The sequence below is a fragment of the Palaemon carinicauda genome, chromosome 14, assembly GCF_036898095.1.
Source record: "Palaemon carinicauda isolate YSFRI2023 chromosome 14, ASM3689809v2, whole genome shotgun sequence".
NCBI lineage: Eukaryota > Metazoa > Arthropoda > Malacostraca > Decapoda > Palaemonidae > Palaemon > Palaemon carinicauda.
In genome coordinates, this window is record NC_090738.1 from 119,263,905 (window position 1) to 119,335,993 (window position 72,089).

The 72,089-nt window shown below is 37.7% G+C and overlaps 7 protein-coding genes across 7 annotated transcripts; all 7 read left to right on the top strand.

Annotated features, from left to right (window-relative positions):
- The first annotated feature begins 4,032 nt into the window (after positions 1–4,032).
- On the top strand, positions 4,033–5,524 carry LOC137653251 (actin, alpha cardiac muscle 2-like). The gene has a single exon (XM_068386621.1). It carries the CDS (start codon positions 4,086–4,088, stop codon positions 5,217–5,219), a length of 1,134 nt encoding a protein of 377 aa, XP_068242722.1. The 5' UTR covers positions 4,033–4,085; the 3' UTR covers positions 5,220–5,524.
- Positions 5,525–11,842: 6,318 nt separating this feature from the next.
- Positions 11,843–13,126, top strand: LOC137653252 (actin, alpha skeletal muscle-like). The gene has a single exon (XM_068386622.1). It carries the CDS (start codon positions 11,894–11,896, stop codon positions 13,025–13,027), a length of 1,134 nt encoding a protein of 377 aa, XP_068242723.1. The 5' UTR covers positions 11,843–11,893; the 3' UTR covers positions 13,028–13,126.
- Positions 13,127–30,025: 16,899 nt separating this feature from the next.
- LOC137653253 (actin, alpha skeletal muscle-like) lies at positions 30,026–31,211 on the top strand. Its single transcript, XM_068386623.1, has one exon. It carries the CDS (start codon positions 30,078–30,080, stop codon positions 31,209–31,211), a length of 1,134 nt encoding a protein of 377 aa, XP_068242724.1. The 5' UTR covers positions 30,026–30,077.
- Positions 31,212–34,980: 3,769 nt separating this feature from the next.
- LOC137653254 (actin-2, muscle-specific-like) lies at positions 34,981–36,241 on the top strand. Its single transcript, XM_068386624.1, has one exon. It carries the CDS (start codon positions 35,008–35,010, stop codon positions 36,139–36,141), a length of 1,134 nt encoding a protein of 377 aa, XP_068242725.1. The 5' UTR covers positions 34,981–35,007; the 3' UTR covers positions 36,142–36,241.
- An 8,030-nt stretch (positions 36,242–44,271) lies between these two features.
- LOC137653677 (actin, alpha skeletal muscle-like) lies at positions 44,272–45,559 on the top strand. The gene has a single exon (XM_068387255.1). It carries the CDS (start codon positions 44,324–44,326, stop codon positions 45,455–45,457), a length of 1,134 nt encoding a protein of 377 aa, XP_068243356.1. The 5' UTR covers positions 44,272–44,323; the 3' UTR covers positions 45,458–45,559.
- Positions 45,560–53,279: 7,720 nt separating this feature from the next.
- LOC137653255 (actin, alpha skeletal muscle-like) lies at positions 53,280–54,565 on the top strand. The gene has a single exon (XM_068386626.1). It carries the CDS (start codon positions 53,332–53,334, stop codon positions 54,463–54,465), a length of 1,134 nt encoding a protein of 377 aa, XP_068242727.1. The 5' UTR covers positions 53,280–53,331; the 3' UTR covers positions 54,466–54,565.
- Positions 54,566–62,650: 8,085 nt separating this feature from the next.
- LOC137653256 (actin, alpha skeletal muscle-like) lies at positions 62,651–63,945 on the top strand. Its single transcript, XM_068386627.1, has one exon. The coding sequence runs from the start codon at positions 62,707–62,709 to the stop codon at positions 63,838–63,840; it is 1,134 nt and encodes a 377-aa protein (XP_068242728.1). The 5' UTR covers positions 62,651–62,706; the 3' UTR covers positions 63,841–63,945.
- The last annotated feature ends 8,144 nt before the right edge of the window (positions 63,946–72,089 follow it).

Here is a 72,089-nt window from a genome sequence, read left to right on the forward strand (position 1 = left end):
TGAAGGTTGGCAATGAGCAGTGCGATCCATTGATCATTTGTTAGAATATTATCCCAACAGCGATGTCCCTCCTGAAGGGAACCCCACTTCAGGTTTTTTGACTGGCCTTTGAGGGAGTCATAAAGGGGCCAAGAGTAGAGGAGATGACTAGCAGGATGGCTAGCAGGAACCAGTGGTAGTAGTTCACCATACACAAGGCCTCCTAAAGCACATTCAGAGTCGATGGTTTGGGGAACTTCTGTACCGTTGATACCTTCTCAGGGATGGGATGAACGCTGTCAGGAGTGATGCAATGACTCAAGAATGTCTCTTACTTGGCACCAAAGGTACACAATGATGGCGGTAATGTTCCACAGTATTCACATCTGTCAGCATTGTATGGTTCTCCTCTTTGTTAGGAGTGGAGTTTTTAATAGAATTCTTGATGGGGGAGGTGATTGTTCTTAAGTGCGTTGACTCTGATCGTCACCTCTTTCATAGAAAAGACATTGACATCAGGAAAGGTGTATCGCACTGGTTCTGGCAGGCATAATTCCCAAAAGGCTCCAAGTAGGCAACTTCATGAGAACTATCTGTAGCAGGCTGAAGGTAGGCAATATTGATCATATTTATAAGGGCCATTAATGGCCTTTGATCCCCCAATGGTAGTTGAAAAAGCTGACAAATCTTGTCTACTGCTCATGGAGGAATGACTGGTGGTAAGGTGTGGTCAGGAATTGCAGCGAGGACTTAGTTGGCTTTGCTGCTTGAACAGGTTATGCCCTTGATGTGTAGTTGAATCTTGGCGCAGGAATGTCACTATGGCAGTATGGAAAGATGAGTTTAGGTCAGTAGTAGTGATCGTTAGTGTATACGATAGACGAGGTGGCCTTGGTGGCAATTGATGCAAAGTATTTACAAGGTCTCTGGGGTCACATAAGAGTAACAATTGCATGTTTACATTCAGTGTCTTGTGTTGATAGGGCTGGTATTGGCTTAAAAATAGATAACACGTCAATGAAATGATAGTAGAATGGAAATGTGTGTTACATTTAATGACTTTTTGATGAGTGTCATGACAGTTGAAGTGTTATAGGAAACGTAGATAGTGCATCCTTCTTTAGTTGAGTTATCTGAAAATTTAGTGGCAGTGCTTCATCTGCCCTTGTACATGTGGATTTTCATCCTCTTTCATTCATTTTATTTGGTACGTGGTATTTACCTTCTTTATCCCTGAATATGAAGGTGATTATGTGATGATACCCAATTTAGAGTTTCTTGTCCATTTTTTTCATTCTTTTCGTTCATTATATCTGCCAAATCTTAAATAACATTTTTATTGTTTATTGTTTTTCAGTGCCAATTGTTTTCAAGATTCTTACCTGGAAAATCTATTTTTATCAGTTTTGATGGTGCTAAAACCTGTCTTACATGCCACAGTTTCCTACTTGGTAATTTTTCCCTATCTCATCTCCATGTCACTGGTAACAGAGTTTTCATTCCACCCCTAGACTTGAAAATGATTCTCATCCAAAAATACCATTCATTATTTTTTGTGAATCTCTTTGTATAGACCATTTCACGCATCACTTTTAACTTAATTTCATTTGTTACTGGGGTACAGTATTAACAACTGTAATCATTTTGAGAATTATAGTAATCCGTTAAACGGTTTATATTTTATACGACTGTTTTAATCACCCTGTTTTTAATAAAGATAAAAATGGGAAGACATGCTTAGCATTTCTTTTCCAAAGAAAATTAATAAAATAACAAGATTTATGATACTCCTTGATAAATATTCATTTATGTATTCTAATCTTCTACAATTTATTTTTCCCTTTGGATTTGTACTGAATTTGAAGACATTCACAGACCCAGCGAGATGCCTCATCATTCTACCCAGTTATCTGAATCTTATAATAGTTAACGCACACGCAACACAAACGCACGTTGCCTCTCATTAGTGATTAGAGCAGGCCAAGTATTTTGCTTTTGGTTTGAGTTTAGCCAAATTTAACAGACGAATGAGACACGTTCTTGACATTCCTCATCCTAAACAAAATTGGTCCTACGGGGGTTATTTCTGGTTTTGGTCATTGGTTTGGCACAGGCGAGTAAGAAAGTGATCAAGCATGTGGAATTAAATCTCCCAGGAATCTGTATATAAAGACAAGGTTTTTTCTTGATACTCTTAGTCTACAGGGCTCGAGCAGGGTAGGTGAACGTTCGGGGAGAGTTTTAATGTGTTCTGAAGCCAGAAAAAAAGATTGTGTCAGATTCTATTTAGCCGAAGTACATAGTGTCCATCGGAAATGGACATCTATCTACCAAAAATCTGTTTTACTGTGTCAAGATGTGATAGTGTGACTACTTTTTACCTATTTTTCCTTAATAAGTTGGATGGATTTGTGATATAGCAATTTATAGTTTGAATTAGATAGTTAACTAAAAGAGATGTGGGAAATTATTACTACACCAATATTTATTTTTAAAGGTAGAAAAGCCTTTTTTTTTCGTAAGTTAATTCCATTCACTTTTCGAATTCAAGTTATCCCCGATTGAAAAATTACAAAGAACGTAAGTCAGTTAGTAATTAGGATTCTCAACTTTTAATGCTGTCATTTTACTCAATGATGCATCACATCAAGTTATTCAAGTATCAAACAAAGAATAACGTTTAATCCTCGGAATATATGGGCTGTATTTTCATATATAAATGTATATATATATATATATATATATATATATATATATATATATATATAGTTGTGTGTGTGTAATGGAAATTTTATTTCTTCGGTTATATGTGTATTTTTTCTTGTTATTTGCATGTTTATGCAAAGGCATTTTCATAGAATCATTAAAGCATTGGGAATTATTTGAGCATTAGTTTAGCGTACTTTCAAAAGTTTGTAAAAACCGCGAAATAGTCTCTTCTAAACACCATAGCATTTATACCAGCATTTAGATATATTGGTAAATCGATAGTCCTGCACCAACCTCCTACTAATTTTAAAGATGCTTTCGTTTCTCTCTCTCTCTCTCTCTCTCTCTCTCTCTCTCTCTCTCTCTCTCTCTCTCTCTCTCTCTCTCTCTCTCTCTGTTCTTTACAATTATTTTGAATCTTTGAGCGGAAAATATAATTTTCAGTCTACTGTACATATGTTGCAAATGAAGAGCTTCCAAAGAATTTTATACAGTCGTTTTGATCAATATCATCTTGATCACTTGCATTCAAAACTTATCTGAAAGAACTGTAATTTTATGAGCCAGTTAGGTTCTTTGCTGTATTGCTATTTAACAGATGGGCCTTTCTCACAATTCATTTTTAGTGGTATAAGAATCTTAAAGAGTAACTTCATTTTCTGCTTTCAAACATTCATTAGTTAAATCCTAACTGTATCGGAAATTATATATCGAACTGAAAAACTCTTTTTTACTAGTTGAAAATTGTTCGAATTGTTATTGTAATTCACAGCAAAAAAGATATTTGGAATTGAAAGCAGTACGTTAAATCTATTCCTCCTAATTTTATGTTCTCTCTCTCACTCTCTCTCTCTCTCTCTCTCTCTCTCTCTCTCTCTCTCTCTCTCTCTCTCTCTCTCTCTCTCTCTCTCTCTCTCTCTGTTCTTTACAATTATTTTCAATCTCTGAGCGGCATTCAGAACTTATCTGAAAGAACTGTAATTTTATGAGCCAGTTAGGTTCTTTGCTGTATTACTTTTTAACAAATGGGCCTTTCTCACAATTCCCTTTTTAGTGGTTTAAGTATCCCAAAGAGTAACTTCATTTTCTACTTTCAAACATATACTAGGTAAATCCTAACTGTATCGGAAATTATTAACGAACAGAAAAACTTTTTTTTACTAGTTGAAAATTCTTCGAATTGTTACTGTAATTCATAACAGAAATTATATTTCGAATTGAGAGCAGTACGTTCAATCTATTCCCCCTTCTTATTTTGAGTTCTCTCTCTCTCTCTCTCTCTCTCTCTCTCTCTCTCTCTCTCTCTCTCTCTCTCTCTCTCTCTATTCATGAACCATGCTTAAATATGGCTGCATTTCATTTCAGACAATTACTTGACTCCATAACCAACCACCACCATGTGTGACGACGAAGAGGCGGCGACTCTTATTTGTGACAATGGCTCCGGTCTTGTCAAGGCAGGCTTCGCCGGTGATGACGCTCCTCGAGCTGTCTTTCCCTCCATCGTTGGCCGTGCCCGTCACCAGGGTGTGATGGTCGGTATGGGTCAAAAGGACGCCTACGTCGGTGATGAGGCTCAGAGCAAGAGAGGTATCCTCACCCTCAAGTACCCCATCGAACATGGTATCATCACCAACTGGGACGACATGGAGAAGGTCTGGTACCACACCTTTTACAATGAGCTCCGTGTTGCCCCTGAAGAGTCTCCAACAATGTTGACTGAGGCTCCCCTCAACCCCAAGGCCAACCGTGAGAAGATGGTTCAGATCATGTTTGAGTCATTCAACATGCCTGCCACTTACATTTGCATTCAGGCTGTGCTCTCCCTCTACGCCTCTGGTCGTACCACTGGTGAGGTTTGCGACTCTGGTGATGGTGTCTCCCACATGGTGCCCGTTTATGAAGGTTTCGCTCTTCCCCATGCCATCCTCCGTCTGGACTTGGCTGGTCGTGACATCACCAGATACTTGATGAAGATCATGACTGAGCGTGGCTACTCCTTCACCACCACCGCTGAGCTTGAGATTGTCCGTGACATCAAGGAAAAGCTCTGTTATATTGCCCTGGACTTCGAGAATGAGATGAACACTGCTGCTGCTTCCTCCTCCATCGACAAGTCCTACGAACTTCCTGATGGTCAGGTCATCACCATCGGTAATGAGCGTTTCCGTGCTCCTGAGTCCATCTTCCAGCCTTCCTTCCTTGGTATGGAATCTGCTGGTGTTCATGAGGTCGTCCACAACTCCATCATGAGGTGTGACATTGATATCAGGAAGGACCTTTTGGCCAACATCGTCATGTCTGGTGGCTCCACCATGTATGCTGGTATTGCTGACAGGATGCAGAAGGAAGTCACTGCTCTTTCACCATCCACCATCAAGGTCAAGATCATTGCTCCCCCTGAGAGGAAGTACTCCGTCTGGATCGGTGGTTCCATCCTTGGATCTCTGTCCACCTTCCAGGCCTTGTGGATCACCAAGGAGGAATACGACGAGTCAGGTCCAGGCATTGTTCACCGAAAGTGTTTCTAAGCATAATGATTCATATAGTTTACGAGTATATTATTTCTTAATGTCTACACATAGTTTTAAAAAGGATAACGTTCTTTTATATGCAATAAAAGGTTTTGGAGATTTATTTGAATTTCATTTATTGCTTCCATATTGTCAGAGTTATTGTTTACTTTTCCTTTAGAATAGGATAACTCAAAGTATTTGATCCATTTCTTAGTAAAGATACATACATATCGTTTCATTTACCACCTGAGGCTACAAAATAACTGGATAAAAGATATTACTTTGGGCAAATTTTGTTATGATTTAATGCATTTTAGTCTCCATTCCTTTATTCTCTAAATATTCAATACATTAAGATCCATAATTAATGCAGATTTTGTTTTATTCATTTATTCATCTTCACCTCCTACGCCTAGGGCCTCTGTTAGATTTCGCCAGTCGTCTGTATCTTGAGCTTTTAATTGAATACTTCTCCATCTATTATACAAATTCATTTTTTCCTATCGATAACTTTAGAAGACGTACATTCAGTGACTAGGCAGTTTAGTATCATGAGACTGGCTGTTCAAGTTGTACTTTTTACTCCCAGTACAGAGAGTGTCAAATAAGTTGTATGATCTGCCGTTCAGATTGTTGTTGGTCTTGAGGAAAGGGCTCACACGCCATTCAGAGTGAATATATGCGTGTGTTTACATATGTCTATAATAAAGAAAGTGTTAAACTTTGATGTTTAGATTAGAAAAGCGTGATATGCCATTGCTTTTCACCGTGGTTGTAAACACAGCAATCGACCAATTGTCAAATATCTGATTCACTATTCAGATTGACCAAGGCACAATAAGATTTAAAGAAAATCTGCACATATCATTCCAGATTTTTTGGGGATCCTGGCTTGAACTTTCTCGTGTGAGAAAAAACATTGAACATTGTCGAATAACTACTCTATAAATTGATCTTTGGTCAGGTGAACGAAGGTACAATGGATTTTAACTAAACTTGTGTAAACTGATCCACAATTTCATTGAAGATACACTGTATATATATATATATATATATATATATATATATATATATATATATATATATATATATTTATATATATATATATATATATATATATATATATATATATATATATATATATATATAAATATATATGTCTTACTTATAACTGTAATCGAACAGTTTAACATGTTTTTTTTTTCAAAAAGGTCCATAAAAGAAACACAGGAAATAAATAAATCACTATATTTCGGTCAATAAACATTGACCCTCTTCAGGATGTAAAGTAAAAATGAGGAATACAGTGGAGAGTGATGGTTTATATAGGAATGCAAAAGGGTGTGTTCAATTGTTCTACAGATGTTATAATTGCTGGGCACCAGATTAACTGGAGTGAGTGTTCTTTACTTTTTAAGAGTACCTGTCCGTACAGAAGGAAAATCCTGGAATCAGCCATCATAAATCAATCAAACACAATGAAACTATCTGGTGGCCAATGGAAAGCTGAGACAGTGGACAATACTCTTCTCAACCCTATCATTAAGAAGATAATCCACGGAGACCGACCACCAGATATGCATCAGAGGTCAAGACATCCTCCGAGCGGTTCAACAATAAGAAGACGCACCTGGATGTAATTAAATTTGGCTAATCCTTGCAGCAATTATAACAACTGTAGAACAATTGAACACACCCTTTTGCTTTCCTATATAAACCGTCACTCTCCACTGTATTCCTCATTTTTACTTTACAACCTGAAGAGAGTCAATGTTTATTGACTGAAATATAGTGATTTATTTATTTCCTGTGTTTCTTTTATCGGCCTTTTTAAAAAAACATATATATATATATATATATATATATATATATATATATATATATATATATATAGTTTATGTATGTACGTCTCTCACTGCGATACAAGATTTTTATACTTTGATATCCCAATGGATGAGTTCACTGCCTAGAGGTCTGAATTCTGTCTTGGTAGATATACTTGTTATATGTAATTCCCCCTTTGGTTATGTTTTTCTCAAAGTAAAGTGAATTCGACATTCAGAAATATTTTAGTTGATTTTTTTTAATACACTTATACACATATGTATATCTATAATTTACTTACATGCGTGCGCGTGTGCGTGTGCGGATGTGTGTGTAACTCACAACAGCTGACAAGTGATGTACATAAAATAAGAATTACAACCACGAAAGGAAAAGTGAAATTACTAGACTTTAGTTTGTACTTTTGTCTTATTGATGACATCTTATTAATGAAATTGTATTTCTTTTCAATGGAAGTATGAACTCTGAGCAACAACTCTTCGGGGAGTATAGTTACTCCAAGACATATCTGATCTGGCACTCTTCCAAAAATGATTGGCCTCCTACTTTTCTAAATAAGCAGGTGTACAATCATCATTGACCCAGGGTTTATCCTTAATAATAATTTATCAACTAACTAAACCTTTGATATTTACTGATTAGTACAGGGAAGGTTAACATAAGTAAAAATCCGTGATTTATTTGAATGATTTGTTTTATATCGTTCATGATATTGCGGTAATGTATCCTTGTATCACAATTTTGTATAAAATATTGCCTCATGATTTTACTTAACTGACCAACAATTTTCGACTAGGTGAGCCTTTTTGGGTGAGACACAGAGCTGATTAGTATTATAAAAGCATTGGCAGTATTATGGACAGTGGTGTTTAAGTGGCACCGCACAGTACCAATACAGCAACAGTCTAATAAGTTGCCAGACGTGTGTGTGTATGATAGAAATAAAGGGTTGTATTTCAGAAACATCTGTTTCTTTCTCATGACAGATTCAACTAGAGGGCCACCCAGTAGAGAGCATGCCTTCGCCACGCCATGCAGTCGTATTTTTCTCTTAACTCCACTGTGTACTTGTATTTCGATGTAACTTCTTCAAAATCTAATAGATTTGTCCTTGGGTCATACCCCACATGTCTACCAAATTACCGTTGAATTGGTTCAGTAGTTTTTTCGTAATGGTGTTCACAAACAAAATATTTACTAGCAAAATATTTTCCATTTACTTGGCATTGCGATTAATTTCAAAGTACTGCTGCATAATTATACTTTGTCCGTAGTGTTACAGATTCATCCTTGGGTCATACTTAACATGATTACAAAGTTTGGTCAAAATCGGTGCAGTATATAGTTTTTGTGTGTAAAGTTCCTCAGAAACAAACAAACAAACATATGAATAAATAAACGATGACAGGAATGAATACATACCCTTTGCAAAATCTTTGATCTACCAATAAAATTTATCTAAAAGACATTCACCTATGCCACAGCTTGTGTATTATTACCTTCGCCAGAAGGGTATATTTTTCCTTGGCGTGTATTTAATTATTTATGTATATTTGTTTTTTTTGGTGCATAACTCAAAGACTATTTGGTCGAATCTCATGAAATCTGGTGGTATGATTGGCCATGATCCAAGGAAAATTTGATTAGGTTTTGGGAGTGATTGGGTTAAAGACGAAGGTAACAAAAAGATAAAAATCATATTTTTGCTTTATTATTGTCAATTTTTATCAGATTGCAAGAAACTAGTGCCAGATTTTGCATAATTCAATTGCATATTTCGCGTTTTGTGAGTAATCGGGTCAAAGGTTAAGGTGAAATAATATGTTTTAGCTATACCATGATGAAATTTTATACGGTTTCTGTGAAACTAGTGCCAAAATTGGCATAATTCAGTTACCTATATTTTGATATACAACATGATCAAGGTAAAGGTACTAAAACGTGAAAAACGTATTTTTGCTATATCATGGTCAAATCTCATGAAATTTGGTGGGATGATTTGGCCATTATCATAGGATAATTTGATAAGATTTTAGGAGTGCCTGGGTCGAAGATTAAGGTTAAGGTAACAAAAAGGTCCCCCCCCAAAAAAATGTGTATAAATATATATATATATATTTATTATATATATAAATGATATATATATATATCTATATCTATCTATCTATATATATATATATATATATATATATATATATATATATATACTGTATATATATATATAATTTTTCTATGATAATTGAAAATTTAGATATTCAGTATGCATTTATTTAATGAATTATGTATTTAATAAATGATATGTGTAATGCAGGAAGAAATACTAACGAGCTTATAATTGGCGGGGTTTAAAGGTTTAAAGGTTGCTCATGAATGGCAGAGGTAAGGGACAATGATAGTGCCGTAGTTGGATAATGCCCTAGAGACTGACCATACATACATATGATCAGCGCAAAAGCACCCTCTCCATCCAAGAAAGGACGAGGGCCAGGCATGTGCCTGGCTTCCAATAGGCCACCATGACCCTTGATAACGATGGATTCTCTCGTGATACCAAGACGTAACTATTTAAAAGAAATTATCATGGGATTGCTTATTTGCTGTTGGAAATTGTAGCCAAGGTAGAACAGAGAATTCTGAAGTAATAGAGAGGTATCGCGTTTATGTTGCACGGATAATTGAAACAATTATTATAAATCACACTTGACATATTCTTTAGCATTATTCCCTACTAGCAAAAACTAATAGCATTTGTTGCTTACTAAATTTTCTTACAAGCTAATAGAAATATAATGTTTATTATTAAGAATTATTATAATGTGAGAGAATAGGACCAATATATTCCGTAAAACTCTTTGCAGTTTAAAATTAATTCAAAGGAGGAATTTTATATGAATTAGCGGGGCAGTTAAGTATTATATGATTCAGGCGTGTTAGTAAATGTCAGATTTCCCATCTACTGAAGTTCAATGGCTACTTTGCAAAGAAAGATAGGAAGCGAGACGAACGAAGAAATATATAAAAAAGAAAAAACGAAAACAAACATTTAGACGCAATGCGTGTCCAAGTTCCTAGGATTCTGTTACCAAAGAGAAGATACTTCTAAAAATCCATGCTTTGGTAATCTGGCCTCTCCCCCCGTTTTTCACTTGGCGCTGGTTTCTAAGATAAGAAAAGTAAGAAAAAAAAAAAACGTAGTAAATCGCAAATAAGCCACAGTCGTCCCGGTATAAAAAGAGGAACGCGATGCTTGGCTGTCTTAGTCTTCACAGGATTCAAGCAGGGTAGGTAGCATCTCGAATGAGAATAGTGAAAGAAGAGGAAGAAAGGAGTACCTGTTCAGACAATATGAAAGCGAGTTTAGAAAGCAAGTTCCCATCTCCCATATGTTCCGTGTGTGGGCGTCTGTTTTTTTTTTTTTTTTTTTTTTTTTTTTGTGCTGTGCGGGTCGTGTTTTGAGATGTGTCATTGCGTTAAGGTTCAGTTCACAGTGTTGAGTGGTGTTTTTATTTTTTGCTTTACGGGCTGATCAAGACGCTAATAACCCGTGATCTCACGTGATCTGCTTCATGTTACTACCAGAAGGATTTCTTCAAGTAGGGTCTCCTAAATTACGTGTTAGGATTTTTTAGATTTAATAAATGTAATCTAAGAAACATTTAGAGAAAGAATACTTACTGTTTTGATTTTCACAATTTACGAACGAGTCTTGATATATTCTATAACATTAATTAGGCCGTTTTGTACAATTGCGCTCTGCAATTGTTGATAATTTATTCAAGTATCAGTTAAGAATTTATTTGCAAAATCCATTGTCAAATCACTCGAGTATAAAAAGAAATCAGTGAAATTTGAGAATATCCGATATGATAAGGGATGGTAATTATGCAATGGAAATTATATGACTTTGATAGAAGTTAACATAAATGAAAACAGCTATAATGGTTTACTGGGCGATATTTAAGAAACAGACTCATTATATAATTTACGTATATCTAATTCACCGCTTAACTTTTATCTCAACTGTTTTAAAAAATTCAGTGTAATGACGATAGCACTTTTAGAAAAAATATGGAAGTTTAGTTGGCTAATATTTTCTGCTCTTCTTATACATAGTAATTTAGTATTGCTAAGACATGTGTGTTGATTTATTGCTTACACGCTTTCTTTTCTCCAAGATTCTTGTAAAGCTTCCAAAACAGAATTTATATCATCTCCACTGTTGATCAGATTGTTAGTTTGATTTACTCGTTATTTTCTTTGTCACATTACTTATCTCTCATCAGTTTTTAGTCGGGAACGGTATTTGTGGCAGCGAGTTTGAGTTTGAATGTCTAATAGTAAGAATGATTCTTATTTCCCACATTTATTTAGTATTCCTAAAAGAAGACGAAAAATCTTCTTTTAGCATTAAAACCATCTTTCTTAATTTTTTTCTGATTTCTTACTTTATAGATCAGTATCTTACTTTTGGGTCTAATCTTTCCACTTTAAAAACTTATTTTTTCCAATTGAATAACCTTGTTATTTAAAACTTCTTGGGATCTTAATCCTCCCCGGTTTATAATAAAATTTGAGCAGAGTAAAATGAGACTACAGGAAAATCCAATATATGACAAAACTAAAAGTATGGATTAGTTAAAACATCAACTACATAAAAAAAGGCACTTTTCACTTATGATTTTAAGTGAGAAAGTTTGTTATATACTGGATGAATAATAATAAAACATTAAAAGAAAAATGAGACTGTAGGGAGGTTATCGGTAAGTATTAAGGATATTGAAGCACGTCATTTTATTTTTTATGAAATTTCAGGATAGTGATCGACTCCATAACCAACCACCACCATGTGTGACGAAGAAGACGCCGCGGTACTCATCTGCGACAATGGCTCCGGTCTTGTCAAGGCTGGCTTCGCCGGTGATGACGCTCCCCGAGCTGTCTTCCCCTCCATCGTTGGCCGCGCTCGTCACCAGGGTGTGATGGTCGGTATGGGTCAGAAGGACGCCTATGTCGGCGATGAGGCTCAGAGCAAGCGTGGTATCCTCACCCTCAAGTACCCCATTGAGCATGGCATCATCACCAACTGGGATGACATGGAGAAGGTCTGGTACCACACCTTCTACAATGAGCTCCGTGTTGCCCCTGAGGAGTGCCCCACCATGCTCACTGAGGCTCCCCTCAACCCAAAGGCCAACCGTGAGAAGATGACTCAGATCATGTTTGAGTCCTTCAACATGCCTGCCACATACATTTGCATCCAGGCTGTGCTCTCCCTCTATGCCTCTGGTCGTACCACTGGTGAGGTTTGTGACTCTGGTGATGGTGTCTCCCACATGGTGCCCGTCTATGAAGGTTTCGCTCTACCCCATGCTATCCTCCGTCTGGACTTGGCTGGTCGTGACATCACCAGATACTTGATGAAGATCATGACTGAGCGTGGCTACTCCTTCACCACCACCGCTGAGCTTGAGATTGTCCGTGACATCAAGGAAAAGCTCTGTTACATTGCCCTGGACTTCGAGAATGAGATGAACACTGCTGCTGCTTCCTCCTCCATCGACAAGTCCTACGAACTTCCTGATGGTCAGGTCATCACCATTGGTAATGAGCGTTTCCGTGCTCCTGAGTCCATCTTCCAGCCTTCCTTCCTTGGTATGGAATCTGCTGGTGTTCATGAAGTCGTCCACAACTCCATCATGAGGTGTGACATTGACATCAGGAAGGACCTTTTGGCCAACATTGTCATGTCTGGTGGTACCACCATGTACGCTGGTATTGCTGACAGAATGCAGAAGGAAGTCACTGCTCTCTCTCCATCCACCATCAAGATCAAGATCATCGCTCCCCCTGAGAGGAAGTACTCCGTCTGGATCGGTGGTTCCATCCTTGGTTCTCTGTCCACCTTCCAGGCCTTGTGGATCACCAAGGAGGAATACGACGAATCTGGCCCCGGCATTGTCCACCGCAAGTGCTTCTAAATATGAAATTAGTATATTATTGACAACATTATTGAAAATGATGTCATTCCCTAATTTCATGTTATTATCGTATTTTTGTATACAATAAAGGGTTATGGAATCTAATGTTTTCTTTACATGGTTTCACTATAAATTTTTTGGTTAATTTTTTTGTAATTTATTTATTTTTTATAGAAAATATATTACCCCCATACTACTAAAAAAAAACTCTTTGACAACTACTATACACCAAGCAAAGTCCTACTATTTTCAACGTTATCTGCTATGCTACAGTATATAACGTTTGTCATATTTTTCATTATATAAGCCCACTGATTTTTTTACTAGCCATGAAGGTTTTATTTATTCTTATGCTTTATTACAAGAGTAATTCAGGTCGCACCCCACCCACTTTTTTTTTGTGTGATATAACTTATGGTTAATTCACTGCAGACAATTCCTGTTTCCCTTGTCTTCTGAAAGAAACGCAAGGGAATGAAGAATGCCTGCCCAAGATTACTTATCATTTTCATTTTCACAAGTAGAGAGAATGGATAATTACTGATTTTTATAGAATTTAAATAAAAGGAAAAGAGTAGTGTATAATAAATAATGAATATATATTGATAGCTATTATTTTTTCTTATAATAGACTTACATTTCAAAATTTATATTTCATATGTTTTCGATGGAGGACATTAATATTGCTGCTTTTACCTGACCGGTAAATATGAGCTAGGATTTGTAATAAAAGACTATTTAACGTTTTAAAGGCCGCTCATGAATGGCAGAGGCAAGGGACAGTGACATTGTCGTAGAGGCTGAGCATATATACATATGATCAGCAACTAAGCCCCATCTCCACCCAAGCTAGTATCTGGCAATGGCGGTTGATGACTAAGCATGTAGATCCATACGCTCCTGGAAACATCCCCCTTCGATCCTTAGCTTACAAGGATGGTGAGGTTGCAGACACTAAAGGAACTATCGAGTTTGAGGGGGACTCGAAGCCCAGTCCAGTGAGTGCCAGACAGGGGTGCTTTCAATAGGTCACCACAATACTAGTGTATGCAACTCTCTAGAATGATGGCTAAATATTTAGATAGCTATGCACGCACACAGACACACGCTCCCTCTCACCAGAGGTATGACTACTCTTCCCTCCTACTCGATGGTCACATAAGGATGGCAAGTGTATGTTTACATTCAACATTTTTCTTTCTTCATGCTCGAGATTGGCATAAAAATAGATAAGATGATAGCAGAATGATAATGGAGTTTAAATTAGTTTATTACATTTAACTATTTTTTGATGTAGAATTAGAGGACAGTTGTAGTGTTGTAGGTAGGGCATCCTTCTTTATTTATATGGGCTTAGCTTGCTGTACATGTATTACACGTCCCCCTCCCCCCCGGAGCAGACAAGTATTTTAAAGAGTGGCACCTGGCCTAGAGCCACTTAGGTTTTAGGTTGTCAATGGTTATTCAATCTTTTTTACCCCGAACGTTGAGGAATAAAGTTTTCAGAGTGAAGTTTTAAGAGTTCGATGGATGACATAGAATGGACCCGTATATGGGGGCATAAGCAGTAGCTTGCAAGTGTCGTTGCACACAAAGACATATGTTGTGGCATGTAGGGCTTTCACTTTATGCTTCTTTGTTGGGAATTGTAAGTATGATGGCAGGTGGTAAATTTTCCGACACAACGTAATGTAGATGCTGGAGATTATTTGAGGAGGTGGCGGGCAGAAAAAATTCTGCGGAGAAGGCCAATGGGTCACCATATACCATTTCAATTGCCAATGCTTTTCACCGTGGTTGTAAACACAACAATCGACCAATTGTCAAATATCTTATTCACTGTTCAGATTGACCAAGGCAAAATAAGATTTATAGAAAATCTGCACATATCATTCCAGCTTTCTTGGGAATCCTGGCTTGAACTTTCTCGTGTGAGAAAAAACATTGAACATTGTCGAATAACTACTCTATAAATTGATCTTTGGTCAGGTGAACGAAGGCACAATGGATTTTAACTAAACTTGTCTAAACTGATCCACAATTTCATTGAAGATATACACTGTATGTATGTATATATATATATATATATATATATATATATATATATATATATATATATATATATATATAACGGATTTTGAGCGAAGCGAAAAATCTATTTTTGGGTGAGATGGCCATGTCGTCCTGATGGAAGTTCCTATAGGGTAGCTTCCTAGGGTATATTACAACTACGGCGATATTCCCAGAGAATTTACCTTAAGGTACCAGAATTCTAACTCCTGGAGCGAGTATCCCTCGTGAAAGGGATATCGCGACATATCAGAGGACGTATTCTAGACACGTCACATGGCAATCTACGACCTGAACAGAGATTCGTCTCGTAGGAGGGAGATTGACGAGATACGAATTCGGGAAAGAAAAAGGGGAGCCGCTCCCAAGGCTTCCCTATCCCCCGATTCGTATGCGTGCCTGGCGCCAATCCTGGCGCCATCTGTATTCCTTGTAGCGTACACGAGGTGCTACAGATACTGTATGTAGGGAGGGGTCCTACAGCCCTTTCTTAGAAAGGCAAGGGCGGGTCCATCAGGACGACATGGCCATCTCACCCAAAAATAGATTTTTCGCTTCGCTCAAAATCCGTTTTTTGGGCTCAAGCCATGTCGTCCTGATGGAAGTGTACCAGAGCATTACTGTATCTGTGGATTCTCAGAACGTGCCGTACTCCCCGGAGGTAATTTTTTTTCCCGGTCGACTAGACCTAGAGACCTAAGATGTTACCGTTATACATCTTTTCAACTAACTATAAACTATGTTAGAGCTTCCTGCCCCCTACAGGGAAGAGTCCTACTAGACTCTGGAAAAGTCTCGAAGAGTACATATATCTATGTACGAATACCAGGCAAGCTAATATAGTGGTCTCGCCCTATATTAAGTAAAGCATAGTTTGTAAAGGACCACTGCGTCAATATGAAATATCGACCAGTTTTCCGCACAATACTTGTATTGGACAAAGGTTTTATATCAGCATAGGAGGAAAACCAATGCAACATAGCTTGCATAAAGGAACAATTCTATTAGAATTATCCCAGATAAGGTACATAGAATGAATGCTCAATTATACCAGTAAATTGACACAGGTGAAGGAGACGCAAGGTTCTCAAGAACCAGATTATTGACAGGCAATAAATAGACAGGTTAACCACAATTATATATATATATATATATAAGAAGAGGATAACCCAAAACTTTAAGCATAAGTATGATAGTAAACAGGGCTTGTTTGTCTGAAAGAAAAACATTAGATGCCACTTTTAAGATACCGAGGTATCAAAGTCATAAAAGCCTGTATTACAAATCAATGACATTAGCGTTAGAAACGCTCGGCACACATGTCTGCACTTATGCTAGGTTCACCTTCGGAAATGGAACAGTCTGGATGGGCAACACAGTGCCCTCACTTAGTTTGTAGTACAGTATGTAACTACACACTCACCCTGGAATTAATCGTCCCAATTAAGACCACTGTTCCTCGCAGAGTTAAACAGTAGGGTTAACACCGCGACCCACTGCTACCACAGATCTCTTTTAGTTCCTCTACTTGCTTCGCATAGTGGCGAAAGAACACTCTGGAAGACTTCCAGCCAGTGTATGAATGGAGATGTTCAAAATCCATGCAATTAAAGAAATTTAAGAATGAGGCAACTTTCCTCGGATCGTGACCTGCGGGTGTATTGTCAGGATCCGCTCTGCGAATAAAATATGTGATTTTCGCTCTGAGTTGATTCAGAGATAAATTTGAGCCTGATGTTTCTCCCCTGAATAGTTGACCACCCTTGAAGTCTGAAGTTCTATGAAGATAGACCTTTAGGCATTCTACTGGACATAGAGATGCATCTTCTTTCAGAGGGCAGATTCTCCAGGGACCCCACCTGTTGGTGGGTAACTCATTCTTGGCGAGAAACGTAGGATCCGGAAACAGGTTCAGTTCTTCCCCATCCAGGAACTGAACACGACCTGCCTCTCTCGAGAGGCTACAATCTTACTAACCCTGGCCCCGGACGCGAGTGCAAATTAGGAAAATAACTTTTTGTGTCAAATCCTTTAACGCACATTCTTCATTGCTCAACAGAGAAGCGAAATGAAGAACTTGTCTAAAGACCATGAAATGGGCTTTGGAGGTGCTGAAGGTCTGAGCCTAGCACAGGCTTTCGGGACTTTATTAAAGATCTCGTTACCTAGGTCGACCTGGAAGGCATATAGAATGGGTCTTGTCAAAGCAGACTTACACGCTGAAATCGTGTTCGCTGCCAACCCTTGACCATGGAGGTGGGGAAAAAAGATAAGCAGAAGTCTGTCAAGATCTCCTGCGGAATCTTCGCCTTGACAAGAGGCCACCCATTTTCTCCAAGATGACTCATATTGCCTTCTAGTAGATTTGCATTTATATTCCTCAATGAAGTCTATACTGGCTTTCGAAATCCCGAAACGCTTTCTCACCGCTAGGGAGAGAAAATCATGAACTGCAGGGTCCGGGTTTTCTGTAATGAAGCGCAGACAGTTGACTTCTGGACTCGCTGGGTCAGAACTGGATCTGGTAGTGGTACAAACTTCAGCTACAGTTCCAATGCCAGGAGGAACCACACGCTGTTCGGCCACTTGTGGGCCACTATTGCCGCTACCCTTTGAAGGATCTCAGTTTGTTGAGGACCCTCAACAGAAGGTTGTGAGGAGGGAACAGATAAATCTTGGACCATCTGTTCCAGTCGAGGGACATCGCGTCCACTGCTTCCGCTAAGGGGTCCTCGTACGGGGCACGTACAGGGGCAACTTCTTGTTGTCTTTCGTCGCAAAGAGGTCTATCTGCAGTTCTGGGACTGATTCAGAATGAAGGAGAATGATCCTGCGTCTAAGGACCATTCTGACTCTATCGGTGTGAACCTGGATAGAGCGTCCGCTGTCACATTGCGGACTCCTTGAAGGTGAACTGCCGACAGGTACCACTTCTTCTTTTCCGCCAATCGGAAGACGGCCAACATCACCTGGTTGAGAGGTGGTGACCTCGATCCTTGTCGATTCAAGTATCTTACAACTACCTCGCTGTCTATTACCACTTTATGTGGAACGAATGACGCGGGGAGACTTTCTTTAAGGTAAGGAGCACTGCCCTAGCTTCTAGAAAGTTTTATGAGAAAGGTCTTGAATAGCCTGGACCAAGTCCCCTGGACTTTTTTCCGATGAGAGTGACCTCCCCATCCCTCCTTTGAGGCGTCTGAGTGAATCGTCACCGACGGGGGAGGTGGCTGAAGAAGAACCTGACTTCTTTAGATGTCTGGCTTGGGACCAAGGCCTGAGAAGAGTACTTAGCCGAAGCGGCTGGTCTTCTCAGATCTCTTCACGCGTTTGATGCATAACTTCTCCAAACTCCGATTGCATCCTTTAGCTGTGCTCTTAGCACTGGGTCTGTCACCGAAGCAAACTGGAGAGAGCGCAGTACTCTCTCCTGCTCGTGTCTTGATATCCTTTCGGAATCTTGAAGTCTCTTGACAGAACCCGCTATCTCCTTCCTTTTCTTCGCTGGGGTGGAGAAACGGTGTGACAAAAGGTCCCAGTGGATCTTAGCCACTGGAACTTTTGAGATGGAGAAAGTCGAGACTTTTTCTGTTGATCTTGAAGCCTAGGTACTCTAGGAACTGGATCACTGACTGGAAGCTTGCAAGCATTCTGTCTCGGATGCTGCCCACACCAACCAGTCGTCCAGGTAGGCTACTACCTGAATTCCCTTTAGGCGAAATTGTTTGAGAGCTACGCTCGCAAGCTTCGTAAAAATCCTTGGGGCTATGTTTAGCCCGAATGGCATGGCTCCGAAGGCGTATAGTCTTCGCTGTAGCCTGAACCCTAGGTAGGGGGAGAGTCGATGGCTAATTGGAATGTGCCAGTAGGCATCTGACAAGTCTATAGAGACGGAATATGCCCTCTTGGGCAGTAAGGTCCTTATGTGTTGCAGTGTTAGCATTTTGAATTTGCAATTCACTATGAACTTGTTAAGTGGCGACAAGTCCAGAATGACTCTGAGCTTTTCCGAGTCTTTCTTGGGAACACAAAACAGCCTCCCTTAGAAATTGATGGGCTTCACCCTTTTTCTCCAACCGTTCTTGAACGTACTCCTCCATAACGGGGGTGGAGTGTTGGAAAAACCGAAGGTACGGGGGTGGAGTGCTGTACCAGCTCCCGCCCAATCCATTCTTGAGTAGGCTGTGGGCCCAGGGATCGAAGGTCCACCGATCCCGAAATTTCAGTAGTCTCCCTCCTACCGGTATCACCTCACTTGGACTGCCGTCCTGAGGTCTTGCCTTCCTGACCACGACCACCCCTGAATCCCCTTCCCCTTGAGGGGCGTCTAGACGAGCCTCTGGCTGCTCCTCTAGGCTTTGCTCGGAAGGAAGTAGACTGCCCTTCGAACGCTGGGGTGAATGCCGTGGACTGTGTCGACACGGCCTGGGGTACCCACTGAAAGGTGGTCGGGGTTTGTGCCACGATCTGGGGCACTGGGGCAATGGCAATTGCAGTTGCTGTTGCTGTCTAAGAGGCTTGGCTGGCCGAGACGGTAGCCTAGTCCTCATAGTCTTCCTCTTTGGTTGAGGACCCTCATCCGGGGAAGACTTTCTTTTGATAGCCAGGTCCCACTTCTGGAGAAGGTTTCTATTCTCCAAGGTGGCTTTATCAAAAACTTCTTTGACCAAGTCGGTAGGGAAAAAGGTCTTTTCCCCAAATGTTGGAGGAGATTAGTTTCTTTAGCTCGTGCCTCACTGTAGCCGAGGTAAACACGAACTCCCTACAAGCTCTCCTTGCCTTGACGAAGCCATAAAGGTCCTTCGTCACTGTGGCCAGATGAGGCTTGGCCACTACCATGAACATTTCATGGACCTTGGGGTCACTTGCCATCGTCTCGAGAGTAGTCTGAAGAGACATTGAGGCAGTCAGTCTTTCTTTTGTATCGAACTCACTTCGCAAAAGAAAGTCAGACAGCTTAGGGAGGTCCTTGCCGAACTGACGTCCGGCAATATCAGCCTCCAACTTTCCCACTTAGAACGTAAGATGGACGTCCTTCCAATCTTTGTGGTCCATAGGCAGGGCCAGCGACAAGGGTTTACACTCCTCTAGGGAGGGGCAAGACTTGCCGGCCTCGATTGCTTTTAGTACAGCCAGAAACCCTTTCTGTAAAAGGGGGAAGGCTCTAGTAGGCGAGGACACAAAGGAAGGGAGCTTCCTATTCAATGCAGCTACCTTTGAGTTAGAGAAGCCCCTCTCTTTCATCGAAGATGAAAGTAGAGCTTGAGCCTTAGCATGGTCATCACTATGACCTCCTTCGGCTCTGCCTCCTCCTTTGAAGCTGGTTCCTTCCTCAGCCGGACATAACAGTCCGGATATGGTGCCTTGCTGGGCCAGAATTCCACCCTCCAGGGGAACTGAGCCCAGCATATCCGAGATGACGATCTTTCCAGTCGTCATCGACATGTGCTCAGCATACCTCCATGGGTTAGCATCCGAGCACAAAGGAAGGTCTTTCACATTGAGCTTTTCTGGGGCCCATGTGATTCTGCAAGGCACTGCATTCGCAGTTCCATTGCAGCCGCCTTCTCCTGATTCTCCTTCTGCATTTGTTGGATCATTCCAACAATAGAAGAGAGGGCCTGTCCCAGCTCTACTGGGAGACCGGCCGATGTAGAGGGGCTTGAACTTCATCCTGGGCTTCTGCCAGGAGGTCTTCCTCCTGACACCCGTCCACATCAGATATCCTGTCATTTAGCTGGATGTCTTGCATCGCGACCGCGACTTCAGCATCCACCTGGATCTGAACTTAGGGGATCTCCTCTTGAGGCTGGGGAATCACTGCATCAGCTGATGCCTTAGGGAAAAGATACGCCCTCATCTTCTCACTTGGAAGATAAGGGCCAGAAGTGTACTTTTGGAAGCCCCTTACCCAGGTACGAAGCTTCTTCCTAGCTATTTAAATGTCTCATTAATCAGGTTAGTGCACACAGTACATACCTGAGGGTCCCAATACCGGAGATCATCCTTGGAGACAGCGTATGCTGCGTGTCTCCTACAAAACTCATGTCCGCAGAGGTTCTTGCTGCTGACATTGCAGAAAGCACTTCCCCACTTCGGAGTGTCCTTCTGTAAAGAGAAGAAATTTCCATGAGTATCAAGTGAACTATGTATCACTGGATATGCATAGTATAGCATAACAATTCAGAAATTAAAGACACACACTTGTGTTTCCCTCACAACCCATTGCTGCAGCCTTCCAGATAATAAAATCAAAATGGTTTATCTCTACTAGAGTAACCAATGCAAAGTTTCCAGAGGAAACAGGTGGAGCTCACACCTAGGCAATGATTTTAAAATCCGGGATAATAGACAGGGAAGAACTCTACTTCTTGTCTGAAGGCAACAGCAAAGGACCGTGCAAGAAAACACAATAGTGTTAGAAGATACAGTGCTGTACCTAAACTTTTACTATAGTTTTCTTCTTACTGTATATGCTATACAGAAGAATACTAGTACAGTATAGGAGGATGTGTGCCGGCCTGCCTTTGCCGGCCGGCACACACCACAATTAGCTTTAAAGTATACTACTTAACAGCTATAGGGCGGCAGCCCTCTGGTTCAAATGCCTGTGCCGGCGGCAGCAGCTGCCGGCCAGCAACAGCCAGTGTTGGCCGGCAATGATTGCCGGCCAGCAACTACACAAGGTAGTACCCAGCTGCCGGCCACACTCTTGGTGGCCGGCAGACAAGGACTGACATAAGCCGGCCGGCAAAGGTACAAGACCGATGCCAGCCGGCAGCAAAAGAACCAGAAGACTACACCTGCCCGGCTGCCGGCCTCATAGGCCGGCAGCCGGGACAGGTACAGCACTAGAAGAAAATAGAATGGATGCCGGGATAAGAGTGTACACAACCCCCCAAGCCCGGCAACCGAAAGAGTGCATATAAGGAAGGGGAGAAACTTAATTCAGGCTTCCTTGACCAATGCCGTCCGGCTCTGCCGGCAGGCATGGATGAGGGACCAAGAGAGGTCCGGGCAGCACTCGAAAACATAAGACCCTTGCCGTCCAGCATCTCTGCCGGCCGGCAATGGGCTTAGTCAATTCCATATCCCAACCTATACTAGGTCCAGAAGTAGAATGACATACAGTACAGTAATACCCCTGCCGGCCAGCTCTGCCGGCCGGCAAGGTACAGTACAGTAATGGCTAGGCCATTACGGAGATAGAGGGGGAAGGGACAAGAGGGTCCTGCCAACCTTGCTTTAGTGACAGATCACCCGCAGCCAAGAACTTTGTCTTAGCCTAAGGGAGATCTAAGGGAAAGGGCCAGCGCAGTAGTATAATACCTGCCAGCTTCCAGAGCACCAAAGCAAGGAAGGCGTTGCTACTCCCAAGGGAAGATTTATCCTCCCCGAGAACAGCAACAGGACTTAGTCTGGTCGATCACACAAGAAGGAATCATAACTACAGAAACCTTCGATAGTGACCTAAGGGAGCTAAGCTCCCTTTGTAAGTGTTAGATCAGCGAGGGAGACTCTGCCCCAAGCCAAACAACACGGACTCAGACTAAAAACTCTGTTGTTCTGTCCCTCTTTGAACCAGACTCTGCTGGAACAGGAAGGTACAGTAACACCCTAGTATAGTTTTATCGAAAATAAATTCGGAAAAAACCACTTAGGGATAAGCCTAAGGCTTAAACAGAGGGAAAGGGATTGCATACCTTCTCCGAAGAAAAGAAAGCAACCGGGGAGTATAATAAAGTATACTAAGGCTCCATAAGCAATTAGCCTAGGCACCAAGAGAATCGATTACCTAATTCACCGAAACTCTCACGTATACAATCTTGGAAATATTCCACACAGTCTAAAATGTATAAAATATAGCCTAAAGCTTCAATAAAATTTTAATTACACTCGGAAAAACCAAAATCATGCATTAAGTACTAGGACCAAACGACTAGGCTACATGGCCTAGCGTAGGCCAGAATGGCGAATACTTCGCCAAATAATACTAAGCACGAAAGGAAATCCTATGTAAAGCTAAATAGCTAAAATTTATTAAGCAAAACAACCAGGAATGTCACTCTGACTAACTAATTTATACCTAGCGAGTGACAGTGTCCAGGACACCTCTGGTAGGCTACGGCTCTTGTATCAAAGATTAATCCTATTAATCACTCAAAATTTTACCAAGAGCCTACATTTATACATAACAGACACTATACTCAACTTATCCGAGGCCAACGAAGACGAAGAAGCCATGAAAAGCTGAATAAATCCAAGATTTGCGAGAAAAACAGGAAAAAACACCGAGTTGTTAAGCTACGCAAAAAGGAATACAGATGGCGCCAGGATTGGCGCCAGGCACGCATACGAATCGGGGGATAGGGAAGCCTTGGGAGCGGCTCCCCTTTTTCTTTCCCGAATTCGTATCTCGTCAATCTCCCTCCTACGAGACGAATCTCTGTTCAGGTCGTAGATTGCCATGTGACGTGTCTAGAATACGTCCTCTGATATGTCGCGATATCCCTTTCACGAGGGATACTCGCTCCAGGAGTTAGAATTCTGGTACCTTAAGGTAAATTCTCTGGGAATATCGCCGTAGTTGTAATATACCCTAGGAAGCTACCCTATAGGAACTTCCATCAGGACGACATGGCTTGAGCCCAAAAATATATATATATATGTCTCACTTATAACTAATCGAACAGTTTAACATGTTTTTTCCAAAAAGGCCCATAAAAGAAACACAGGAAATAAATAAATCACTATATTTCGGTCAATAAACATTGACCCTCTTCAGGATGTAAAGTAAAAATGAGGGATACAGTGGAGAGTGACGGTTTATATAGGAAAGCAAAAGGGTGTGTTCAGTTGTTCTACAAATGTTATAATTGCTGGGCACCAGATTAACTGGAGTGAGTCGTCTTTGCTTTTTAAGAGTACCTGTCCGTACAGAAGGAAAATCCTGGAATCAGCCATCATAAATCACTCAAACACAATGAACCTATCTGGCGGCCAATGCAAAGCTGACACAGTGGACAATACTCTTCTGAATCCTATCATTAAGAAGATAATCCACGGAGACCGACCACCAGATATGCATCAGAGGTCAAGACATCCTCCGAGCGGTTCAATAATAAGAAGACGCACCTGGATGTAATTAAATTTGGCAAATCCTTGCAGCAATTACAACAACTGTAGAACAATTGAACACACCCTTTTGCTTTCCTATATAAACCGTCACTCTCCACTGTATTCCTCATTTTTACTTTACAACCTGAAGAGGGTCAATGTTTATTGACCGAAATATAGTGATTTATTCATTTCCTGTGTTTCTTTTATGGGTCTTTTTGAAAAACACACACACAGATATATATATATATATATATATATATATATATATTTTTATATATATATATATATATATATTTATATATTTATATATATATATATTTATATATTTATATATATATATATATATATATATATATATATATATATATATATATATATATATATATATAGTTTATATATGTACGTCTCTCACTGCGATACAAGATTTTTATACTTTGATATCCCAATGGATGATTTCACTGCCTAGAGTTCGATTAACTCAAGCGACAAAGGTCTGAATTCTGCCTTGGTAGATATACTTGTTATATGTAATTTCCCCTTTGGTTATGTTATTCTCAAAACAAAGTGAATTCGACATTAAGAAATATTTTAGTTGATTTTTTAAAATACACTTTTACACATATGTATATCTATAATTTATTTGCATGCGTGCGCGTGTGCGTGTGCGGGTGTGTGTGTAACTTACAACAGCTGACAAGTGATGTACATAAAATAAGAATTACAACCACGAAAGGAAAAGTGAAAGTACTAGACTTGAGTTTGTACTTTTGTCTTATTGATGAAATTGTATTTCTTTTCAATGGAAGTATGAACTCTGAGCAACAACTCTTCGGGGAGTATAGTTACTCCAAGACATATCTGATCTGGCACTCTTCCAAAAATGATAGGCCTCCTACTTCCCTAAATAATCAGGTGTACAATCATAATTGACCCAGGGTTTATCCTTAATAATAATTTATCAACTAACTAAACCTTTGATATTTACTGATTAGTACAGGAAAGGTTAACATGAGTAAAAATCCGTGATTTATTTGAATGATTTGTTTTATATCTTTCATGTTAATATTGCGGTAATGTATCCTAGTATCACAATTTTGTATAAAATCTTGCCTCATGATTTTACTTAACTGCCCAACAATTTTCGACTAGGTGAGCCTTTTTGGGTGAGACACAGAGCTGATGAGTATCATAAAAGCATTGGCAGTATTATGGACATTGGTGTTTAAGTGGCACTGCACAGTACCAATACAGCAACAGTCTAATAAGTTGCCAGACGTGTGTGTGTATGATAGAAATAAAGGGTTGTATTTCAGAAACATCTGTTTCGTTCTCATAACAGAGACTCAACTAGAGGGCCACCCAGTAGAGAGCATGCCTTCGCCACGCCATGCAGTCGTATTTTTCTCTTAACTCCACTGTGTACTTGTATTTCAATGTAACTTCTTCAAAATCTAATAGATTTGTCCTTGGGTCATACCCCACATGTCTACCAAATTACTGTTGAATTGGTTCAGTAGTTTTTTTCGTGATGGTGTTCACAAACAAAAAATTTACTAGGAAAATAATTTCCATTTACTTGGCATTGCGATTATTTTCAAAGTACTGCTGCATAATTATACTTGGTCCATAGTGTTACAGATTCATCCTTGGGTCATACTTAACATGATTACAAAGTCTGGACAAAATCGGTGCAGTATATAGTTTTTTTGTGTAAAGTTCCTCAGAAACAAACAAACAAACATATAAATAAATAAACGATGACTGGGATGAATACATACCCTTTGCAAAATCTTTGATCTACCAATAAAAATTTCTATAAGGCATTCAACTATTCCACAGCTTGTGTATTATTACCTTCGCCAGAAGGTTATATTTTCCTTGGCGTGTATTTAATTATTTATGTATGTTTGTTTGTTTTTGGTGAATAACTCGACTATTTGATCGAATCTCATGAAATCTGGTGTCATCATTGGCCATGATCCAAGGAAAATTTGATTAGATTTTGGGAGTGATTGTGTCAAAGATAAAGGTAACAAAAAGATAAAATTGTATTTTTGCTTTATCATGGTAAATTTTTATCAGATTGCATGAAACTAGTGCCAGATTCTGAATAATTCAAATACATATTTCGTGTTTTGGGAGTAATTGGGTCAAAGATTAAGGTAAAAGAATATTTTTTAGCTATACCAGGATCAAATTTGATACGATTTCTATGAAACTATTGTCAAAATTGGCATAATTCAGTTACCAATATTTTAATATACAACATGATCAAGGTAAAGGTACTAAAAGGTGAAAAACGTATTTTTGCTATATCATGGTCAAATCTCATGAAATTTGGTGGGATGATTGGCCATTATCAAAGGATAATTTGATAAGATTTTAGGAGTGCCTGGGTCGAAGATTAAGGTCAAGGTAACAAAAAGGTTCCCCCCCCAAAAAAATATATGTATATATATATATATATATATGTGTGTGTATATATATATATATATATATATATATATATATATATATTATATATAAAATATATATATATATATATATATATATATATATATATATATATATATATATATATATATATTTTTCTATGGTAATTGAAAATTTAGATATTCAGTATGCATTTATTTAATGAATTATGTATTTAATAAATGATATGTGTAATGCAGGAAGAAATACTAACGAACTTATAATTGGCGGGGTTTAAAGGTTTAAAGGTTTAAAGGTCGCTCATGAATGGTAGAGGTAAGGGGCAATGACAATGCCGTAGCAGGACAATGCCCTAGAGACTGACCATACATACGTATGATCAGCGCAAAAGCACCTTCTCCATCCAAGCAAGGACGAGGGCCAGGCATGTGCCTGGCTCCTGATAACTCGGCAAGTATGGTGAGGTTGCAGATATTACAAAAAAAAAAATTATCGAGCTTATGCGAGAGACTAACCCCAGTGTAGCAAATCGTCAGTCGGTGACGCTTCCAATAAGCCACCATGACCCTTGATAACAGATAGTGATAATATAGGTACTTCGTTTAACGATGGATTCTCTCGTGATACCAAGACTTAACTATTTAAAAGAAATTATCATGGGATCGCTTATTTGCTGTTGGAAATTGTAGCCAAGGTAGAACAGAAAATTCTGAAGTAATAGAGAGGTATCGCGTTTATGTTGCACGGATAATTGAAACAATTATTATAAATCACACTTGACATATTCTTTAGCATTATTCCCTACTAGCAAAAACTAATAGCCTTTGTTGCTTACTAAGTTTTCTTACACGCTGATAGTAAAATAATATTTATTATTGAATATTATTAAAATTTTTGTTTCATTTGTTTGATGTCGGCTACCCCCCAAAATTGAGGGAAGTGCCTTGGCATATGTTTGTATGATTCAAATGTGAGAAAATAAGACCAAAATATTCTGTAAAACCCTTCCGAGTTTAAAATTAATTCAAAGGAGGAATTTTATATGAATTAGCGGGGCAGGTAATTACCATATGATTCAGGTGTGGTAGTAAATGTCGGATTTCCCATCCACTGAAGTTCAATGGCTACTTTGCAAAGAAAGATTGAAAGCGAGACGAACGAAGAAATATGCAAAAAAGAAAAAAGGAAAACAAACATTTAGAAGCAATGAGAGTCCAAGTTCCTAGGATTCTGTTACCAAAGGGGAGATATTTCTAAAAATCCATGCTTTGGTGGTCTAGCCCTTCCCCCCCCCGTTTTTCACTTGGCGCTGGTTTCTAAGATAAGAAAAGTAAGAAAGAAAAAAAACGTAGTAAATCGTGAATAAGCCACAGTCGTCCCGGTATAAAAAGAGGAACGCGATGCTTGGCTGTCTTAGTCTTCACAGGATTCAAGCAGGGTAGGTAGCATCTCGAATGAGAATAGTGAAAGAAGAGGAAGGAAGGAGTACCTGTTCAGACAATATGAAAGCGAGTTTAGAAAGCAAGTTCCCATCTCCCATATGTTCCGTGTGTGGGCGTCTGTTTTTTTTTTTTTTTGCTGTGCAGGTCGTATTTTGAGATGTGTCATTGTGTTAAGGTTCAGTTCACAGTGTTGAGTGGTGTTTTTATTTTTTGCTTCACGGGCTGGTCAAGACGGTAATAACCCGTGATCTCACGCGATCTGCTTCACGTTACTACCAGAAGGATTTCTTCAAGTAGGGTCTCCTAAATTACGTGTTAGGATTTTTTAGATTTAATAATGTTATCTAAGAAACGTTTTGAGAAAGAATAGCTACTGTTTTGATTTTCACAATTTGCGAAAGTATCTTGATTCTATAACATTTATCAGTATCTTTTTAAATTTGTGAATTTATTTTGTTTGTACAGGATATTCAGAAAGCTAAAATAAATCTAATCTAAGAAACATTTAGAGAAAGAATAGTAAAGTAGTTTCTGACTTGATTCTCGTAATTTACGAAAGTCTCTTGATTCTATAACGTTTTTAAATTTACGGATTTATTCTGTTTTTACAGAATACCCAGATAGCTAAGATAAATGTAATGTAAGAAACATTCTGAGAGAGAATAGTTTCTGTTTTGAATTTCACAATTTACGAAAGTCTCTTGACTCTATAACATTTATTAGGCCGTTTTTAAATTTACGGTTTTATTTCTTTTGCAAATGATACCCAGAAAGCTATAATAAATGCAATCTAAGAAACTTTTAGAGAAAGAATAGTTACTGTTTTAATTTTCACAATTTACGAAAGAGTCTTGATATATTCTATAACATTAATTAGGCCGTTTTGTACAATTGCACTCTGCAATTGTTGATAATTTATTCTAGGATCAGTTAAGAATTTATTTGCAAAATCCATTGTTAAATCACTCGAGTATAAAAAGAAATAAGTGAATTTTGAGATTTTCCGATATGATAAGGGATGGTAATTATGCAATGGAAATTGTATGACTTTTATGGAAGTTAACATAAATGAAAACAGCTATAATGGTTTACTAGGCGATATTTAAGAAACAGACTCATATAATTTACTTATATCTAATCCACCGCTTAACTTTTATCTCGACTGTTTTAAAAAATTCAGTGTAATGACGATAGCACTTTTAGAAAAAAAATATGGAAGTTTAGTTGGCTAATATCTTCTGCTCTTCGTATACATAGTAATTTAGTATTGCTAGGACGTGTGTAGATATATTGCCTTCACGCTTTCTTTTCTCCAAGATTCTTGTATAGCTTCCAAAACACAATTTATATCATTTCCACTGTTGATCAGATCGTTAGTTTGATTTACTCATTATTTTTTTGTCACATTACTTATCTCTCATCAGTTTTTAGCGGGAACCGTATTTGTGGCAGCGAGTTTGAGTTTGAATGCCTAATAGTAAGAATGATTCTTATTTCCCACTTTTATTTAGTATTTCTAAAAGAAGACGAAAAATCTTATTGTAGCATCAAAACCATCTATCTTAATTTTTTTCTGATTTCTTACTTTATAGATCAGTATCTTACTTTTGGGTCTAATCTTTCCACGTTAGAAACTTATTTTTTTTCCAATTGAATAACCTTGTTATTTAAAACTTCTTGGGATCTTAATCCTCCCCGGTTTATAATAAAATTTGAGCAGAGTAAAATGAGACTACAGGAAAATCCAATATATAACAAAACTAAAAGTATAGATTAGTTAAAACATCAACTACATAAAAAAGACACTTTTCACTTATGATTTTAAGTGAGAAAGTTTGTTATATACTGGATGAATAATAATAAAACATTGAAAGAAAAATGAGACTGTAGGGAGGTTATCTGTAAGTATTAAGGATATTGAAGCTTGTCATTTTATTTTTTATGAAATTTCAGGATAGTAATCGACTCGATAACCAACCACCACCATGTGTGACGAAGAAGACGCCGCGGTACTCATCTGCGACAATGGCTCCGGTCTTGTCAAGGCTGGCTTCGCCGGTGATGACGCTCCCCGAGCTGTCTTCCCCTCCATCGTTGGCCGCGCTCGTCACCAGGGTGTGATGGTCGGTATGGGTCAGAAGGACGCCTATGTCGGCGATGAGGCTCAGAGCAAGCGTGGTATCCTCACCCTCAAGTACCCCATTGAGCATGGCATCATCACCAACTGGGACGACATGGAGAAGGTCTGGTACCACACCTTCTACAATGAGCTCCGTGTTGCCCCTGAGGAGTGCCCCACCATGCTCACTGAGGCTCCCCTCAACCCAAAGGCCAACCGTGAGAAGATGACTCAGATCATGTTCGAATCCTTCAACATGCCCGCCACATACATTTGCATCCAGGCTGTGCTCTCCCTCTATGCCTCTGGTCGTACCACTGGTGAGGTTTGCGACTCTGGTGATGGTGTGTCCCACATGGTGCCCGTCTATGAAGGTTTCGCTCTTCCCCATGCTATCCTCCGTCTTGACTTGGCTGGTCGTGACATCACCAGATACTTGATGAAGATCATGACTGAGCGTGGCTACTCCTTCACCACCACCGCTGAGCTTGAGATTGTCCGTGACATCAAGGAAAAGCTCTGTTACATTGCCCTGGACTTCGAGAATGAGATGAACACTGCTGCTGCTTCCTCCTCCATCGACAAGTCCTACGAACTTCCTGATGGTCAGGTCATCACCATCGGTAATGAGCGTTTCCGTGCTCCAGAGTCCATCTTCCAGCCTTCCTTCCTTGGTATGGAATCTGCTGGTGTTCATGAAGTCGTCCACAACTCCATCATGAGGTGCGACATTGACATCAGGAAGGACCTTTTGGCCAACATTGTCATGTCTGGTGGTACCACCATGTATGCTGGTATTGCTGACAGAATGCAGAAGGAAGTCACTGCTCTCTCTCCATCCACCATCAAGATCAAGATCATCGCTCCCCCTGAGAGAAAGTACTCCGTCTGGATCGGTGGTTCCATCCTTGGTTCTCTGTCCACCTTCCAGGCCTTGTGGATCACCAAGGAGGAATACGATGAATCTGGCCCTGGCATTGTCCACCGCAAGTGCTTCTAAATATGTAATCAGTATATTATTGACAACATTATTTAAAATTATGTCATTCCATAATTTCATGTTATTATCGTATTTTTGTATATAATAAAGGGTTATGGAATGTAATGTTTTCTTTACATGGTTTCACTATCAAATTTTTGGTTAATTTCTTTTTGTAATTTATTTATCTTTTATAGAAAATATATTTCCCCCATACAACTAAAAAAAACTTTCTTTGACAACTACTATACACCAAGCAAAGTCCTACTAGTTTCAACGTTATCTGCTATGCTACAGTATATAACGTTTGTCATGTTTTTCATTATATAAGCCCACTATGATTTTTTACTAGCCGTGAAGGCTTTATGGATTCTTGTGCTTTATTACAAGAGTATTTCAGGTCGCCCCCCTCCCTTTTTTTTTTTTTGGTGATAAAATTTGTGCTTAATTCACTGCAGACAATTCCTGTTTCCCTTGTCTTCTGAAAGAAAGGCAAGGGAATGAAGAATGCCTGCCCAAGATTACTTATTATTTTCATTATTCACAAGTAGAGAGAATGGGTGATTACTGATTTTTATAGAATTTAAATAAAAGGAAAAGAGTAGTGTATAATAAATAATGAATATATATTGATAGCTATGCTTTTTCTTATAATAGACTTACATTCCAAAATTTGTATTTCATATGTTTTCGATGGAAGACATTATTATTGCTGCTGTTACCAGACCGGTAGATATCAGCTAGGATTTGTAACAAAAGACTATTTAACGTTTTAAAGGCCGCTCATGAATGGCAGAGGCAAGGGACAGTGACATTTTCCTAGACTAGAGGCTGAGCATATATACATATGATTAGCAACTAAGCCCCCTCTCCACCCAAGCTAGTATCTGGCAATGGCTGTTGATGACTAAGCTTGTAGATCCATACGCTCCCGGAAACACCCCCCCCCCATCCTTAGCTTACAAGGATGGTGAGGTTGCAGACACTAAAGGAACTATCGAGGTTGAGCGGGACTTGAAGCCCAGTCCAGTGAGCGCCAGACAGGGGTGTTTCCAATAGGTCACCACAATACTAGTGTATGCAACTTTCTAGAATGATGGCTAAATATTTAGATAGCTATGCACGCACACAGACACACGCCCCCTCTCACCAAAGGTATGACTACTCTTCCCTCCTACTCGAGGGTCACATAAGGATGGCAAGTGCACGTTTACATTCAAAAGTTTTCTTTCTTTATGCTTGAGATTGCCATAAAAATAGATAAGATGATAGCAGAATGATAATAGAGTTTAAATTAGTTTATTACATTTAACAATTTTTTGATGTAGAATTCGAGGACAGATGTAGTGTTAGAGAAAATGTAGATAGGGCATCCTTCTTTATTTATATGTGCTTTGCTTGCTGTACATGTATTACACGTCCCCCTCCCCCCTGGAGCAGACAAGCATTTTAAAGAGTGGGACCTGGCCTAGAGCCACTTAGGTTTTAGGTTGTCAATGGTTATCTAATCTTTTTTATCACGAACGTTGAGGAGTAAAGTTTTCAGAGTGAAGTTTTAAGAGTTCGATGGATGACAAAGAATGGACCCGTATATGGGGGCATAAGCAGTAGCTTGCAAGTGTCAGGGCACACAAAGACATATGTTGTGGCATGTAGGGCTTTCACTTTATGCTTCTTTGTTTCGAATTGTAAGTATGATGGCAGGTGGTAAATTTTCCGACACAACGTAATGTAGATGCTGGAGATTATTTGAGGAGGTGGCGGGCAGAAAAATTTCCGCGGAGAAGGCCAATGGGTCACCATATACCATTTCAATTGCTATTGCTTTTCACCGTGGTTGTAAACACAACAATCGACCAATTGGCAAATATCTGATTCACTGTTCAGGTTGACCAAGGCAAAATAAGATTTATAGAAAATCTGCACATATCATTCCAGCTTTCTTGGGGATCCTGGCTTGAACTTTCTCGTGTGAGAAAAAACATTGAACATTGTCGAATAACTACTCTACAAATTGATGTTTGGTCAGGTGAACGAAGGCACAATGGATTTTAACTAAACTTGTCTAAACTGATCCACAATTTCATTGAAGATACACTGTGTATATATATATATCATAATCATGCAGGAGACGGTGCTAAAGTCGAAGCTGCCAGAGTCCAAGAAAAAGTGAGAGAGGATGCATTGAATAGTAGGGATACACCCCATTATATAGTGTCTTGTGCTTCAATGGGGGTAAGTGGGGCTGTTGCGCTGAAACTGCCATCAATATCAAATATTAAGAGGAATATACGAAATATACGAGCTAAGAAAAATTATGTCCCTGCTTTGCCCGATTGCCAAGAAGATCTTATCATCCCGGAAGATTTTACCAAAACTCACAAAGGAGAACTGTTTCTTATGTATGACTCGGGTCCCACAAATGTTCGTATATTGATTTTTTCAACACAGAGAAACCTCGATTTACTAGCACGTTCAGAGAACTGGTTCGCTGATGGTACTTTTAAGACGGTACCTTCAATTTTTTTTCAGTTGTATACAATACATGGTGTGCATTCAGGAAGTATCATACCCCTCGTTTATGCACTATTACCGAACAAAACTCAAGAGACCTACAAAAGATTCCTGCAGATTGTAAAAGAAAAAATCCCAACATTTGAGCCAGCCACAATAATGATTGACTTTGAATTGGCCATGATTAGAGCTATAGAGCATGAATTTCCAAGGACAAAATGCCGTGGCTGCTTTTTTCATTTTTGTAAATCTATTTATCGAAAAATTCAAGAAAATGGCTTCAAAGTACGGTACGACACCGATGCTGAATTTGCTATTCAGATTCGCCTGTTATCTGCGTTAGCGTTTGTACCAGTGTTCAAGGTCGAAGAAACATTTGAATATTTAATTGAAAATGAAGTTTTCCCCGCTGAACTTCAAAGTGTGGTTGACTCTTTTGAAGATACATGGATCGGGCGGCCGCATAGAAATAACCGTAGACGTGCTCCTTTCTTTAAACATGAATTATGGAACTGTTTTGATTATGCTATGGAAGAAATGCCCAAGACAAACAATGCGGTCGAAGGCTGGCATTACGGCTTCGAACAGCAATTAAGTGCTTGTCATCCATCCATCTGGAAATTTATACAAGGATTACAACGAGAACAAAGTCTACAAGAGTTACGAATTAAACAATATTTGGGAGGTTGTGGTATCCCTGTAAGCAAAAAGAAGTAAGGTGACATTACTTATCTCTCATCAGTTTTTAGCGGGAACCGTATTTGTGGCAGCAAGTTTGAGTTTGAATGCCTAATAGTAAGAATGATTCTTATTTCCCACATTTATTTAATATTCCTAAAAGAAGACGAAAAATCTTATTGTAGCATTAAAACCATCTTTCTTTATTTTTTTCTGATTTCTTACTTTATAGATCAGTATCTTACTTTTGGGTCTAATCTTTCCACATTAAAAACTTATTTTTTTCCAATTGAATAACCTTGTTATTTAAAACTTCTTGGGATCTTAATCCTCACCGATTTATAATCAAATTCGAGCAGAGTAAAATGAGACTACAGGGAAATCCAATATACAACAAAACTAAAAGTATAGATTAGTTAAAACATCAACTACATAAAAAAAGGCACTTTTCAATTATGATTTTAGGTGAGAAAGTTTGTTATATACTGGATGAATAATAATAAAACATTAAAATAAAAATGAGACTGTAGGGAGGTTATCGGTAAGTATTAAGGATATTGAAGCTTGTCATTTTATTTTTTATGAAATTTCAGGATAGTAATCGACTCCATAACCAACCACCACCATGTGTGACGAAGAAGATGCTGCGGTACTCATCTGCGACAATGGCTCCGGTCTTGTCAAGGCTGGCTTCGCCGGTGATGACGCTCCCCGAGCTGTCTTCCCCTCCATCGTTGGCCGTGCTCGTCACCAGGGTGTGATGGTTGGTATGGGTCAGAAGGACGCCTATGTCGGCGATGAGGCTCAGAGCAAGCGTGGTATCCTCACCCTCAAGTACCCCATTGAGCATGGCATCATCACCAACTGGGACGACATGGAGAAGGTCTGGTACCACACCTTCTACAATGAGCTCCGTGTTGCCCCTGAGGAGTGCCCCACCATGCTCACTGAGGCTCCCCTCAACCCAAAGGCCAACCGTGAGAAGATGACTCAGATCATGTTCGAGTCCTTCAACATGCCCGCCACATACATTTGCATCCAGGCTGTGCTCTCCCTCTACGCCTCTGGTCGTACCACTGGTGAGGTTTGCGACTCTGGTGATGGTGTCTCCCACATGGTGCCCGTCTATGAAGGTTTCGCTCTTCCCCATGCTATCCTCCGTCTGGACTTGGCTGGTCGTGACATCACCAGATACTTGATGAAGATCATGACTGAGCGTGGTTACTCCTTCACCACCACCGCTGAGCTTGAGATTGTCCGTGACATCAAGGAAAAGCTCTGTTACATTGCCCTGGACTTCGAGAATGAGATGAACACTGCTGCTGCTTCCTCCTCCATCGACAAGTCCTACGAACTTCCTGATGGTCAGGTCATCACCATCGGTAATGAGCGTTTCCGTGCTCCTGAGTCCATCTTCCAGCCTTCCTTCCTTGGTATGGAATCTGCTGGTGGTCATGAAGTCGTCCACAACTCCATCATGAGGTGTGACATTGACATCAGGAAGGACCTTTTGGCCAACATTGTCATGTCTGGTGGTACCACCATGTATGCTGGTATTGCTGACAGGATGCAGAAGGAAGTCACTGCTCTCTCTCCATCCACCATCAAGATCAAGATCATCGCTCCCCCTGAGAGGAAGTACTCCGTCTGGATCGGTGGTTCCATCCTTGGTTCTCTGTCCACCTTCCAGGCCTTGTGGATCACCAAGGAGGAATACGACGAATCTGGCCCCGGCATTGTCCACCGCAAGTGCTTCTAAATATAAAATCAGTATATTATTGACAACATTATTGAAAATGATGTCATTCTATAATTTCATGTTATTATCGTATTTTTGTATACAATAAAGGGTTATGGAATGTTATGTTTTCTTTACATGGTTTCACTATCAATTTTTTAGTTAATTTCTTTTTGTAATTTATTTATCTTTTATAGAAAATATATTACCCCCCTACAACTAAAAAAAACTTTCTTTGACAACTACTATACACCAAGCAAAGTCCTACTAGTTTCAACGTTATCTGCTATGCTACAGTATATAACGTTTGTCATGTTTTTCATTATATAAGACCACTATGATTTTTTACTAGCCATGAAGGTTTTATGTATTCTTATGCTTTATTACAAGAATAATTCAGGTGCCCCCCCCCCCCTTTTTTTTGGGGGGGGGGGGTGTGATATAACTTGTGGTTAATTCACTGCAGACAATTCCTGTTTCCCTTGTCTTCTGAAAGAAACGCAAGGGAATGAAGAATGCCTGCCCAAGATTACTTATTATTTTCATTATTCACAAGTAGAGAGAATGGGTGATTACTGATTTTTATAGAATTTAAATAAAAGGAAAAGAGTAGTGTATAATAAATAATGAATATATATTGATAGCTATGCTTTTTCTTATAATAGACTTACATTTCAAAATTTGTATTTCATATGTTTTTGATGGAAGACATTATTATTGCTGATGTTACCAGACCGGTAGATATCAGCTAGGATTTGTAACAAAAGACTATTTAACGTTTTAAAGGCCGCTCATGAATGGCAGAGGCAAGGGACAGTGACATTGTCCTAGAGGCTGAGCATATATACATATGATCAGCAACTAAGCCCCCTCTCCACCCAAGCTAGTATCTGGGAATGGTGGTTGATGACTCAGCATGTAGATCCATACGCTCCTGGAAACCTCCCCCCCCCCCCATCCTTAGCTTACAGGGATGGTGAGGTTGCAGACACTAAAGGAACTATCGAGTTTGAGCGGGACTTGAAGCCCAGTCCAGTGAGCGCTTGACAGGGGTGCTTTCAATAGGTCACCACAATACTAGTGTATGCAACTCTCTAGAATGATGGCTAAATATTTAGATAGCTATGCACGCACACAGACACACGCCCCCTCTCACCAGGGGTATGACTACTCCTCCGTCCTACTCGATGGTCACATACGGATGGCAAGTGCATGTTTACATTCAACATTTTTCTTTCTTTATGCTTGAGATTGGCATAAAAGTAGATAAGATGATAGCAGAATGATAATAGAGTTTAAATTAGTTTATTACATTTAACTATTTTTTAATGTAGAATTCGAGGACAGTTGTAGTGTTAAAGAAAATGTAGATAGGGCATCCTTCTTTATTTATATGGGCTTTGCTTGCTGTGCATGTATTACACGTCCCCCCCCCCCCGCAGCAGACAAGTATTTTAAAGAGTGGGACCTGGCCTAGAGCCACTTAGGTTTTAGGTTGTCAAGGGTTATCCAATCCTTTTTACCACGAACGTTGAGGAGTAAAGTTTTCAGAGTGAAGTTTTAAGAGTTCGATGGATGACAAGGAATGGACCCGTATATCGGGGTATAAGCAGTAGCTTGCAAGTGTCGGTGCACACAAAGACATATGTTGTGGCATGTAGGGCTTTCACTTTATGCTTCTTTGTTGGGAATTGTAAGTATGATGGCAGGTGGTAAATATTCCGACACAACGTAATGTAGATGCTGGAGATTATTTGAGGAGGTGACAGGCAGAAAAAATTACGCGGAGAAGGCCAATGGGTCACCATATACCATTTCAATTGCCAATGGATTTTCACCGTGGTTGTAAACACAACAATCGACAAATTGTCAAATATCTGATTCACTGTTCAGATTGACCAAGGTAAAATAAGATTTATAGAAAATCTGCACATATCATTCCAGCTTTCTTGGGGATCCTGGCTTGAACTTTCTCGTGTGAGAAAAAACATTGAACATTGTCGAATAACTGTGTATATATATATATATATATATATATATATATATATATAAATATATATATATATATATATATATATATATATATATATATGTGTGTGTGTGTGTTACGTATAACTGTAATCGAACAGTTTAACATGTTTTTTTTCAAAAAGGCCCATAAAAGAAACACAGGAAATAAATAAATCACTATATTTCGGTCAATAAACATTGACCCTCTTCAGGATGTAAAGTAAAAATGAGGAATACAGTGGAGAGTGACGGTTTATATAGGAAAGCAAAAGGGTGTGTTCAATTGTTCTACAGATGTTATAATTGCTGGGCACCAGATTAACTGGAGTGAGTCGTCTTTGCTTTTTAAGAGTACCTGTCCGTACAGAAGGAAAATCCTGGAATCATCCATCATAAATCACTCAAACACAATGAACCTATCTGGCGGCCAATGGAAAGCTGACACAGTGGACAATACTCTTCTCAACCCTATCATTAAGAAGATAATCCACGGAGACCAACCACCAGATATGCATCAGATGTCAAGACATCCTCCGAGCGGTTCAACAATAAGAAGACGCACCTGGATGTAATTAAATTTGGTTAATCCTTGCAGCAATTATAACAACTGTAGAACAATTGAACACACCCTTTTGCTTTCCTATATAAACCGTCACTCTTCATTGTATTCCTCATTTTTACTTTACATCCTGAAGAGGGTCAATGTTTATTGACCGAAATATAGTGATTTATTTATTTCATGTGTTTCTTTTATGGGCCTTTTTGAAAAAAAACACACACACACACACACATATATATATATATATATATATAGATATATATATATAGTTTATGTATATACGTCTCTCACTGCGATACAAGATTTTTATACTTTGGTATCCCAATGGATAAGTTCACTGCCTAGAGTTCGATTAACTCAAGCGACAAAGGTCTGAAATCTGCCTTGGTAGATATACTTGTTATATGTAATTTCCCCTTTGGTTATGTTATTCTCAAAACAAAGTGAATTCGACATTAAGAAATATTTTAGTTGATTTTTTAAAATACACTTATACACATATGTATATCTATAATTTATTTGCATGCGTGCGCGTGCGCGTGTGCGGGTGTGTAACTCACAACAGCTGACAAGTGATGTACATAAAATAAGAATTACAACCACGAAAGGAAAAGTGAAAGTACTAGACTTGAGTTTGTACTTTTGTCTTATTGATGAAATTGTATTTCTTTTCAATGGAAGTATGAACTCTGAGCAACAACTCTTCGGGGAGTATAGTTACTCCAAGACATATCTGATCTGGCACTCTTCCAAAAATGATAGGCCTCCTACTTCCCTAAATAATCAGGTGTACAATCATAATTGACCCAGGGTTTATCCTTAATAATAATTTATCAACTAACTAAACCTTTGATATTTACTGATTAGTACAGGAAAGGTTAACATGAGTAAAAATCCGTGATTTATTTGAATGATTTGTTTTATATCTTTCATGTTAATATTGCGGTAATGTATCCTAGTATCACAATTTTGTATAAAATCTTGCCTCATGATTTTACTTAACTGCCCAACAATTTTCGACTAGGTGAGCCTTTTTGGGTGAGACACAGAGCTGATGAGTATCATAAAAGCATTGGCAGTATTATGGACATTGGTGTTTAAGTGACACTGCACAGTACCAATACAGCAACAGTCTAATAAGTTGCCAGACGTGTGTGTGTATGATAGAAATAAAGGGTTGTATTTCTGAAACATCTGTTTCGTTCTCATAACAGAGACTCAACTAGAGGGCCACCCAGTAGAGAGCATGCCTTCGCCACGCCATGCAGTTGTATTTTTCTCTTAACTCTACTGTGTACTCGTATTTCGATGTAACTTCTTCAAAATCTAATAGATTTGTCCTTGGGTCATACCCCACATGTCTACCAAATCACTGTTGAATTGGTTCAGTAGTTTTTTTCGTGATGGTGTTCACAAACAAAAAATTTACTAGGAAAATAATTTCCATTTACTTGGCATTGCGATTATTTTCAAAGTACTGCTGCATAATTATACTTGGTCCATAGTGTTACAGATTCATCCTTGGGTCATACTTAACATGATTACAAAGTTTGGACAAAATCGGTGCAGTATATAGTTTTTTTTGTGTAAAGTTCCTCAGAAACAAACAAACAAACATATAAATAAATAAACGATGACAGGAATGAATACATACCCTTTGCAAAATCTTTGATCTACCAATAAAATTTTTCTAAAAGGCATTCAGCTATTCCACAGCTTGTGTATTATTACTTTCGCCAGAAGGTTATATTTTCCTTGGCGTGTATTTAATTATTTATGTATGTTTGTTTGTTTTTGGTGCATAACTCGACTATTTGATCGAATCTCATGAAATCTGGTGGTAAGGTTGGCCATGATCCAAGGAAAATTTGATTAGATTTTGGGAGTGATTGGGTAAAAGGTAAAGGTAACAAAACGATCAAAAATGTATTTTTGCTTTATCATGGTCAATTTTTATCATATTGCATGAAACTAGTGCCAGAGTTTTCATAATTCAATTGCATATTTCGTGTTTTGGGAGTAATTGCGTCAAAGATTAAGGTAAAATAATATTTTTTAGCTATACCAGGATCAAATTTGATACGATTTCTATGAAACTAGTGTCAAAATTGGCATAATTCAGTTACCTATATTATGATATACAACATGATCAAGGTAAAGGTACTAAAAGGTGAAAAACGTATTTTTGCTATATCATGGTCAAATCTTATGAAATTTGGTGGGATGATTGGCCATTATCAAAGGATAATTTGATAAGATTTTAGGAGTGCCTGGGTCGAAGATTAAGGTCAAGGTAACAAAAAGGTCCCCCCCCAAAAAAAATATTTGTATATATATATATATATATATATGTATATATATATATATATATATATATATATATATATATTTATTTATTATATATATAAATGCTATATATATAAATATATATATATATATATATATATATTTATTATGTATATAAATGATATATATATATATATATAGATATAAATATATATATATATATATATATATATATATATATATATATATATATATAATTTTTTCTATGATGATTGAAAATTTAGATATACAGTATGCATTTATTAAATGAATTATGTATTTAATAAATGATAAGTGTAATGCAGGAAGAAATACTAACGAGCTTATAATTGGCGGTGTTTAAAGGTTATAAGTCGCTCATGAATGGCAGAGGCAAGGGACAATGACAATGCCGTAGCAGGACAATGCCCTAGAGACTGATCATACATACATATGATTAGCGCATAAGCACCCTCTCCATCCAAGAAAGGACGAGGGCCAGGCATGTGCCTGGCTGCTGATTACTCGGCAAGTATGATGAGGTTGCAGATATTACCGAAAAAAAAAGGAAAAAAAAACTGTCGAGCTTATGCGGGACTCTAACCCCAGTCTAGCAAATCGTCAGTCAGTGACGCTTCCAATAGGCCACCATGACCCTTGATAGCAGATAGTGATAATATAGTTACTTCATTTAACGATGGATTCTCTCGTGATACCAAGACGTAACTATTTAAAAGAAATTATCATGGGATCGCTTATTTGCTGTTGGAAATTGTAGCCAAGGTAGAACAGAAAATTCTGAAGTAATAGAGAGGTATCGCGTTTATGTTGGACGGATAATTGAAACAATCATTATAAATCACACTTGACATATTCTTTAGCATTATTCCCTACTAGCAAAAACTAATAGCATTTGTTGCTTACTAAATTTTCTTACACGCTAATAGAAATATAATATTTATTATTAAGAATTATTATAATGTGAGAAAATAGGACCAATATATTCCGTAAAACTCTTCGCAGTTTAAAATTAATTCATAGGAGGAATTTCATATGAATTAGCCGGGCAGTTAATTATCATATGATTTAGGCGTGGTAGTAAATGTAAGATTTCCCATCTACTGAAGTTCAATGGCTACTTTGCAAAGAAAGATAGGAAGCGAGACGAACGAAGAAATATGTAAAAAAGAAAAAACGAAAACAAACATTTAGAAGCAATGAGAGTCCAAGTTCCAAGGATTCTGTTACTAAAGAGAAGATACTTCTAAAATTCCATGCTTCGGTAATCTAGCCTAACCCCCCCCCCCCCAGTTTTTCACTTGGCGCTGGTTTCTAAGATGAGAAAAGTAAGAAAAAAAAAAAAACGTAGTAAATCGTGAATAAGCCACAGTCGTCCCGGTATAAAAAGAGGAACGCAATGCTTGGCTGTCTTAGTCTTCACAGGATTCAAGCAGGGTAGGTAGCATCTCGAATGAGAATAGTGAAAGAAGAGGAAGAAAGGAGTACCTGTTCAGACAATATGAAAGCGAGTTTAGAAAGCAAGTTCCCATCTCCCATATGTTCCGTGTGGGGGCGTCTATTTTTTTTTTTTTTTTTTTTTTTTTTTTTTTTTTTTTTTTTTTTTGTGCGGGTCGTATTTTGAGATGTGTCATTGCGTTAGGTTCAGTTCACAGTGTCGAGTGGTGTTTTTATTTATCGCTTTACGGGCTGGTCAAGACGCTAATAACCCGTGATCTCACGCGATCTGCTTCACGTTACTACCAGAAGGATTTCTTCAAGTAGGGTCTCCTAAATTACGTGTTAGGATTTTCTAGATTTAGTAATGTTATCTAAGAAACGTTTTGAGAAAGAATAGCTACTGTTTAGATTTTCACAATTTGTGAAAGTATCTTGATTCTATAACATTTATCAGGCCCTTTTTAAATTTACGGATTTATTCTGTTTGTACAGAATACCCAGATAGCTGTGATAAATGTAATGTAAGAAACGTTTAGAGAGAGAATAGTTTCTCTTTTGAATTTCACAATTTACGAAAGTCTCTTGACTCTATAACATTTATTAGGCCGTTGTTAAATTTACGGTTTTATTTCTTTTGCAAAGGATACCCAGAAAGCTATAATAAATGCAATCTAAGAAACTTTTAGAGAAAGAATAGTTACTGTTTTGATTTTCACAATTTACGAAAGAGTCTTGATATATTCTATAACATTAATTAGGCCGTTTTGTACAATTGCGCTCTGCAATTGTTGATAATTTATTCAAGTATCAGTTAAGAATTTATTTGCAAAATCCATTGTCAAATCACTCGAGTATAAAAAGAAATCAGTGAATTTTGAGAATATCCGGTGTGATAAGGGATGGTAATTATGCAATGGAAATTGTATGACTTTTATGGAAGTTAACATAAATGAAAACAGCTATAATGATTTACTGGACGATATTTAGGAAACAGACTCATATAATTTACGTATATCTAATCCACCTCTTAACTTTTATCTCGACTGTTTTAAAAAATTCAGTGTAATGACGATAGCACTTTTAGAAAAAATATAGAATTTTAGTTGGCTAATTTCTTCTTCTCTTCGTATACATAGTAATTTAGTATTGCTAGGACGTGTGTAGATATATTGCTTTCACGCTTTCTTTTCTCCAAGATTCTTGTAAAGCTTCCAAAACACAATTTATATCATCTCCACTGTTGATCAGATCGTTAGTGTGATTTATTCGTTATTTATTTTTTTTTTTTGTCACATTACTCATCTCTCATCAGTTTTTAGCGGGAACCGTATTTGTGATAGTGAGTTTGAGTTTGAATGCCTAATAGTAAGAATGATTCTTATTTCCCACATTTATTTAGTATTCCTAAAAGAAGACGAAAAATCTTATTGTACCATTAAAACCACCTTTCTTAATTTTTTCTGATTTTTTGCTTTATAGATCAGTATCTTACGTTTGGGTCTAATCTCTCTACATTAAAAACTTATTTTTTTTTCCAATTGAATAACCTTGTAATTTAAAACTTTTTGGGATCTTAATCTTCCCCGCTTCATAATCAAATTCGATCAGTGAAATAAGACTACAGGAAAATCCAATATATAACAAAACTAAAAGTATAGATTAGTTAAAACATCAACTACATAAAAAAAGGCACTTTTCACTTATGATTTTAGGTGAGAAAGTTTGTTATATACTGGATGAATAATAATAAAACATTAAAATAAAAATGAGACTGTAGGGAGGTTATCGGTAAGTATTAAGGATATTGAAGCACTTCATTTTATTTTTTATGAAATTTCAGGATAGTAATCGACTCCATAACCAACCACCACCATGTGTGACGAAGAAGATGCTGCGGTACTCATCTGCGACAATGGCTCCGGTCTTGTCAAGGCTGGCTTCGCCGGTGATGACGCTCCCCGAGCTGTCTTCCCCTCCATCGTTGGCCGCGCTCGTCACCAGGGTGTGATGGTTGGTATGGGTCAGAAGGACGCCTATGTCGGCGATGAGGCTCAGAGCAAGCGTGGTATCCTCACCCTCAAGTACCCCATTGAGCATGGCATCATCACCAACTGGGACGACATGGAGAAGGTCTGGTACCACACCTTCTACAATGAACTCCGTGTTGCCCCTGAGGAGTGCCCCACCATGCTCACTGAGGCTCCCCTCAACCCAAAGGCCAACCGTGAGAAGATGACTCAGATCATGTTCGAGTCCTTCAACATGCCCGCCACATACATTTGCATCCAGGCTGTGCTCTCCCTCTACGCCTCTGGTCGTACCACTGGTGAGGTTTGCGACTCTGGTGATGGTGTCTCCCACATGGTGCCCGTCTATGAAGGTTTCGCTCTTCCCCATGCTATCCTCCGTCTGGACTTGGCTGGTCGTGACATCACCAGATACTTGATGAAGATCATGACTGAGCGTGGTTACTCCTTCACCACCACCGCTGAGCTTGAGATTGTCCGTGACATCAAGGAAAAGCTCTGTTACATTGCCCTGGACTTCGAGAATGAGATGAACACTGCTGCTGCTTCCTCCTCCATCGACAAGTCCTACGAACTTCCTGATGGTCAGGTCATCACCATCGGTAATGAGCGTTTCCGTGCTCCTGAGTCCATCTTCCAGCCTTCCTTCCTTGGTATGGAATCTGCTGGTGTTCATGAAGTCGTCCACAACTCCATCATGAGGTGTGACATTGACATCAGGAAGGACCTTTTGGCCAACATTGTCATGTCTGGTGGTACCACCATGTATGCTGGTATTGCTGACAGGATGCAGAAGGAAGTCACTGCTCTCTCTCCATCCACCATCAAGATCAAGATCATCGCTCCCCCTGAGAGGAAGTACTCCGTCTGGATCGGTGGTTCCATCCTTGGTTCTCTGTCCACCTTCCAGGCCTTGTGGATCACCAAGGAGGAATACGACGAATCTGGCCCCGGCATTGTCCACCGCAAGTGCTTCTAAATATAAAATCAGTATATTATTGACAACATTATTGAAAATGATGTCATTTCATAATTTCATGTTATTATCGTATTTTTGTATACAATAAAGGGTTATGGAATATTATGTTTCCTTTACATGGTTTCACTATCAATTTTTTAGTTAATTTCTTTTTGTAATTTATTTATCTTTTATAGAAAATATATTACCCCCCTACAACTAAAAAAAACTTTCTTTGACAACTACTATACACCAAGCAAAGTCTTACTAGTTTCAACGTTATCTGCTATGCTACAGTATATAACGTTTGTCATGTTTTTCATTATATGAGACCACTATGATTTTTTTACTAGCCATGAAGGTTTTATGTATTCTTATGCTTTATTACAAGAATAATTCAGGTGCCCCCCCCCTTTTTTTTGGGGGGGGGGGTGTGATATAACTTGTGGTTAATTCACTGCAGACAATTCCTGTTTCCCTTGTCTACTGAAAGAAACGCAAGGGAATGAAGAATGCCTGCCCAAGATTACTTATTATTTTCATTATTCACAAGTAGAGAGAATGGGTGATTACTGATTTTTATAGAATTTAAATAAAAGGAAAAGAGTAGTGTATAATAAATAATGAATATATATTGATAGCTATGCTTTTTCTTATAATAGACTTACATTTCAAAATTTGTATTTCATATGTTTTCGATGGAAGACATTATTATTGCTGCTGTTACCAGATCGGTAGATATCAGCTAGGATTTGTAACAAAAGACTATTTAACGTTTTAAAGGCTGCTCATGAATGGCAGAGGTAAGGGACAGTGACATTGTCCTAGAGGCTGAGCATATATACATATGATCAGCAACTAAGCCCCCTCTCCACCCAAGCTAGTATCTGGCAATGGTGGTTGATGACTCAGCATGTAGATCCATACGCTCCTGGAAACATCCCCCCCCCCATCCTTAGCTTACAGGGATGGTGAGGTTGCAGACACTAAAGGAACTATCGAGTTTGAGCGGGACTCGAAGCCCAGTCCAGTGAGCGCTAGACATGGGTGCTTTCAATAGGTCACCACAATACTAGTGTATGCAACTCTCTAGAATGATGGCTAAATATTTAGATAGCTATGCACGCACACAGACACACGCCCCCTCTCACCAGGGGTATGACTACTGCTCCGTCCTACTCGATGGTCACATACGGATGGCAAGTGCATGTTTACATTCAACATTTTTCTTTCTTTATGCTTGAGATTGGCATAAAAATAGATAAGATGATAGCAGAATGATAATAGAGTTTAAATTAGTTTATTACATTTAACTATTTTTTTTATGTAGAATTCGAGGACAGTTGTAGTGTTAAAGAAAATGTAGATAGGGCATCCTTCTTTATTTATATGGGCTTTGCTTGCTGTGCATGTATTACACGTCCCCCTCCCCCCCGGAGCAGACAAGTATTTTAAAGAGTGGGACCTGGCCTAGAGCCACTTAGGTTTTAGGTTGTCAAGGGTTATCCAATCCTTTTTACCACGAACGTTGAGGAGTAAAGTTTTCAGAGTGAAGTTTTAAGAGTTCGATGGATGATAAGGAATGGACCCGTATATGGGGGTATAAGCAGTAGCTTGCAAGTGTCGGTGCACACAAAGACATATGTTGTGGCATGTAGGGCTTTCACTTTATGCTTCTTTGTTGGGAATTGTAAGTATGATGGCAGGTGGTAAATATTCCGACACAACGTAATGTAGATGCTGGAGATTATTTGAGGAGGTGACAGGCAGAAAAAATTCCGCTGAGAAGGCCAATGGGTCACCATATACCATTTCAATTGCCAATGCTTTTCACCGTGGTTGTAAACACAACAATCGACCAATTGTCAAATATCTGATTCACTGTTCAGATTGACCAAGGTAAAATAAGATTTATAGAAAATCTGCACATATCATTCCAGCTTTCTTGGGGATCCTGGCTTGAACTTTCTCGTGTGAGAAAAAAACATTGAACATTGTCGAATAACTGTGTATATATATATATATATATATATATATATATATATATATGTATATATATATATATATATATATATATATATATATATATATATATATATATATATATATATATATATATATATATATATATATATATATGTCTTACGTATAACTGTAATCGAACAGTTTAACATGTTTTTTTTTTCAAAAAGGCCCATAAAAGAAACACAGGAAATAAATAAATCACTATATTTCGGTCAATAAACATTGACCCTCTTCAGGATGTAAAGTAAAAATGAGGAATACAGTGGAGAGTGACGGTTTATATAGGAAAGCAAAAGGGTGTGTTCAATTGTTCTACAGATGTTATAATTGCTGGGCACCAGATTAACTGGAGTGAGTCGTCTTTGCTTTTTAAGAGTACCTGTCCGTACAGAAGGAAAATCCTGGAATCAGCCATCATAAATCACCCAAACACAATGAACCTATCTGGCGGCCAATGGAAAGCTGACACAGTGGACAATACTCTTCTCAACCCTATCATTAAGAAGATAATCCACGGAGACCGACCACCAGATATGCATCAGATGTCAAGACATCCTCCGAGCGGCTCAACAATAAGAAGACGCACCTGGATGTAATTAAATTTGGTTAATCCTTGCAGCAATTATAACAACTGTAGAACAATTGAACACACCCTTTTGCTTTCCTATATAAACCGTCACTCTTCATTGTATTCCTCATTTTTACTTTACATCCTGAAGAGGGTCAATGTTTATTGACCGAAATATAGTGATTTATTTATTTCATGTGTTTCTTTTATGGGGCTTTTTGAAAAAAACATATATACATATACATATATATATATATATACATATATATATATATATATATATATATATATATATATATATATATATATATATAGTTTATGTATGTACGTCTCTCACTGCGATACAAGATTTTTATACTTTGGTATCCCAATGGATAAGTTCACTGCCTAGAGTTCGATTAACTCAAGCGACAAAAGTCTGAATTCTGCCTTGGTAGATATACTTGTTATATGTAATTTCCCCTTTGGTTATGTTATTCTCAAAACAAAGTGAATTCGACATTAAGAAATATTTTAGTTGATTTTTTTAAATACACTTATAAACATATGTATATCTATAATTTATTGACATGCGTGTGCCTGTGCGTGTGCGGGTGTGTGTGTAACTCACAACAGCTGACAAGTGATGTACATAAAATAAGAATTACAACCACGAAAGGAAAAGTGAAAGTACTAGACTTGAGTTTGTACTTTTGTCTTATTGATGAAATTGTATTTCTTTTCAATGGAAGTATGAACTCTGAGCAACAACTCGTCGGGGAGTATAGTTACTCCAAGACATATCTGATCTGGCACTCTTCCAAAAATGATAGGCCTCCTACTTCCCTAAATAATCAGGTGTACAATCATAATTGACCCAGGGTTTATCCTTAATAATAATTTATCAACTAACTAAACCTTTGATATTTACTGATTAGTACAGGAAAGGTTAACATGAGTAAAAATCCGTGATTTATTTGAATGATTTGTTTTATATCGTTCATGTTAATATTGCGGTAATGTATCCTTGTATCACAATTTTGTATAAAATCTTGCCTCATTTTACTTAACTGACCAACAATTTTCGACTAGGTGAGCCTTTTTGGGTGAGACACAGAGCTGATTAGTATCATAAAAGGTATTGGCAGTATTATGGACAGTGGTGTTTAAGTGGCACTGCACAGTACCAATACAGCAACAATCTAATAAGTTGCCAGACGTGTGTGTGTATGATAAAGATTGCCCCCTAAAGCACACACACACAGAATAGAAATAAAGGATTGTATTTTAGAAACATCTGTTTCTTTCTCATGACAGATTCAACTAGAGGGCCACCTAGTAGAGAGCTTGCCTTCGCCACACCATGCAGTCGTATTTTTTTTCTCTTTACTCCACTGTGTACTTGTACTTCGATGTATCTTCTTCAAAATGTCTACCAAATTACTGTTGAATTGGTTCCGTAGTTTTTGCGTAATGGTGTTCACAAACAAAAAAATTACTAGCAAAATATTTTCCATTTACTTGGCATTGCGATTAATTTCAAAGTACTGCTGCATAATTATACTTTGTCCGTAGTGTTACAGATTCATCCTTGGGTCATACTTAACATGATTACAAAGTTTGGTCAAAATCGGTGCAGTATATAGTTTTTGTGCGTAAAGTTCCTCAGAAACAAACAAACAAACATATGAATAAATAAACGATGACAGGAATGAATACATACCCATTGCAAAATATTTGATATACCAATAAAATTATTCTATAAGGCATTCAACTATTCCACAGCTTGTGTATTATTACCTTCACCAGAAGGTTATATTTTCCTTGGCGTGTATTTAATTATTTATGTATGTTTGTTTGTTTTTGGTGCATAACTCAAAGACTATTTGATCGAATCTCATGAAATCTGGTGGTATGATTGGCCATGATCCAAGGTAAATTTTATTAGATTTTGGGAGTGATTGGATAAAAGGTGAGGGTAACAAAACGATCAAAAACTTATTTTTGCTTTATCATGGTAAATTTTTATCAGATTGCATGAAACTAGTGCCAGATTTTGCATAATTCCATTGCATATTTCGTGTTTTGGGAGTAATTGGGTCAAAGGTCAAGGTAAAATAATATTTTTTAGCTATACCAGGATCAAATTTGATCCGATTTCTATGAAACTAGTGTCAAAATTGGCATAATTCAGTTACCTATATTATGATATACAACATGATCAAGGTAAATGTACTAAAAGGTGAAAAACGTATTTTTGCTGTATCATGGTCAAATCTCATGAAATTTGGTGGGATGATTGGCCATTATCAAAGGATAATTTGATAAGATTTTAGGAGTGCCTGGGTCGAAGATTAAGGTCAAGGTAAGAAAAAGGTCCCCCCCCAAAAAATATTTGTGTATATATATATATATATATATATATATATATATATATATATATATATATATATATATATATATACTGTATATATATATTTATTATATATATAAATTATATATATATATATATATATATATATATATAAATATATATATATATATATATATATATATATATATATAATTTTTCTATGATAATTGAAAATTTAGATATTCAGTATGCATTTATTTAATGAATTATGTATTTAATAAATGATATGTGTAATGCAGGAAGAAATACTATACTAACGAGCTTATAATTGTTGGGGTTTAAAGGTTTAAAGGTCGCTCATGAATGGCAGAGGTAAGGGACAATGACAATGCCGTAGCAGGACAATGCCCTAGAGACTGACCATACATACATATGATCAGCGCAAAAGCACCCTCTCCATCCGAGCAAGGACGAGGGCCAGGCATGTGCCTGGCTGCTGATGAGTCGGCAAGTATGATGAGGTTGCAGATATTACCAAAAAAAAAAAAAAAAAAAATATCAAGCTTATGCGGGACTCTAACCCCAGTCTAGCAAATGGTCAGTCAGTGACGCTTCCAATAGGCCACCATGACCCTTGATAACAGATAGTGATAATATGGATTCTCTCGTGATACCAAGACGTAACTATTTAAAAGAAATTATCATGGGATCGCTTATTTGCTGTTGGAAATCGTAGCCAAGGTAGAACAGAAAATTCTGAAGTAATAGAGAGGTATCGCGTTTATGGTGGACGGATAATTGAAACAATTATTATAAATCACACTTGACATATTCTTTAGTATTATTCCCTACTAGCAAAAACTAATAGCATTTGTTGCTTACTAAATTTTCTTACACGCTAATAGAAATATAATATTCATTATTAAGAATTATTATAATGTGAGAAAATAGGACCAATATATTCCGTAAAACTCTTCGCAGTTTAAAATTAATTCAAAGGAGGAATTTTATATGAATTAGCGGGGCAGTTAAGTATTATATGATTCAGGCGTGTTAGTAAATGTCAGATTTCCCATCTACTGAAGTTCAATGGCTACTTTGCAAAGAAAGATAGGAAGTGAGACGAACGAAGAAATATGTAAAAAAGAAAAAAAAAAACATTTTGAAGCAATGAGTGTCCAAGTTCCAAGGATTCTGTTACCAAAGAGAAGATACTTCTAAAAATCCATGCTTTGGTAATCTGGCCTCTACCTCCCCCCCCCACCCCCCACCCCCCACCCCCCGTTTTTCACTTGGCGCTGGTTTCTAAGATAAGAAAAGTGAGAAAAAAAAAACGTAGTAAATCGTGAATAAGCCACAGTTGTCCCGGTATAAAAAGAGGAACGCGATACTTGGCTGTCTTAGTCTTCACAGGATTCAAGCAGGGTAGGTAGCATCTCGAATGAGAATAGTGAAAGAAGAGGAAGAAAGGAGTACCTGTTCAGAAAATATGAAAGCGAGTTTAGAAAGCAAGTTCCCATCTTGCATATGTTCTGTGTGTGGGCGTCTATTTTTTTTTTGTGCTGTGCGGGTCGTATTTTGAGATGTGTCATTGCGTTAAGGTTCAGTTCACAGTGTTGAGTGGTGTTTTTATTTTTTGCTTTACGGGCTGGTCAAGACGGTAATAACCAGTGATCTCACGCGATCTGCTTCACGTTACTACCAGAAGGATTTCTTCAAGTAGGGTCTCCTAAATTACGTGTTAGGATTTTTTAGATTCGATAAATGTTATCTAAGAAACTTTTAGAGAAAGAATAGTTACTGTTTTGATTTTCACAATTTACGAAAGTGTCTTGATATATTCTATAACATTAATTAGGCCGTTTTGTACAATTGCGCTCTGCAATTGTTGATAATTTATTCAAGTATCAGTTAAGAATTTATTTGCAAAATCCATTGTCAAATCACTCGAGTATAAAAAGAAATCAGTGAATTTTGAGAATATCCGATGTGATAAGGGATGGTAATTATGCAATAGAAATTGTATGACTTTGATGGAAGTTAACATAAATGAAAACAGCTATAATGATTTACTGGGCGATATTTAAGAAACAGACTCATATAATTTACTTATATCTAATCCACCGCTTAAAATTTTATCTCAACTGTTTTAAAGAATTCAGTGTAATAACGATAGCACTATTAGTAAAAATATAGAAGTTTAGTTGGCTAATATCTTCTGCTCTTCGTATACCTAGTAATTTAGTATTGCTAGGACATGTGTGTTGATTTATTGCTTACACGCTTTCTTTTCTCCAAGATTCTTGTAAAGCTTCCAAAACACAATTTACATCATCTCCACTGTTGATTAGATCGTTAGTTTAATTTACTCGTTATTTTTTTTTTGTCACATTACTTATCTCTCATCAGTTTTTAGCGGGAACCGTATTTGTGGCAGCGAGTTTGAGTTTGAATGCCTAATAGTAAGATTGATTCTTATTTCCCACATTTATTTAATATTCCTAAAAGAAGACGAAAAATCTTATTGTAGCATTAAAACCATCTTTCTTAATTTTTTTTCTGATTTCTTACTTTATAGATCAGTATCTTACTTTTGGGTCTAATCTTTCCACATTAAAAACTTATTTTTTTCCAATTGAATAACCTTGTTATTTAAAATTTCTTGTGATCTTAATCCTCACCGATTTATAATCAAATTCGAGCAGAGTAAAATGAGACTACAGGAAAATCCAATATATAACAAAACTAAAAGTATGGATTAGTTAAAACATCAACTACATAAAAAAGGCACTTTTCACTTATGATTTTAAGTGAGAAAGTTAGTTATATACTGGATGAATAATAATAAAACATTAAAAGAAAAATGAGACTGTAGGGAAGTTATCGGTAAGTAATAAGGATATTGAAGCACGTAATTTTATTTTTTATGAAATTTCAGGATAGTGATCGACTCCATAACCAACCACCACCATGTGTGACGAAGAAGATGCTGCGGTACTGATCTGCGACAATGGCTCCGGTCTTGTCAAGGCTGGCTTCGCCGGTGATGACGCTCCCCGAGCTGTCTTCCCCTCCATCGTTGGCCGCGCTCGTCACCAGGGTGTGATGGTCGGTATGGGTCAGAAGGACGCCTATGTCGGCGATGAGGCTCAGAGCAAACGTGGTATCCTCACCCTCAAGTACCCCATTGAGCATGGCATCATCACCAACTGGGACGACATGGAGAAGGTCTGGTACCACACCTTCTACAATGAGCTCCGTGTTGCCCCTGAGGAGTGCCCCACCATGCTCACTGAGGCTCCCCTCAACCCAAAGGCCAACCGTGAGAAGATGACTCAGATCATGTTTGAGGCCTTCAACATGCCCGCCACTTACATTTGCATCCAGGCTGTGCTCTCCCTCTATGCCTCTGGTCGTACCACTGGTGAGGTTTGCGACTCTGGTGATGGTGTCTCCCACATGGTGCCCGTCTATGAAGGTTTCGCTCTTCCCCATGCTATCCTCCGTCTGGACTTGGCTGGTCGTGACATCACCAGATACTTGATGAAGATCATGACTGAACGTGGCTACTCCTTCACCACCACCGCTGAGCTTGAGATTGTCCGTGACATCAAGGAAAAGCTCTGTTACATTGCCCTGGACTTCGAGAATGAGATGAACACTGCTGCTGCTTCCTCCTCCATCGACAAGTCCTATGAACTCCCTGATGGTCAGGTCATCACCATCGGTAATGAGCGTTTCCGTGCTCCTGAGTCCATCTTCCAGCCTTCCTTCCTTGGTATGGAATCTGCTGGTGTTCATGAAGTCGTCCACAACTCCATCATGAGGTGCGACATTGACATCAGGAAGGACCTTTTGGCCAACATTGTCATGTCTGGTGGTACCACCATGTATGCTGGTATTGCTGACAGAATGCAGAAGGAAGTAACTGCTCTCTCTCCATCTACCATCAAGATCAAGATCATCGCTCCCCCTGAGAGGAAGTACTCCGTCTGGATCGGTGGTTCCATCCTTGGTTCTCTGTCCACCTTCCAGGCCTTGTGGATCACCAAGGAGGAATACGATGAATCTGGCCCCGGCATTGTCCACCGCAAGTGCTTCTAAATATAAAATCAGTATATTATTGACAACATTATTGAAAATGATGTCATTCTATAATTTCATGTTATTATCGTATTTTTGTATACAATAAAGGGTTATGGAATGTAATGTTTTCTTTACATGGTTTCACTATCAATTTTTTGGTTAATTTCTTTTTGTAATTTATTTATCTTTTATAGAAAATATATTACCCCCATACAAGTAAAAAAAACTTTCTTTGACAACTACTATACACCAAGCAAAGTCCTACTAGTTTCAACGTTATCTGCTATGCTACAGTATATAACGTTTGTCATAGTTTTCATTATATAAGCCCACCATGATTTTTTACTAGCCATGAAGGTCTTATGTATTCTTATGCTTTATTACAAGAGTAATTCAGTTCGCCCCCCCCCCCTTTTTTTTTTTGCTTTTTTGGTGATGTAAAGTGTGGTTAATTCACTGCAGACAATTCCTGTTTCCCTTGTCTTCTGAAAGAAACGCAAGGGAATGAAGAATGCCTGCCCAAGATTACTTATTATTTTCATTATTCACAAGTAGAGAGAATGGATAATTACTGATTTTTATAGAATTTAAATAAAAGGAAAAGAGTAGTGTATAATAAATAATGAATATATATTGATAGCTATTCTTTTTCTTATAATAGACTTACATTTCAAAATTTGTATTTCATATGTTTTCGATGGAAGATGATATTATTGCTGCTGTTACCTGACCGGTAGATATCAGCTAGGATTTGTAACAAAAGACTATTTAACGTTTTAAAGGCCGCTCATGAATGGCAGAGGCAAGGGACAGTGACATTGTCCTAGAGGCTGAGCATATATACATATGATCAGCAACTAAGCCCCCCTCCACCCAAGCTAGTATCTGGCAATGGCGGTTGATGACTGAGCATGTAGATCCATACGCTCCCAGAAACATCCCCCCCCCGCCCATCCTTAGCTTACAAGGATGGTGAGGTTGCAGACACTAAAGGAACTATCGAGTTTGGGCGTGACTCGAAGCCCAGTCCAGTGAGCGCCAGACAGGGGTGCTTTCAATAAGTCACCACAATACTAGTGTATGTAACTCTCTAGAATGATGGCTAAATATTTAGATAGCTATGCACGCACACAGACACATGCCCCCTCTCACTAGGGGTATGACTACTCTTCCCTCCTACTCGATTGTCACATAAGGATGGCAAGTGCGTGTTTACATTCAACGTTTTTCTTTCTTTATGCATGAGATTGGCATAAAAATAGATAAGATGATAACAGAATGATAATAGAGTTTAAATTAGTTTATTACATTTAACTATTTTTTGATGTAGAATTCGAGGACAGTTGTAGTGTTAGAGAAAATGTAGATAGGCATCCTTCTCTATTTATATGGGCTTTGCTTGCTGTACATGTATTACACGTCCCCCTCCCCCCCCCCCGAGCATACAAGTATTTTAAAGAGTGGGACCTGGCCCAGAGCCACTTAGGTTTTAGGTTGTCTATGGTTATCCAATCTTTTTGACCACGAACGTTGAGGAGTAAAGTTTTCAGAGTGAAGTTTTAAAAGTTCGATGGATGACAAAGAATGGACCCGTATATGGGGGCATAAGCAGTAGCTTGCAAGTGTCGGTACACACAAAGACATATGTTGTGGCATGTAGGGCTTTCACTTTATGCTTCTTTGTTGGGAATTGTAAGTATTCTGGCAGGTGGTAAATTTTCCGACACAACGTAATGTAGATGCTGGAGTTTATTTAAGGAGGTGGCGGGCAGAAAAAATTCCGCGGAGAAGGCCAATATGTCACCATATACCATTTCAATTGCCAATGCTTTTCACCGTGGTTGTAAACACAACAATCGACCAATTGCCAAATATGCGATTCACTGTTCAGATTGACCAAGGAACAATAAGATTTAAAGAAAATCTGCACATATCATTCCAGCTTTCTTGGGGATCTTGGCTTGAACTTTCTCGTCAGAGAAAAAACATTGAACATTGTCGAATAACTACTCTATAAATTGATCTTTGGTCAGGTGAACGAAGGCAAAATGGATTTTAACTAAACTTGTCTAAACTGATCCACAATTTCATTGAAGATACACTGTATATATATATATATATATATATATATATATATATATATATATATATATATATATATATATATATATGTCTTATAACTGTAATCGAACAGTTTAACATGTTTTTTTTTTTTCAAAAAGGCCCATAAAAGAAAAACAGGAAATAAATAAATCACTATATTTCGGTCAATAAACATTGACCCTCTTCAGGATGTAAAGTAAAAATGAGGAATACAGTGGAGAGTGACGGTTTATATAGGAAAGCTAAAGGGTGTGTTCAATTGTTCTACAGATGTTATAATTGCTGGGCACCAGATTAACTGGAGTGAGTCGTCTTTGCTTTTTAAGAGTACCTGTCCGTACAGAAGGAAAATCCTGGAATCAGCCATCATAAATCACCCAAACACAATGAACCTATCTGGCGGCCAATGGAAAGCTGACACAGTGGACAATACTCTTCTCAACCCTATCATTAAGAAGATAATCCACGGAGACCGACCACCAGATATGCATCAGAGGTCAAGACATCCTCCGAGCGGTTCAACAACAAGAAGACGCACCTGGATGTAATTAAATTTGGCTAATCCTTGCAGCAATTATAACAAGTGTAGAACAATTGAACACACCCTTTTGCTTTCCTACATAAACCGTCACTCTCCACTGTATTCCTCATTTTTACTTTACAACCTGAAGAGGGTCAATGTTTATTGACCGAAATATAGTGATTTACTTATTTCCTGTTTCTTTAATGGGCCTTTTTGAAACACACACACACACACACACACACACACATATATATATATATATATATATATATATATATATATATATATATATATATATATATATATATATAGTTTATGTATGTACGTCTCTCACTGAGATACAAGATTTTCTTACTTTGATATCCCAAAGGATGAGTTCACTGCCTAGAGTTCGATTAACTCAAGCGACAAAAGTCTGAATTCTGCCTTGGTAGATATACTTGTTATATGTAATTCCCCCTTTGGTTATGTTATTCTCAAAGTAAAGTGAATTCGACATTAGGAAATATTTTAGTTGATTTTTTTAAATACACTTATAAACATATGTATATCTATAATTTATTGACATGCGTGTGCCTGTGCGTGTGCGGGTGTGTGTGTAACTCACAACAGCTGACAAGTGATGTACATAAAATAAGAATTACAACCACGAAAGGAAAAGTGAAAGTACTAGACTTGAGTTTGTACTTTTGTCTTATTGATGACATCTTATTGATGAAATTGTATTTCTTTTCAATGGAAGTATGAGCTCTGAGCAACAACTCTTCGGGGAGTATAGTTACTCCAAGACATATCTGATCTGGCACTCTTCCAAAAATGATAGGCCTCCTACTTCTCTAAATAAGCAGGTGTACAATCATCATTGACCCAGAGTTTATCCTTAATAATAATTTATCAACCCAACTAAACCTTTGATATTTACTGATTAGTACAGGAAAGGTTAACATGAGTAAAAATCCGTGATTTATTTGAATGATTTGTTTTATATCGTTCATGATATTGCGGTAATGTATCGTAGTATCACAATTTTGTATAAAGTCTTACCTCATGATTTTACTTAACTGACCAACAATTTTCGACTAGGTTAGCCTTTTTGGGTGAGACACAGAGCTGATTAGTACCATAAAAGCATTGTCAGTATTATGGACAGTTGTGTTTAAGTGGCACTGCACAGTACCAATACAGCAACAGTCTAATAAGTTGCCAGACGTGTGTGTGTATGATAGAAATAAAGGGTTGTACTTCAGAAACATCTGTTTCTTTCTCATGACAGATTCAACTAGAGGGCCACCCAGTAGAGAGCATGCCTTCGCCACGCCATGCAGTCGTATTTTTCTCTTAAGTCCACTGTGTACTTGTATTTCGATGCAACTTCTTCAAAATCTGATAGATTTGTCCTTGGGTCATACCCCACATGTCTACCAAATTACTGTTGAATTGGTTCCGTAGTTTTTGCGTAATGGTGTTCACAAACAAAAAATTAACTAGCAAAATATTTTCCATTTACTAGGCATTGCGATTATTTTCAAAGTACTGCTGCATAATTATACTTTGTCTGTAGTGTTACAGATTCATCCTTGGGTCATACTTAACATGATTACAAAGTTTGGTCAAAATCGGTGCAGTATATAGTTTTTTGTGTAAAGTTCCTCAGAAACAAACAAAGAAACATATAAATAAATAAACGATGACAGGAATGAATACATACCCTTTGCAAAATCTTTGATCTACCAATAAAAATTTTCTATAAGGCATTCAGCTAGTCCACAGCTTGTGTATTATTACCTTCGCCAGAAGGTTATATTTTCCTTGGCGTGTATTTAATTATTTATGTATGTTTGTTTGTTTTTAGTGCATAACTCAAAGACTATTTAATCGAATCTCATGAAATCTGGTGGTATGATTGGCGATGATGCAAGGAAAATTTGATTAGTTTTTGGGAGTGATTGTGTCAAAGGTAGAGGTAACAAAACGATCAAAAACGTATTTTTGCTTTATCATGGTCGATTTTTATCAGATTGCATGAAACTAGTGCCAGATTTTGCATGATTCAATTGCATATTTCGTGTTTTGGGAGTAATTGGGTCAAAGATTAAGGTAAAATAATATTTTTTAGCTATACCAGGATCAAATTTGATACGATTTCTATGAAACTAGTGTCAAAATTGGCATAATTCAGTTACCTATATTATGATATACAACATGATCAAGGTAAAGGTACTAAAAGGTGAAAAACGTATTTTTGCTCTATCATGGTCAAATCTCATGAAATTTGGTGGGATTATTGGTCATTATCAAAGATAATTTGATAAGATTTTAGGAGTGCCTGGGTCGAAGATTAAGGGCAAGGTAACAAAAAGGTCCCCCCCCAAAAAAAATATGTGTTTATATATATATATATATATATATATATATATATATATATATATTTATATATATATATATATATATATATATATATATATATATATTATATATATATATATATATATATATATATATATATTATATATATATAAATGATATATATATATATATATATATATATATATATATATATATATATATATATATATATATATATATATATATACATATATATATATAATTTTCCTATGATAATTGAAAATTTAGATATTCAGTATGCATTTATTTAATGAATTATGTATTTAATAAATGATATGTGTAATGCAGGAAGAAATACTAACGAGCTTTTAATTGGCGGGGTTGAAGTTCGATCATGAATGGCAGAGGTAAGGGACAATTACAATGCCGTAGCAGGACAATGCCCTAGAGACTGACCATACATACATATGATCAGCGCAAAAGCACCCTCTCCATCCAAGCAAGGACGAGGGCCAGGCATGTGCCTGGCTTCCAATAGGCCACCATGACCCTTGATAACGATGGATTCTCTCGTGATACCAAGACGTAACTATTTAAAAGAAATTATCATGGGATCGCTTATTTGCTGTTGGAAATTGTAGCCAAGGTAGAACAGAAAATTCTGAAGTAATAGAGAGGTATCGCGTTTATGGTGGACGGATAATTGAAACAATTATTATAAATCACACTTGACATATTCTTCAACATTATTCCCTACTAGCAAAAACTAATAGCATTTGTTGCTTACCAAATTTTCTTACACGCTAATAGAAAAATAATATTTATTATTAAGAATTATTATAATGTGAGAAAATATTCCGTAAAACTCTTCGCAGTTTAAAATTAATTCAAAGGAGAATTTTATATGAATTAGCGGGGCAGTTAAGTATTATATGATTCAGGCGTGTTAGTAAATGTCAGATTTCCCATCTACTGAAGTTCAATGGCTACTTTGCAAAGAAAGATTGGAAGCGAGACGAACGAAGAAATATGTAAATAAGAAAAAAAGAAAACAAACATTTAGAAGCAATGAGTGTCCAAGTTCCAAGGATTCTGTTACCAAAGAGAAGATACTTCTAAAAATCCATGCTTTGGTAATCTGGCCTCTCCCCCCGTTTTTCACTTGGCGCTGGTTTCTAAGGTAAGAAAGGTAATAAAAAAAAAAAAAACGTAGTAAATCGTGAATAAGCCACAGTCGCCCCGGTATAAAAAGAGGAACGCAATGCTTGGCTGTCTTAGTCTTCACAGGATTCAAGCAGGGTAGGTAGCATCTCGAATGAGAATAGTGAAAGAAGAGGAAGAAAGGAGTACCTGTTCAGACAATATGAATCGAGTTTAGAAAGCAAGTTCCCATCTCCCATATGTTCCGTGTGTGGGCGTCTATTTTTTTTTGTGCTGTGCGGATCGTATTTTGAGATGTGTCATTGCGTTAAGGTTCAGTTCACAGTGTTGAGTGGTGTTTTTATTTTTTGCTTTACGGGCTGGTCAAGACGCTAATAACCCGTGATCTCACGCGATCTGCTTCACGTTACTACCAGAAGGATTTCTTCAAGTAGGGTCTCCTAAATTACGTGTTAGGATTTTTTAGATTCGATAAATGTTATCTAAGAAACGTTTTGAGAAAGAATAGCTTCTGTTTTGATTTTCACAATTTGCGAAAGTCTCTTGATTCTACAACATTTATCAGGCCCTTTTTAAATTTACGGATTTATTTTGTTTGTACAGGATATTCAGAAAACTAAAATAAATCTAATCTAAGAAACATTTAGAGAAAGAATAGCAAAGTAGTTTCTGACTTGATCCTCGCATTTTACGAAAGTCTCTTGATTCTATAACGTTTTTAAATTTACGGATTTATTCTGTTTGTACAGAATACCCAGAAAGCTGTGATAAATGTAATATAAGAAACATTCTGAGAGAGAATAGTTTCTGTTTTGAATTTCACAATTTACGAAAGTCTCTTGACTCTATAACATTTATTAGGCCGTTTTTAAATTTACGGTTTTATTTCTTTTGCAAAGGATACCCAGAAAGCTATAATAAATGCAATCTAAGAAACATTTAGAGAAAGAATAGTTACTGTTTTGATTTTCACAATTTACGAAAGAGTCTTGATATATTTCATAACATTAATTAGGCCGTTTTGTACAATTGCGCTGTACAATTGTTGATAATTTATTCTAGGATCAGTTAAGAATTTATTTGCAAAATCCATTGTCAAATCACTCGAGTATAAAAAGAAATCAGTGAATTTTGAGATTTTCCGATATGATAAGGGATGGTAATTATGCAATGGAAATTGTATGACTGTGATGGAAGTTGACATAAATAAAGACAGCTATAATGATTTACTGGGCGATATTTAAGAAACAGACTCATTATATAATTTACGTATATCTAATCCACCGCTTAACTTTTATCTCAACTGTTTTACAAAATTCAGCGTAATGACGATAGCACTTTTAGAAAAAATATGGAAGTTTAGTTGGCTAATATCTTCTGCTCTTCGTATACATAGTAATTTAGTATTGCTGGGACTTGTGTGTTGATATATTGCTTACACGCTTTCTTTTCTCCAAGATTCTTGTAAAGCTTCCAAAACAGAATTTATATCATCTCCACTGTTGATGAGACCGTTAGTTTGATTTACTGGTTAATTTTTTTTTTGTCACATTACTTATCTCTCATCAGTTTTTAGCGGAACCGTATTTATGGCAGCGAGTTTGAGTTTGAATGCCTAATAGTAAGAATGATTCTTATTTCCCACTTTTATTTAGCATTCCTAAAAGAAGACGAAAAAACTTATCGTAGCATTAAAACCATCTTTAATTTTTTTCTGATTTCTTACTTTATAGATCAGTATCTTACTTTTGGGTCTAATCTTTCCACATTAAAAAATTATTTTTTTTCCAATTGAATAACCTTGTTATTTAAAACTTCTTGGGATCTTAATCCTCCCCGCTTTATAATCAAATTCGAGCAGAGTAAAATGAGACTCCAGGAAAATCCAATATATAACAAAACTAAAAGTATGGATTAGTTAAAACATCAACTACATAAAAAAAAGCACTTTTCACTTATGATTTTAAGTGAGAAAGTTTGTTATATACTGGATGAGTAATAATAAAACATTAAATAAAAATGAGACTGTAGGGAGGTTATCGGTAAGTATTAAGGATATTGAAGCAAGTCATTTTATTTTTTATGAAATTTCAGGATAGTGATCGACTCCATAACCAACCACCACCATGTGTGACGAAGAAGATGCTGCGGTACTCATCTGCGACAATGGCTCCGGTCTTGTCAAGGCTGGCTTCGCCGGTGATGACGCTCCCCGAGCTGTCTTCCCCTCCATCGTTGGCCGCGCTCGTCACCAGGGTGTGATGGTCGGTATGGGTCAGAAGGACGCCTATGTCGGCGATGAGGCTCAGAGCAAGCGTGGTATCCTCACCCTCAAGTACCCCATTGAGCATGGCATCATCACCAACTGGGACGACATGGAGAAGGTCTGGTACCACACCTTCTACAATGAGCTTCGTGTTGCCCCTGAGGAGTGCCCCACCATGCTCACTGAGGCTCCTCTCAACCCAAAGGCTAACCGTGAGAAGATGACTCAGATCATGTTTGAGTCCTTCAACATGCCCGCCACTTACATTTGCATCCAGGCTGTGCTCTCCCTCTATGCCTCTGGTCGTACCACTGGTGAAGTTTGCGACTCTGGTGATGGTGTCTCCCACATGGTGCCCGTCTATGAAGGTTTCGCTCTTCCGCATGCTATCCTCCGTCTGGACTTGGCTGGTCGTGACATCACCAGATACTTGATGAAGATCATGACTGAGCGTGGCTACTCTTTCACCACCACCGCTGAGCTTGAGATTGTCCGTGACATCAAGGAAAAGCTCTGTTACATTGCCCTGGACTTCGAGAATGAGATGAACACTGCTGCTGCTTCTTCCTCCATCGACAAGTCCTACGAACTTCCTGATGGTCAGGTCATCACCATCGGTAATGAACGTTTCCGTGCTCCTGAGTCCATCTTCCAGCCTTCCTTCCTTGGTATGGAATCCGCTGGTGTTCATGAAGTCGTCCACAACTCCATCATGAGGTGCGACATTGACATCAGGAAGGACCTTTTGGCCAACATTGTCATGTCTGGTGGTACCACCATGTATGCTGGTATTGCTGACAGAATGCAGAAGGAAGTCACTGCTCTCTCTCCATCCACCATCAAGATCAAGATCATCGCTCCCCCTGAGAGGAAGTACTCCGTCTGGATCGGTGGGTCCATCCTTGGTTCTCTGTCCACCTTCCAGGCCTTGTGGATCACCAAGGAGGAATACGACGAATCTGGCCCCGGCATTGTCCACCGCAAGTGCTTCTAAATATGAAATCAGTATATTATTGACAACATTATTTAAAATGATGTCATTCCATAATTTCATGTTATTATCGTATTTTTGCAAACAATAAAGGGTTATGGAATATAATGTTTTCTTTACATGGTTTCACTATCAATTTTTTGGTTAATTTCTTTTTGTAATTTATTTATCTTTTATAGAAAATATATTTCCCCCATACAACTAAAAAAAACTTTCTTTGACAACTACTATACACCAAGCAAAGTCCTACTAGTTTCAACGTTATCTGCTATGCTACAGTATATAACGTTTGTCATATTTTTCATTATATAAGCCCACTATGATTTTTTACTAGCCATGAAGGTTTTATGTATTCTTATGCTTTATTACAAGAGTAATTCAGGTCCCCCCCCTTTTTTTTTTGGTGATATAATTTGTGATTAATTCACTGCAGACAATTCCTGTTTCCCTTGTTTTCGAAAGAAACGCAAAAGAATGAAGAATGCCAGCCCAAGATTACTTATTATTTTCATTATTCACAAGTAGAGAGAATGGGTGATTACTGATTTTTATAGAATTTAAATAAAAGGAAAAGAGTAGTGTATAATAAATAATGAATATATATTGATAGCTATTCTTTTTCTTATAATAGACTTACATTTCAAAATTTGTATTTCATATGTTTTCGATGGAAGACATTATTATTGCTGCTGTTACCTGACCGGTAGATATCAGCTAGGATTTGTAACAAAAGACTATTCAACGTTCTAAAGGCCGCTCATGAATGGCAGAGGCAAGGGACAGTGACATTGTCCTAGAGGCTGAGCATATATACATAGGATCAGCAACTAAGCCCCCTCTCCACCCAAGCTAGTATCTGGCAATGGCGGTTGATGAATCAGCATGTAGATCCATACGCTCCCGGAAACCTCCCCCCCCCCCCCATCCTCAGCTTACAAGGATGGTGAGGTAGCAGACACTAAAGGAACTATCGAGTTTGAGCGGGACTCGAAGCCTAGTCCAGTGAGCGCCAGACAGGGGTGCTTTCAATAGGTCACCACAATACTAGTGTATGCAACTCTCTAGAATGATGGCTAAATATTTAGATAGCTATGCTCGCACACAGACACACGCCCCCTCTCACCAGAGGTATGACTACTCTTCCCTCCTACTTGATGGTCACATAAGGATGGCAAGTACATGTTTACATTCAACATTTTTCTTTCTTTATGCTTGAGATTGGCATAAAAATAGATAAGATGATAGCAGAATGATAATAGAGTTTAAATTAGTTTATTACATTTAACTATTTTTTTTTTGTAGAATTCGAGGACAGTTGTAGTGTTAGAGAAAATGTAGATAGGGCATCCTTCTATATTTATATGGGCTTTGCTTGCCGTACATATATTACACGTCCCCCTCCCCCCGGAGCAGACAAGTATTCTAAAGAGTGGGACCTGGCCTAGAGCCACTTAGGTTTTAGGTTATCAATGGTTATCCAATCTTTTTTACCACGAACGTTGAGGAGTAAAGCTTTCAGAGTGAAGTTTCAAGAGTTCGACGGATGACAAAGAATGGACCCGTATATGGGGGCATAAGCAGTAGCTTGCAAGTGTCGGTGCACGCAAAGACATATGTTGTGGCATGTAGGGCTTTCACTTTATGCTTCTTTGTTGGGAATTTTAAGTATGATGGCAGGTGGTAAATTTTCCGACACAACGTAATGTAGATGCTGGAGATTATTTGAGGAGGTGCCGGGCAGAAAAAATTCCGCGGAGAAGGCCAATAGGTCACCATATACCATTTCAATTGCCATTGCTTTTCACCGTGGTTGTAAACACAACAATCGACCAATTTTCAAATATCTGATTCACTGTTCAGATTGACCAAGGCAAAATAAGATTTATAGAAAATCTGCACATATCATACCAGCTTTCTTGGGGATCCTGGCTTGAACTTTCTCGTGTGAGAAAAAACATTGAACATTGTCGAATAACTACTCTATAAATTGATCTTTGGTCAGGTGAACGAAGGCACAATGGATTTTAACTAAACTCGTCTAAACTGATCCACAATTTCATTGAAGATACACTGTGTATATATGTTACAGTAAGAGCACGTACCTAGGGATTACACGTAATCCCTGAATATTTCAGTGAATACACGTATTCCCCGTTTCACTCAGGGATTTCACGTAATCACTGAATTTTCCAGTGATTACGCGAAATCCATGAAAAATGGTCCCAGTAATTACGCGTAATCTCTGATGCTCATTTCATCCTCAATGCCAACGTTACGACGAGCATATTAGGAAGTAACTAGATAAAAAATAAAATTAACATTAACAAATGCAAACATACAGCGTTAGTTTTGGCCAAACTTCCTTCAGCTCTGTAATGACTTGTGAAGTGAACTCGAATCCGTTATCGCCTTGGAGAATAATGGGGGCACCAAAGAGAAGAAAAATGTTCAGTAGATGAAAAGCGACCTCTGCAGCTCTTTTAGACGTCAAGGCTCGAAGGATGCAAAACTTCGTCAGGTGATCTTAGTACACCATGATCCATTTCTTGTTGGATCCACTGGGCATGTTTTGCATGTCAATTAGATTCACCTGACCCTTTGACGAGAATTCCTTGGTGAGTATTGGACGAACGAGAACCCCCTTCGTCATCGGCCGTTTTCGTTTCTTTTGGCATTCTTGACAGAGTGACTTGAACAGTTCAACGGCCTTAGTTGGAATGTTTGCATATTTCTTTTGTAATTCTTTCAACATCCGGTCTCTTCCGCCATGGCCTGTTGAGATGTGGGCGCTCTTGACAACGTTAAACGTCTTCTCGATGCTCACATAGTAGAGTGGCGACTCCTGTCGAGTCGAACGTCTCTTTATCAGTTTTTCTAAAGGCCTGCACTGGAGTACTTCATACCTGAAAACACAGTTAACAATAGAGAGAGACAGACACACAATTATAGAGAGAGAGAGAGAGAGAGAGAGAGAGAGAGAGAGAGAGAGAGAGAGAGAGAGAGAGAGAGAGAGAGAGACTTAGTAAAATAATAGATTGAAGTGAATACTTACTTCTCCAACAGATAATATCCGTGCCCCCCCCCCCTTGGCATGTGAGTTATCAGCTGCTGCTTTCAGGGCATTGATGATCTTCTGATATTCACATTTTGGAATTAATCCTTTTTTGTTTTCATTAAAATGATCCGTGAGGTTTTGTGTAAACCTTTCCTCGATAGACATCTTGATTTTGCTGGAGGAAGAGGAAGAATGAAGCAACAAGTCAGAGTTGCTTGAAGAAGAGGAAGAATGAAGCAACGAGCAGTGGTTCAGACACTTTTGAAAACTGAACCATTCGCTCATGTCTCAGTCGTTTAAACACAAACACTCACTAACGAAACTGAAAGGTCGTTAAGTTAAACTACGCTGTGTGTAATTGTAAGTGTGTAATTGTACTGTGTTTAATTGAAATGATCATAGATGAAGGTTACGCGAATTCACTGAATGCTCAATAGTAAGAACACGTAAAATGACAGGTCTAATTTCAGGGATTTCGCGTAATCACTGGAAATTTCAGTGATTACGTGAAATCCCTGAGTGAAACGGGGAATACGTGTATTCACTGAAATATTCAGGGATTACGCGTAATCCCTAAGTACGTGTTCTTACTGTAACATATATATATATATATATATATATATATATATATATATATATATATATATGTATGTCTCACTTATAACTTTAATCGAACAGTTTAACATGTTTTTTTCAAAAAGGCCCTTAAAAGAAACACAGGAAATAAATAAATCACTATATTTCGGTCAATAAACATTGACCCTCTTCAGGATGTAAAGTAAAAATGAGGAATACAGTGGAGAATGACGGTTTATATAGGAAAGCAAAAGGGTGTGTTCAATTGTTCTACAGATGTTACAATTGCTGGGCACCAGATTAACTGGAGTGAGTCGTCTTTGCTTTTTAAGAGTACCTGTCCGTACAGAAGGAAAATCCTGGAATCAGCCATCATAAATCACTCAAACACAATGAACCTATCTGGCGGCCAATGGAAAGCTGACACGGTGGACAATACTCTTCTCAACCCTATCATTAAGAAGATAATCCACGGAGACCATCCACCAGATATGCATCAGAGGTCAAGACATCCTCCGAGCGGTTCAACAATAATAAGACGCACCTGGATGTAATTAAATTTGGCTAATCCTTGCAGCAATTATAACAACTGTAGAACAATTGAACACACCCCTTTGCTTTCCTATATAAACCGTCACTCTCCACTGTATTCGTCATTTTTACTTTACAACCTGAAGAGGGTCAATGTTTATTGACCGAAATATAGTGATTTATTTATTTCCTGTGTTTCTTTTTTGGCCTTTTTGAAATATATATATATATATATATATATATATATATATATATATATATATATATATATATATATAGTTTATGTATGTACGTCTCTCACTGCGATACAAGATTTTTATACTTTGATATCCCAATGGATGAGTTCACTGCCAAGAGTTCGATTAACTCAAGCGACAAAGGTCTGAATTCTGCCTTGGTAGATATACTTGTTATATGTAATTCCCCCTTTGGTTATGTTATTTTCAAAGTAAAGTGAATTCGACATTAAGAAATGATTTATTTACATGCGTGTACGTGTACGTGTGCGGGTGTGTGTGTAACTCACAACAGCTGACAAGTGATGTACATAAAATAAGAATTACAACCACGAAATTAAAAGTGAAAGTACTAGACTTGAGTTTGTACTTTTGTCTTATTGGTGACATCTTATTGATGAAATTGTATTGCTTTTCAATGGAAGTATGAACTCTGAGCAACAACTCTTCGGGGAGTATAGTTACTCCAAGACATATCTGATATGGCACTCTTCCAAAAATTATAGGCCTCCTACTTCTCTAAATAAGCAGGTGTACAATCATCATTGACCCAGGGTTTATCCTTGATAATAATTTATCAACTAACTAAACCTTTGATATTTACTGATTTGTACAGGAAAGGTTAACATGAGTAAAAATCCGTGATTTATTTGAATGATTTGTTTTATATCTTTCATGTTAATATTGCGGTAATGTATCCTAGTATCACAATTTTGTATAAAATCTTGCCTCAATATTTTACTTAACTGACCAACAATTTTCGACTAGGTTAGCCTTTTTGGGTGAGACACAGAGCTGATTAGTATCATAAAAGCATTGGCAGTATTATGGACAGTGGTGTTTAAGTAGCACTGCACAGTACCAATACAGCAACAGTCTAATAAGTTGCCAGACGTGTTTGTGTGTATGATAGAAATAAAGGGTTGTATTTCTTTCTCATGACAGATTCAACTAGAGGGCCACCCAGTAGAGAGCATGGCTTCGCCACGCCATGCAGTCGTATTTTTCTCTTAACTCCAATGTGTACTTGTATTTCGATGCAACTTCTTCAAAATCTGATAGATTTGTCCTTGGGTCATACCCCACATGTCTACCAAATTACTGTTGAATTGGTTCCGTAGTTTTTGCGTAATGGTGTTCACAAACAAAACATTTATTTGCAAAATATTTTCCATTTACTTGGCATTGCGATTATTTTCAAAGTACTGCTGCATAATTATACTTTGTCCATAATGTTACAGATTCATCCTTGGGTCATACTTAACATGATTACAAAGTTTGGTCAAAATCGGTGCAGTATATAGTTTTTTTGTGTAAAGTTCCTCAGAAACAAACAGACAAACATATAAATAAATAAACGATGACAGGAATGAATACATACCCTTTGCAAAATCTTTGATCTACCAATAATATTTTTCTATAAGACATTCAACTATTCCACAGCTTGTGTATTATTACCTTCGCCAGAAGGTTATATTTTCCTTGGCGTATATTTAATTATTTATGTATATATGTTTATTTGTTTTTAGTGCATAACTCAAAGACTATTTGATCGAATCTCATGAAATCTGGTGGTATGATTGGCCATGATCCAAGGAAAATTTTATTAGATTTTGGGAGTGATTGGGTTAAAGACGAAGGTAACAAAAAGATAAAAAACTTATTTTTGCTTTATTATTGTCAATTTTTATCGGATTGCATGAAACTAGTGCCAGATTCTGCATAATTCAAATGCATATTTCGTGTTTTGGGAGTAATTGGGTCAAAGATTTAGGTAAAATAATAATTTTTAGCTATACCAGGATCAAATTTGATACGATTTCTATGAAACTAGTGTCAAAATTACCTATATTATGATATACAACATGATCAAGGTAAAGATACTAAAAGGTGAAAAACGTATTTTTGCTATATCATGGTCAAATCTCATGAAATTTGGTGGGATGATTGGCCATTATCAAAGGATAATTTAATAAGATTTTAGGAGTGCCTGGATCGAAGATTAAGGTCAAGGTAACAAAAAGGTCCCCCCCCAAAAAAAAAAAATATATATATATATTTATTTATTTATTATATATACAAATGATATATATATATATATATATATATATATATATATATATATATATATATATATATATATATATATATGTATATATATATAATTTTTCTATGATAATTGAAAATTTAGATATTCAGTATGCATTTATTTAATGAATCATGTATTTTATAAATGATATGTGTAATGCAGGAAGAAATACTAACGAGCTTATAATTAGCGGGGTTTAAAGGTTCAAAGGTCGCTCATGAATGGCAGAGGTATGGGACAATGACAATGCCGTAGCAGGACAATGCCCTAGAGACTGACCATACATACATATGATCAGCGCAAAAGCACCCTCTCCATGCAAGCAAGGACGAGGACCAGGCATGTGCCTGGCTACTGATGACTCGGTAGGTATGGTGAGGTTGCAGATATTACAAAAAAAAAAAAAAAAAAAAAAAAAACAACTATCGAGCTTTTGCGGGACTCTAACCCCAGTCTAGCAAATCGTCAGTCAGTGACGCTTCCAATAGGCCACCATGACCCTCGATAACAGATAGTGATAATATAGTTACTTCATTTAACGATGGATTCTCTCGTGATATAAAGACGTAACTATTTAAAAGAAATTATCATGGGATCGCTTATTTGCTGTTGGAAATTGTAGCCAAGGTAGAACAGAAAATTCTGAAGTAATAGAGAGGTATCGCGTTTATGGTGGACGGATAATTGAAACAATTATTATAAATCACACTTGACATATTCTTTACCATTATTCCCTACTAGCAAAAACTAATAGCATTTGTTGCTTACCAAATTTTCTTACACACTAATAAAAAAATAATATTTATTAAAAATTATTATAACGTGAGAAAATAGGACCAATATATTCCGTAAAACTCTTCGCAGTTTAAAATTAATTCAAAGGAGGAATTTTATATGAATTAGCGGGGCAGTTAAGTATTATATGATTCAGGCGTGTTAGTAAATGTCAGATTTCCCATCTACTGAAGTTCAATGGCTACTTTGCAAAGAAAGATTGGAAGCGAGACGAACGAAGAAATATGTAAATAAGAAAAAAAGAAAACAAACATTTAGAAGCAATGAGTGTCCAAGTTCCAAGGATTCTGTTACCAAAGAGAAGATACTTCTAAAATTCCATGCTTTGGTAATCTAGGCCCCCCCCTCCCCCCCGTTTTTCTCTTGGCGCTGGTTTCTAAGATAAGAAAAAAAAAAGAAAAAAAAAAACGTAGTAAATCGTGAATAAGCCACAGTCGTCCCGGTATAAAAAGAGGAAGGCGATGCTTGGCTGTCTTAGTCTTCACAGGATTCAAGCAGGGTAGGTAGCATCTCAAATGAGAATAGTGAAAGAAGAGGAAGAAAGGAGTACCTGTTCAGAAAATATGGAAGCGAGTTTAGAAAGCAAGTTCCCATCTCCCATATGTTCCGTGTGTGGGCGTCTATTTTTTTTTTTTTTTTTTTGTGCATTGCGGGTCGTATTTTGAGATGTGTCATTGCGTTAAGGTTCAGTTCACAGTGTTGTGGTGTGTTTATTTTTTGCTTTACGGGCTGGTCAAGACGCTAATAACCCGTGATCTCACGCAATCTGCTTCACGTTATTACCAGAAGGATTTTTTTTTTAAGTAGGGTCTCCTAAATTTTGTGTTAGTGTTTGATAGATTTAATAAATGTTATCTAAGAAACGTTTTGAGAAAGAATAGCTACTGTTTTGATTTTCACAATTTGCGAAAGTGTTTTGATTCTATAACATTTATCAGGCCCTTTTTAAATTTACGGATTTATTTTGTTT

What these genes read in the sequence shown, in the direction of transcription:
- LOC137653251 (XM_068386621.1), top strand. Translation starts at nt 4,086, where the DNA reads ATGTGTGACGACGAAGAGGCGGCGACTCTTATTTGTGACAATGGCTCC.
- LOC137653252 (XM_068386622.1), top strand. Translation starts at nt 11,894, where the DNA reads ATGTGTGACGAAGAAGACGCCGCGGTACTCATCTGCGACAATGGCTCC.
- LOC137653253 (XM_068386623.1), top strand. Translation starts at nt 30,078, where the DNA reads ATGTGTGACGAAGAAGACGCCGCGGTACTCATCTGCGACAATGGCTCC.
- LOC137653254 (XM_068386624.1), top strand. Translation starts at nt 35,008, where the DNA reads ATGTGTGACGAAGAAGATGCTGCGGTACTCATCTGCGACAATGGCTCC.
- LOC137653677 (XM_068387255.1), top strand. Translation starts at nt 44,324, where the DNA reads ATGTGTGACGAAGAAGATGCTGCGGTACTCATCTGCGACAATGGCTCC.
- LOC137653255 (XM_068386626.1), top strand. Translation starts at nt 53,332, where the DNA reads ATGTGTGACGAAGAAGATGCTGCGGTACTGATCTGCGACAATGGCTCC.
- LOC137653256 (XM_068386627.1), top strand. Translation starts at nt 62,707, where the DNA reads ATGTGTGACGAAGAAGATGCTGCGGTACTCATCTGCGACAATGGCTCC.